At 45.7% G+C, this 72,089-nt stretch overlaps 1 non-coding gene across 1 annotated transcript; it reads right to left on the bottom strand.

The window, feature by feature from the left end:
• Positions 1 to 63,801: 63,801 nt before the first annotated feature.
• Positions 63,802 to 63,909, bottom strand: LOC122903784. Its single transcript, XR_006384010.1, has one exon. It is a non-coding gene; the product is annotated as a U6 spliceosomal RNA (small nuclear RNA).
• Positions 63,910 to 72,089: the final 8,180 nt, after the last annotated feature.

The raw sequence follows: 72,089 nt of genomic DNA, 5'->3' as shown, positions 1-72,089 counted from the left end.
ACTGCAGAAAACATATACTATTCTCCAAGATAGACAAAATATTGTTTATAAAATAACTCTCAATTAATTTTAAAGGATTGAATTCATAGTGTTGCTGTGTGCTTTATTTTTTTATCAAAATTGAAGTAAATGATAAATCAGTAACAGATATGTACATGGAACATCTCCAGATTATCAACAATGAAACAAAACACTTCTAAAGAACACATAGGTTAAAGAGAAACTTCTATTTCGAACTAAATTAAAATGAAAACGAGACATAGCAAAATTTTTAGTCTACAGCCAATGTAGTTACAGAGGAAATTTCTTAACTTTTAAATCCTTATGGAAAGAATTAAAATCCATGACCTAATCTTCCAATGTAGAAGCTGGAAAAAGAACAATCTGAACCTAAAGTAAATGGAAGGGAAGAAACTTAAGAGTGGGTATCCACGAAATAGAAAGCAGACACGTAACAGGGAAAACTAATAACACTAAGAACTGGTTTATTGAAAAGATTCAATAATCCTGGTATGACTGATCAAGTAAAAAAAAAAAGAAAAATATATAAATTCTCAATATCAGGAATCAAAGAGGGGATATCACTTTAGATCCAACAGATATTAGAAGATCAATAAGAGAATATTTGATAACTTTATTTTTTTAATTTTTTTTTAAATTTGACAGACAGAGATCACAAGGAGGTGGAGATGCAAGGAGAGATAGAGAGAGGAGGAAGCAGGCTCCCCGCTGAGAAGAGATCCCAGGACCCTGGGATGACCTCAGCGGAAGGCAGAGGCTTAACCCACTGAGCCACCCAGGCGCCCCTTTGATAACTTTATGACAAGAAACACAATAACTTGGATGAAAAAGAAATTCTTTGAAAGCTGCAAATTAATGAAATCCACAAAAGAGATGCAAGAAGAAACAGAAAAATCTCAGTAATCCTAGATCCAATAAAGGAACTGAATTCATAACTTCAGAGTTTCTCCCAAAGGAAATACCAGGCCCATGTGATCCCACTGAAGCATTCTATGAAATATTTAAGGAAGAAATAATACTGATCCTACACAAATTCTTTCAGAAAGTAGAGAGGGGAGTGATAACTTCCAGACTCATTTTGTCAGGCCAGCATCAACCTTATGCCAAAACCCAATAAAAGTATTATAAGAAAAGACAACTACAGACACACCCCTTGTGAATATATATGCAAATGCCTAGCATATTAGCATATTAGGAAATAATATCCAGCAATACATACAAAAAATATCATTTCCAAGTGAGGTTTATTAGAGGAATACAAGAAAATCAATCAAACATACTTATTATAGTTATAGAACAAAAGAGAAGGACCACATGATAATCTCAATAAATGTAGAAAAAGCATTTGGCATTACTTAAACCCCATTTGTCTTTTAAAACTGTCAGCACACTAGGGATAAAATGAAATGCCCTCACCTTGATGAAGAGCATCCATAATCAATCTCTAGCTCACTTCGTATAGAATGGAGAATTTGAATACATTTTTTTTCTCAGGGGGGAAATGATGCAAAATAACCCCTCATCACTTCCAGGGAACGTTGTACTGGAAGTCCCAGCCAGTGCAGTACAGTGAGATAAAAAAGAATTTGGAAGAAAATGGAAGACAAAAATATGTGTAGAAAATCCTTCTCAGGGATCTACCAGGAAACAAAACAAAAAAACAAAACCTAATGGAACCAAGGACTGACTTCCACCAGATGGAACAGCCACAGAACAGTCAACTGTATTCCTGCATACCAGCAACAAACAACTAAAAATTGGAAACTTAAAAATCAATGATTATAATAGCATCAAAAATACAAACATGTGGGAATAAAATTAACAAGGTGTGTATAGGGGTTGTACCACGAAAATTACAAAATGCCGCTGAGAAATGAAAGAAGACTTACATAAATGGGGAAGGTAATGTGTCGTTGGATCCTAAGACTCTCTTGGGTTAAGATGTCTATTCCCTTGGACTGCTCTATGGCTTTAAGACAATTCAAATCAAATTATCAGTGGGCTTGGTTTTGTACAAATTTGTGACTTATTTTGAAGTTTATTAAGAATTTCAAGTGTCGGGGCGCTTGGGTGGCTCAGTGGGTTAAGCCGCTGCCTTCGGCTCAGGTCATGATCTCAGGGTCCTGGGATCGAGTCCCACATCGGGCTCTCTGCTCAGAAGGGAGCCTGCTTCCCTCTCTCTCTCTCTGCCTGCCTCTCCATCTACTTGTGATTGCTCTCTGTCAAATAAATAAATAAAATCTTAAAAAAAAAAAAAAAAGAATTTCAAGTGTCTCCTAATAGGCAAAAAAAAGTTTAGAAAATGAGGAAGTTAGAGGATATAAATACTTCTAGAAGAAGGGTAGATCAGTCAGGGTTTCTACACCTGCTGCTCTAGACATAAATGACTATCTTACTTTCTTAGTGTATTTTTGTCACCGAAACAAATTCACAACTCTTCTGGAGCATAGAAAGAAAATAATATTGCCTGAATCATTTTATGAAGACTGTACAATCTAGATTCCCAATCTGTGCACAAAAATGGGATACAGTCAATGTACACACATAGACTGATCTCACTTTAGGTGAAACATTACTTGAAAAATAGTATCACTGAGAATAAGCAGTGCATTTGAAGAATGACACTACATAATTTAAGGGAGATTATTTTAATAATTCAGGAAGATTAAATATCAAAGAATCCATTTCTTCTACCTAAGAAAGTTAACACCTGTTAATGGGTATTTAAAAAAATCTGTACGTGAATCGCCATGTCATTTTTAATATCAATCAACTAACACTCCAGCCCCAATGCAGCCAGTTAATAGCTTGTGTCTATACTAGCTTTTCTGTTCTTACCTGAAGGGTCTGTTTATTTAAGCGGCCTTTGTGGTTCTTAACCCATCAAAAGTGTTAGTTTAACAAAGAATACCAAACAATTAACCTCTGGTGGAAAAAAGGAAAGGATTAAAACAAGCAAAATTTATCACTTTGTCAGGTTCTGCAAACATCACCTTGAGGAGCTAAAAGCCCCTAATAGAAGAACAGATGCCTATAAAACGTGTATTTCAATTACTGTGCTGTGTGAATTTCTACAGAAATAGATCAGCGAACAGAGTGATGGGTCTGCAAGAAGCAGCATGACAGATTTGATGGATGTCTTCCCTGAATTAACTGAGCCTCTGACTTTGCCATCTTGAGAAAGTGACAGAGAACCCTTTCCACGCTTGTCAACCTGCAGGGCTGGAGGTCGGAAAAGAGGGGTGCAGGCTGGTCTGTGTGGTCCCCCAGTGAGCCAGCTGGCCCTGAGATCCGCCCAACTCTGCACTGGCTTAAGGTTCCTGGGTGGGAGAAGGAAAGTCAGGGGCTGTGTCCAAGGCCCCCAGGGCCAACCCCAACAACCCAGCAACCTCACGAGTTCTCACAGACACATCGATGAAGCCAGACAGGGAGCTGCCTTCTTCCAGGCGGAGACAGCAAACCTGTGGACAGCAGGTCCAGGCCCCACTCAAGATACATCATTACTCTGTACACTGTCGACATCTTCCCCACCAGGTGACTGGAAGACAAGATGAGATAGGGCTGGCAGGATCGGTTTCCTCTCGGACAACCCTGGCCTCCTTGATGGAGTCCAGGTGTCTGCCTGCTCCCCACAGGCTGTCCTGCAGCCCTTCGGGGCCTCTTGGGGCCTGGGCAAGACAGGCGATTACTCACTTGTTCTGTATCTGGAAGCATTTTAGTGGGGTAGGGAGAACCCTGATTTGTGCTCTGAAACAACCACAGAATGTTCCTTCTACCCCATGAGATTTCAGGGACAAATGGGAATGTTATGCCTTTTATAGATCCTGCTGATATTCCTTTCTCAAAATAATCCCTAAAATAAAATGGTAGGAAGAAGCTTTATGTAACCCTTAGCTGGGCCTGGAGCCTGAGACGGTGCATAGGGAATCTCCACCACCAGATGGAAAGTCTCACTCATAATGGATCACGTAAACACCTTTTGATTTTTCTTGTGGGGTCTTCTGCCAAGTGAGTCCTGGGGCTCTCTCTCTGGCCTTGTTCCTCTTCTCCTTCCCCAGGATTCTGAGGATCTTTCTTCTCCCTCTCCATCGGACTCTGTCTCAGAGGGTAATGGCAGACTCCTGAAGCTTAAACAATCCCAGCTTCTTCATGGAGCAGCAACTCTAAGACAAACTACCTCTTGCCCTTACTAGACCTTTTTCAGAGTTTATTGAAGTCAGTCAATATCTTACTCTTCTAATGAAGTCTCTTGTTAATACAGTATTGCCAAAAAGCCTCTCCTTCCAAATGATGTGGAAAAGAAACAGCAGAGGTGGGGTCAGCCCATCCTGCCTGGTCTCTCCCCTTAAAAGCATATACACATGGACTCCACGACGATCTCTGCAGCCGCCAAAACCAGCAGGCATCGATGTGGCTTCCGGATCCATCTGGCAGAACGCCCTCAACTCAAGGACTGTAGGCTCTACGCTTCTCCGGCTTTTTTGCAAAGAGTCCTGATGTTTGAATTTTTTATCATAAAAGAAAAAGCCCTTGCATACCAGGGAAATGTGAAACCGGGCCCCACATCCTCAGGGGCAAGAGTGCATGGTAACAGGTTCAAAGGACAGAATGGGAGGTGAGGGCTGGTCACAGGGGAGGACTTGTTTGTTTGAAGAGGCAGGCGACTTGCAGGAAGGGTCACTTTTTATGAGCTGTAAATACATTCCTGAGGCAACTCCTCCAGGTATCCAGAAAGTTCTCAGAAAATGGAAGGGGGATTGAACTTCACTAATTAAAGGGTCTATTGCCAGTGGCAGTCACCAATCTCTGCTCTGAGCTTGTTTATGTAACCAGCCCTTTCAACTGCCAATCGACCACATGTGGCCCGGGTGGCTTCGCGCAGAGACACGGAGGTTAGCTCTCTTAGCTGAGGCTCTGTGGAGTGGCAAAGCCAGTCCCAGCTCTGTTTGACAGAGTTTGGAGGCAAGTGGAGTTGTCATGAAAACAGAGGGACTGTGACCTCAGGTTAGGAGAGAGGAGGAAAAATGCCTGAAAATATTCCTTCTTTGCAGCAAATTGGTCCTTGATGTAGAACAGTGCATTAGACTCCCTAGATTTGCAAACAAAGCCTCAATGGTCATGGTCAAGACTTGCCAGAGGTTTCAGGGGAAATACTGAAGTGCCTAAAGTTACTCTTCGGGTCAGCGATCAACACTTCTGTCACGCTTAGGAAAAGACGGGCTCAAATTATTTGAAAATTTTACATACACATCTACCAATGAACAGATATTAGGCAGAAAAATTCCCTACTTGATAGGAAAACCTATGACACAAAACTAAATAGCCAAGAATAAAAATCAGTGCTCTGTCTACATACTTGAGAAAAAGGATAATATTTCACTTTACAAAGAATGCAGAAATCAGCCCGTAGTTAAAGAGTTTTGCTTTTTGTGTCGATTTTAATATCGCATTTTCTGCCTCAAGCTGTGAGACCTTTTATCCTTGCTCTGAACCAAACTAAAAATGTCTTTTCCTTTCCGATATCTTATTCCAACTGAGCAATTTCTTATTTCCTGTTCTTTGTGTATGTGTGCACATGTGTGCACACATACAGCTTTTCTAGAAGCTAGTAATATTCTCCCCTGTTCTAGCCAGACAGAATACATAAAACTCCCTTGCACATCCCAACAAGTATAGTAGGTGCTTAAGGATTAGGGACCACATGCATTAGTGAATTGATTTCCGAGGGGCCCAGAGCAATTCCATCCTTCGGACCACCTAGTCGCTGGGATTACTCGTCCCTCACACAATGTAGTTTCCATGTGTGATGTGGGCACCTGTTTACCTTAGAACTGCCATAGACCTTGGATCTGATTTCACCATGGTCCACCACAGCTGCCAAGTGCCAAATGCTCATGGCCACCTCTGGCCACGACCAGCCACCCAACATTAGCCGGAGGTGAAAGGTCCCATATGTCTCGACTAATATCAGGATGCGTGACTAGTCCAATGCTTTCTTTTTGTGCCCAGATCTCTATTTTGGAAAAAAAAAAAAAACAAAACACAACTGTGTCTACATACTCCTTTCTCATGATTTTGCTTCCTGTGTGTGGCTTTCAGCAGGGCTTCATGAGCACTGAGCAAAGCCTACTAACTTGGAAATGCCAATTCCGGAAGAAATTGTCTATGTTCTGGTGATCCTGGATGACCCTGATTCATTCACCCCAGGTCTTTTACTTTTAAAAGCCAAAATAATATCAGCAGCAACAACAACAAGACCACGAACCCTCTACCTGATTAATCTGGATTCAACAAGCCCCAGAAAATGCTGGAATCCTTGTGTTTGCTGAGAGGCCCCTGGCATTCCCTCAGCAGCCTGAATCAGTGGGCTAACACTAGCCCACCTGAACATGTAATCTGTGTCCTAGCTTCCTAGCTACCCAGTTCTATTTATTTATTTATTTATTTATTTATTTATTTTCAGCATAACAGTGCTCATTGTTTTTGTACCACACCCAGTGCTCCATGCAATCCGTGACCTCTCTAATACCCACCACCTGGTTCCCCCAACCTCCCACCGCCCCCACCACTTCAAACCCTGCAGATTGTTTTTCAGAGTCCATAGTCTCTCATGGTTCACCTCCCCTTCCAATTTCCCCGAACTCCCTTCTCCTAACTCCCATATCCTCCATGCTATTTGTTACCCAGTTCTTATTCTGAGTTTCATCCAACAATCACAGCAACGAATTGCAAAGTGTCACATTGAATGTTGAATTCTGGTTAAATAGATTTATTTTGTTTGGTTTGGTTTTCAATAATAAGGGATTGAGGTAAGTGATGTAGGGTGAAGAGGAAGGGTTATAAAACCTCAAAAAATTCTCCCTGCATGTGAGTGTGCTAAGCATTTCATATAGAAGAGTGATCTGTTCTAACAACCATATGGGAGGGGGTTCTCTCCAGCTCTGGTTTAGAGATTAGAAGATTAAGAAAGTTGCCCAAATTTACCTAGACAGTAAGTAACATAGTAGGCACATTATGGCTCCTATGTTCATGCATCATTCTCATATAACTTGCTGCCTTCCTAGAAGTAACCTAAATTCCTCAATAGGCAGCATGGCACCCAATATTGAATTCTAAGCGACAATCTGTTCAAGGTATATTTTCTTCCTCTGCATGGAAGGCCCTGACAAAGAGATTTCTGGGGAACCAGCTGAACATGAGCTCCTTGAGGTGGAACTACTTGCATTCCTAGAGCCTAGCATAGTTCTTGACACATAGTAGGAGTTCCAAAAACGTGTTGGAGGAGTGCATGCATGCATGTACATGTGCATGAAGGAACAAATATAGGAAAGCACAACACAGATGAGTGTGGGTTCTGTTCTGGCCAAAGAGGCTTATTCATTCCCACCATCCAAGATACAGGATACTCAATTTGCCAGCTCACCATTACAATAAATTGAAAGCAATGAGAGGGAAGAAATGTTTGTTGACCTCACCATGTACATGTCTAGGAGAGCTCTATTTATGCAGAGCTGATTGGAAGAGAAGTAACCTGGGAAAGAAGACAAATGGGAGACACTATGAGTAAGGGACATGGTCAGCCCTGCTCCGCTCCCCTTCACATCCTCTGCCACTGAGACCAGCACCAGGTATTTCCCTAAGCCCTCCTGACAACTGCTCTCAGTTTCTCTGAAACACCAGGCTCACCATACTGACCACAATAACTCATTGCACATAATACCTGGAGCAGCATGTAAATAAATACCAAGAGAAAAGTGAAATGGTTTTGTCCTGGCCATTCTGTAGTTCTTCTACAGAAACAGGAAGCAATGCAGTGGGGTTATAGACAAAGTGTGAATCACTAAGCAATAATTAAGGATCAAGGGGGTGAATACATCCAATGTCCATAACCCCTAAAAGGTTTTAAAGTTAGTTGCTGGGCAGTCATGAAGAGGAAGCCAATAATGAAAGTTATGGAAAGAGGTAGTAAAGCATCCATAGGTATTAACATGAAGACAATTTAAAAAGATAGGTGGCTAAACTTAAAAAAAGGAAGGAAGGAAGGAAAGAAGGAAAGAAGGAAGCAAGGAAATGATATGTGGTATATACTGGACCATCATGAAAAAACTGCCCAGTTCTAGTCTTTAAAATTAAAGCTCACTATTATAAAAATAAATTAAGGAGGAGCTCACAAAATGGTCAAATGTTTGGAAAACTAAAAAAAAAAAAAGGAAGAATTGCATTTGTCCTAATTGAAAGAGTTCAAGACTTAGAGATTTTAGGATTGGAAAAAAGAATGCAGTTTGACTATGATAATTCTGTTTCCTCATCCTTTAGAGAGTGAAGATTTAAAACAATGTTCTTTGAATGTTGAGTTTTAGGAGTTCTTTATAGATCTTGGATATCAGTCCTTTGTCTGTAGTATCATTTGTGAATATCTTTTCCCATTCAGTGGGTTGCCTCTTTGTTTTAAGAAACAGATAATCATGTAAAAAAAATGGGCAGAAGACATGAACAGACACTTCTCCAATGAAGACATACAAATGGCTAAAAGACACATGAAAAAATGTTCATCATTAGCCATCAGGGAAATCCAAATCAAAACCACATTGAGATACCCCATTACTCCAGTTAAAATGGCCAAAATTAACAAGACAGTAAACAACAAGTGTTGGAGAGAATGCAGAGAAAGAGGAACCTTCTTACACTGTTGTCGAGAATGCAAGTTGGTGCAGCCACTTTGGAAAACCGTGTGGAGATTCCTTAAAAAATTAAAAATAGAGCTACCCTATGACCCTGAAATTGCACTACTGTATATTTACCACAAAGATACAGTGAAAAGATGAGGCCATCTGTAGATTGGGAGCCCCAATAGATGGAGCCATCTGTACCCCATTGTTCATAGCAGCAATGATCACAGTTACCAAACTGTTGAAAGAGCCAAAGAGCCAAGCCCTTCAACAGATGAATGGAAGAAGATATGGTCCATATATACGATGGAGTATCATGCCTCCATCAGAAAAGATAAATATCCAACTTTTGTATCAACATGGACAGGACTGGAGGAGATTATGCTGAGTGAAATATATCAAGCAGAAAGAATCAATTATCATATGGTTTCACTTACTTGTGGAGCATAAGGAATAATATAAGAAGCGTAATATAAGAAGAGAAGAATAATATAATATAGTATAATGTATAATATAATAAGAGAAGAATATAAGAAGGAGAGAAGTGAGTTGGGGGAAATTGGAGGGGGAGATGAGTCATGAGAGACTGTGGACTCTGAGAAACAAACTGAGGGTTTTGGAGGGGAGAAGGGTGGGAGGCTGGGTGAGCCTGGTGGTAGGTATTAAGTAGGGCACATATTGCATGGAGCACTGGGTGTGGTGCATAAACAATGAATCTTGGAACACTGAAAATTTTAAATTAAATTTAAAAATAAAAATAAAACAATGTTCTTAGATATCTAGTACCTCTGTTCTGTGGTCATTAATTATAATAGGCAGGCTTTGGGGTTCTTGCATATTCACCCAAGGTAGGTCTCAGGATCCATGGACATCTGTCTGACAATCTCTTGTCATGGGAAAAATGGGACGTTTTGGAGGCTCAGTGTTGTCTCTCTCTCTCTCTCTCTCTCTCTTTTTTTAAAATTTATTTTCATCATAACAGTATTCATTGTTTTTGCACCACACTCAGTGCTCTATGCAATCTATGTCCTTTCCAATACCCAACACCTGGTTCCCCCAACCTCCCACCCTCCGCCCCTTCAAAACCCTCAGATTGTTTTTCAGAGTCCATAGTCTCTCCTGGTTCACCTCCCCTTCCAATTTCCCTCAACTCCCTTCTCCTCTCCATGTTTTCTCTGTTGATTTCTCTAATACTGGGAGTCTTTGGAGCTTGTCTTACTTCAGAAGACCCCGGTTTTTGTATATAGAGAATCATTGTCTTCTCACACTTCTTCACAATCCCTAATGACACTCAACTAATCATCTTCAGTGCACAGTCAGGCTCTGGGAGGGCTTCAAGGTATGATGGCACTCTAATCAAAAAGTCACTGCTCAACCCAAAGACTGTCCAGACTCCTTAGAATTCATGCCATTTTAGATACAACTATTTAAGTCTGAAACACAACATTGAAGATTACCAAGGGAGTGGAAGGAGGGAAAATCTGTGTTACCATGAATGCTGTAATGAGAAGTTACTTGGATTGTTGTGGGCGGGAGGGTTAAGAAATGTGATGTTCATGCTTAAATTATCAGTCAAAACCCTGACTGTTACAAAAATAGATCATATCACCTATCTTCCCATTTGAAGTCATTTCTAGAAGGAAAACATCTAACTGTCTACATTACTTTCACAAATAAAATCATCATTCAGTGGAAATGGAGTGAGTTGGAAAGCAGTACGTTCTGATTTGCCAGTGAGCCTTTTTCCATCATTTATCCTGGAGAAAGCATAATGCTTGTTTTCTTTTGCTGCAGCTGTTTTGATAACTCAGCTCTCATGCATCAATCCATGCCAGGGCTGATATGTAAGAACTCACTCTTTATCCCAAGGAGGTGGCAGAGAAGTTGAACAGGCAGCATAAAGTTAAACATCACAAAAGAGGGTACATGTCTCATAACATCTCAGAGGCAGAGACGATTAAAAATGACAGGGAATGGATGTCCCTTGATTTCAGAATGGCTGTTTCTGTACAAGAGGGAGGGTCCCTGCTGGTGGAGCTGGGAGCAGAGAACAGAGAGTGGCACCCAGGAGAAAGTCAACATGAGTATGCAGGCACCCTCACTTCATGGGGAGCACACCTCCAATGGCTGTTTACTGAGGAAGAATGGCCATTTCTGAAAGCATCTCACATCTCGAAGACAAAAAAAAAAAAAAAAAGAAGAAGAAGAAGGCAGCTCCCAGGGTGGAAACACTCCTGAGCCATTCTAAGGGAGGGCTCTCTCCAAAGCTTAATAGGAACAACTGTATGGCTCAGTTGGTTAAGTGCCTGACTTTAGCTCAGGTCATGGTCTTGGGGTCCCAATATCAAGCCCCATATTGGACTCCCTGCTCAGTGAGGAGTCTGCTTCTCCTTCTCCTTCTACCACTGTTTATGCTCCCTCTCTCAAATACATACATAAAATCTTTTTAAAAAATGCCTAATGAGACCTCAGTGGAGGTCCCTGATACACAGGTTGCCCACAGAAGAGAACACAGATATTCTTAGAGCCTCTGAGAATAAAAGTTGTCAAGCTTTAGCTCACGACTATAGGTTCTGACTCTTCATTACCAGGTGCCCAGCGCCCTTGGGTTCTGATATTGACATTCAACAGTGGGCTTCGAGCTACAGTTCACACTTTTTCAGAACTGCTTTTGCCCTCCTCCATCACAAAGTCTTTTCCTGTCTTCTGACCAAGATTCCTGGGAATTGGTCAAAACTGAGTCTACAGTTTGGAAGGAAAGAGAAGGCACAACAACTGGCCAGTTTTGCCTTGACTCTGATCATAGAATAAAGTTCAAGAGTAGTGTCATTCCATACCCATCAGAATAATGAGGTAAGAAAATGAAAAGGAAGTGTTCTCCTTCAAGAGCTCATGCGACTCACAAAGAAATGCTGAGGAAACTGGAAGTATGTGCAGCAGTCACATGACTACTGGGGGACTGGAGTCAATATGGCCATTGTTAAGCATTTCAGGGTCAACGTTTCATGGGTAGGGAGCTTTTGAAGGACACAAATTATTGTTCCTATTAGCAAGTGTTGAAATGAGGTTGGCTATCAAGTCTGGGTATGGTGCTTCCATAAGGTGCCTGGATCAGTGTTTTAATACTATTTACCGCAGTACTGAAAATTAAGACCAAATGCCAGCAAACAATGCACATTCTTCTCTATGCAAACTTTCTAATAATTCAGTCAGTGCGAGGTTGAATTTCAAGTCTACCTAGAGAGCTAGATGAAAAACGAACAACATGATCTTTGAAGGATTTAGTTTCACCCAAGATACTCTGATGTTTTCTTTGTCTCTAGGCAGTATCTCTGTCAATGTATTATGGGTAGTGGTCAGGAAATGTCAGAAGCCACAAGATGCTTGAAGGCACATTTTCACTTCATCTGCCTTTCTGACACGTTAGTTTAACTTCATCAGGGGGTTGAAGCTGATTTCCTGAAGCAATTTCCAGGGTCCTTGTGCAAAAAGTGAAAACCGTTCCCATTCTTCTAAGACATGTGGTTGTTATTATGTAAAAATTCTCTCGTGCCATTCTGGCACAGGCCCCGCCACCCCAGCATCACTGCCTCCATGGTTTGGCCTTAACCACTATGTTTCAAATGCACTCATTTTCCAAGACTTTCTAGGACAAACATCAGCTCAGCAACCCCCAAAACTTGGGGAGCTTATCTTCTCTGGAGTTTCACATCCCAGGCCTCACACAGCTTTCCACTATGTGAGGGGCTCAGAGGGGGTCACTGCACCGCCACCAGGTGTCTTAACAGTCCTGGACGTTGACCTCCTTCTCCCTGAAAGAGGAGACCAGGGTCATTTCAGAGAGTGCAGTAGAGGAGAACCATAAGGTGGGCCCAGGGACCTGGGGTACCTTAGCAGAGAGTAGCCCACCTGGGCATTGAGGTGCCTCTGGTGGAGGTTTGGAGCCAGGATGCCTGGAGTTGATTCCTCTGCCTCTAATTCTGATACAATCTTGTGGCCTCTAGCAAGTTATTTATCACCTTCCAAGCTCTCGGTGTTCCCATTATGAATCAAGCACCCAATCTCACCAAGCTGACGCGGGGGTCCAGTGAGCTAGAATATGTAAGGCCCTAGGCAAAGTAATTGGCATGGAGGAGGTGAGTCATAGATATGAACTCTTACCATCCCTTGCTTGTCAAATGCAAACAAACTTAATATTTACCTCAAAGGCATTTGTGAGGTTAAAGGATTTGATGGGTGTAAAGTCATGGAGCATCTTGGGATGATGAAAGCGTACAGTCAATGTTAATGATGGCAGTTCTTACAGTATTGGTATCTGCAGGACAGATACGACGGCCTGGGGGTCCTAGCTGTCCAGGTAGCGCGTCTCATGGGAATATCCAGGCATGATCCCATGGAGGCTTTGGATCCTCGGGAGATGGACAGGAGCTGTCCCAGCCTTCTTCTTCTTTTTTTTAATTGTTTTTAAATTTATTTATTTTCAGCATATCATTATTTTTTCACCATACCCAGTGCTCCATGCAATCCGTGCCCTCTATAATACCCACCACCTGGTACCCCGACCTCCCACCCCCTGCCACTTCAAACCCCTCAGATTGTTTTTCAGAGTCCATAGTCTCTCATGAGACTATGAGACTTCCAATTTACCCCAACCCCCTTCTCTCTAACTTCCCATGTCCTCCATGCTTTTCGTTATGCTCCACAAATAAGTGAAGCCTTCTGATGTGCACAGAGCCTCAGGGGAGATGTCAGTCTAGGTCCACAGAACAGGTGCTGTGCACAGGGCCATGTCTTGTCATGCTTTGTCATGGAAACTGCTGATGGGCCAAGGGAAGTCAAAGACACACATCCAATTACCCAGGTTGTTGCAAGTGTCCTCTTTCTAGTTAGTGAAATAAATGCCACCTTTAATGTTCCCTAACATTCTGTCAGAGTCTGGTCAGATTGAGCAAGCAGTGGGAGATACTCAGAAGAGGTCAGAGTCTGATTGGGAATGGTGGTAGTTGAAGAAAGTAGGACCAAGTGCCCATCTGCCATCTTCTACCACGAATGTGGCTGGCCCAGATGCAGGGCCCAGGGTGCATCTCGACCATAGTTTAATCATAGCCCCAGACCTCTTCCAAGTTCTAGTCCAAGGAGAGTACAGAGAGGAGCTCAGCAGGGCCTCAGGACTCATAGGAAAGGCATGGGCATAGAGTGTCCCATGTGTCACTCTTCCTATGACTGGGACCCATCTTATTCTGGAACCCCATTTCTGTACATGATGGTAGGGCCAGATCTATAGTCCTTCTTCTCCACTATGACAGCAGAGCCTTTCCTAAGACTTGGCTGGGGAAATGGGACCCACCTTCAAGGGACATCATTTCTTTATTTGCTAAGGAACAGTGGCTGATTTGTGTTGGAACTTAAACTTTGTGTTGGGGCTGGGTCTTCTTGGCCAATAGCAAGTTACTGCTAACAGCCAATTTGGAAACAAAGCAGCTCAACCTCTAATTTTGAACATATTTAGCATGACCCTCGTTTTACCTTTTTTCTTTTTATTTCCCCCCTAAGAACTCTTGACTTTAATAAATTGCTCTGCATGAAGGGGATCTTAGAAAAGAAAGGAATCTGAATTTCTGGTATCCAAGAGTCTATTTTCTTAGTAAGTACTAAAGTTACTAAAGGACAAAATAATTTCACAACTGTTCAAATAAGGCTAAAGAAATGTGGGGAAATGTATTTGTGTCCTTACAATAAGGCAATTAAGCCAACAAATAGGGCGTTTATGTAAATATATATGTTACCTATATATAAATGTGTATTAAACGTAAACTAAGATTTAATAATTTCCAGAACAGTAAGCTAGTTCATCCTTTTATTTAAAAAAAAGTGGGTACCTGGATCGCTCAGTGGGATAAAGCCTCTGCCTTCAGCTCGGATCATGATCTTAGGGTCCTGGGATTGAGCCCCGCATTGGGCTCTCTGCTCAGCAGGGAGCCTGCTCCCCACCTCCCCATGCCTACTTGTGATCTCTGTCTGTCAAATAAATAAATAAAATATTTTAAAAAAAATAAGAAAATAAAAAAAGATTAAAATCTTTTTAAAGTAGTTTTTTTTTTTTTTAATGGCTAAAGTGCAATGACCACACTACAAGAGTGAGACAGTTCCGTTGAACTGAAAAGGGCATCACAAACTTCCTCAGCTTTTCAGCGATGAGCCTTCTCCACTTACTGGTCCATGGCTACTTTCTTTTATTGGTGTTTTTAGTTCTTTTTGTTTTTGTTTTACCATCTTTCAAGGTGAGATAATCCCACCAGTTCCTCAAGGAGCTTTTCAAATGCAGGCAGATTCCTGCTAAGTGCAGGAACAGTTTGCTGGCTTTAGTAATGTTCCAAAGAATGTGTGACTACAGGAAGTTCTTTGTGGGTTTGAAATTTGGGGTTCTGAATATTTGGGCACAGTACTTGCCAACCCACAATGCCCCTGGGATAATTTTTGGTGAACCAATGCTTGAGTGAATCCAAGGTAAGGATGGATGGAGTGCCAGACCTGGGAGATCTCCCAGAAAGGGGCCCTGGACCACCAAGGGTATCATCCTCTAAAACGTCCTGCAGATGTTGGAATAACTTGACTGACTGACTGACTGAAGGCTGAGTGAAGAATAGTGGGTATGGAGGAAGGAAAATATCTGGGTATGCCTGAAAGCGGGATTTAAACCAGAGGAGAAGGTAGAACATCCCTCCCCTGCAAGGCCATTGCTGCTTCTGGGCATTGGCTATCATCTGCCCTTGCTCCTGAGATAGGAGGTGAGGAAGAATGTGCTGGACAGTGAGGGAGTTCAATCACCTGAGAGGTTCTTTAAAACCCTGAGAATCTATAACATGACAGTTGAAGAGTGTCATCTGGCCCACTTACATTGACCTTTCTCAGAGCTTAGCCACTCCGTTCTTTTGCAGACCCTTGGACTGATACTCCTGCCATGACCCTGCTGTGCTCCCTGTCTGTGTCCTACATTGGGACCCACAATCTGGCTTCAGTTCTGCTTATTGTGTGGTCTGAAATTTGGCTTATGTTCAAGACTCCTAGAAAGAGCTATTCCCCTGTTTTGTAGGAGCTTGCCTCTCAGTTTTAATATCTATCTGAGTACCATTTATCATCTCTGCCCCTATGCATACCATGCTGACATACTTTCTCGAAGTCAAAAACATGGTGTGACCAGATGCCCGCAGATGGAAGGTTTCTCCAGAGCCACTGTACAGAACATCAAGTACATTCTGAACACTTCAAGAGAATGTGTGGCCTCTATTTTTACCTTCTGGTGGTCAGGGGAGAGATACTGTAGCTCATAACTGTAGGATATACATTGGCTCCAGGATTCCAACCAGAATAGGGAAACAGAGCAAGCTGGTCACCACCACCTCCTCCTTTGCTCATGGAAGACATTTCCAGTTGATCCCAGAACTCTTTCTTGCTGAGTATAAATGTGGTCTCACATCACCATTAGATTGGAGCTGACAATTGAGTGACTTTTTTTGCTATCCTGGCTTTGTCCTTCCAGTTAATGATACACATTTTAAACAATGCAGAGTAAGGGGCAATGAGGCTTTGTGGGACTTGCAACAACACCCAGGAGGGACTGAGAATATCTAGCACATGGGATTGCCCCACTCCTGCCTTGCCTTGAAGCTTACCTGGGTGTGAAAGGGGCTTTACCTTTCTTTTGACCCTTTGCCAGGTTTTCAGAAGGTTGCTGCCAGTCTGCCTGGCTCCATCAAGGAATAGAGATGGACTAATCATCTGGTCACACTTCTACTTCTTGGGACTGCAAAAACTTGAGGCTTTGCCTCTATCTCAGGTCCCTAAAGGGATCTGTGCCACTGATTAAGGTCCTGGCTGGGGAGGGCGGTGCCCTAGGAAGGAGTACTGGCTCTTGAGGGTCAGTGCTTTAATGAAAAGGGAAAATTGTTCAATATTCTGGCAGCCAGGAAAACACCAGCCTTCCAGTCTCCCCGAAGCAGCCTCCACATCTCCATACACCCGTAAAAGGCCTCCACACATGGGCTCCAAATGACTCTCAGGCTCTGCCCTTTTGATGGGCCTCAGTATGAAGACTGTTCATCATGCAGGACTTTGGCTGTAATGGCAGTTGTGTAATGATGTGGATATTGGACTTCCCTTGGCTCTGTCCAATCCCTAGAGAAATGAGAGTAAATTGGGTAAGACACACGGCTGGGATCATATGCTCTACAGAGCCACATAAATCTCGTGGTTGATAGGTCCCACGTTCATAGTGTTCACAGCCAAGGGCTCACCACACGTTGCAAAGAGGGTGTCACTGGTGCTCAGATGACCTTCATCATCCTCCCCATGGGGAAAGAAGCAGCCTCCAGAGACAGAAGCCTGCTGTTCTCTATGCTTATCCGCAGGCCCTGTGCCAATGTGGAGCTCCTGCTTGTCTATATAGTGGAGCTGGAATTGAGGGACCTAGAGGAAAATTTCTGGGAGGAATGTTTTGTGTGGTACAAGTGCTGGTAGACTGTTACCACGAGAAGCCATGAGAAGGGAGGAATAAGTAAGAAAATGACCAGACAGGTATATACATACAAGTATGTTCACACATGAGTCTCTAGGCAAAAATATGTGTTCCTTACAATGAATCATGATATGAAACTATAATAGAAATCCTGTGTTATAACCAAGTTAAAAAAAAAAACTATCTAAATATAAAAGTGACCCTATAATGTTAGTCTGGATGAAAAAGGCTTAATTGGAATATTTAAGTCATGTTGAAATTATAAGGTTGTAAGACTGGATGAGTTCCAAGTGGGGGTTCTCATATTTGTTTCTCTGTTGGACACCATAAAATACATCTCAGTGCTACTGTGATTCATGATAAGAAATATCTATTTGTTCTTCATCTTGAATCTGGGCAAAGAGCTCCTAAAATCCCTGGAATTACCCAAGTGAGGGGGGTGATGGAGGTGTCTTTTGTCATGTTAATGGGGTGATTTTGGAAAGCACCTAGATCTCTTAAGGACAGGAGGGGAGAGGGTTTGGGATTGAGTTCAATAGCCAAGGACCAATTATTGAATCAGTCATGCTTATGTAATGAAACGTCCACAAAACCTGAAAGTCAGGGTTCCCAAAGCTTCTAGGTTGGTGACCTAGAAAATTTACCCCTTGCCCCACATGAAAACGTGGAGCAAGGGGTAAATTTGGAGAGCATGGACCTTCCACATCCCTTCCCCATGCTTTCTTCTATGCCTCTCCCCTATCTACCTATTCCAGACTTAGATCCAGACTTAATAAACCAGTGGGCCACTAAGTAAAATTTTCTCTGAGTTCTGTGAGTCACTCCAGCTAATTCATTGAACCTGAGGAGGGGTCTTGGGAATTTCTGATCTATAGCTGGTTGGTCTGAAGCACAGGGTCTCAGGTACTGAGTTCTGAAGTGACATAGAAGGGGCAGTATGGTGGGACTGAGCATTTACCTGAGTAAGGGCTATCTCCAGGTAGACAGCATCAGAGCTAAGTTAAATGCAGGACACCTAGCTAGTGTCCCAGAGCTGCTTGGTGGCATTGGAAAACCCCACTCCAGAGCAGGTGTCAGAATCCCTGCTTCCCAGCCCCCCTGTTCTTTGTGGATATCTATCCTGCAGATAACAAAAGGAATTCAGTACACTTGCATTCATAAGAATCAGTACCCTTCTCTCTTCCTTTCCCTTGTGGCTCAGGAGCCAACAGGTGTTACCTGGAGGATTTCCTTACACACCTTTGTACTTGGTTGGCCTTAGAGACAGAGAACAGGACACAGTGTCATTTTCAGATTTGCCACGAGTTCATAGATCTGATTTTCAAAACAGTCCCCGTCAGATGAGGACCTAAGAGAACGTCCGCGGCGACTTAGCATCTTAGAGCTGAGAAGCCCCTCTTCCCGAGGGGACACATGGGCCTGGTGCCAACATCTCTCCATTGAAAGCCTTCTCTGCAGGGCACTGGCAACAGGAAGTTTCCTCTCATTTGTTTTGGTTTTCTGTGCTCACACTATTGAAAACATAAGCTCTTTTGGTGTTTAAAGCCTTTTGCAGGAGTACACAGAATAGTGATTTTGAGTAATAACAGTAAAGATAATTACACAAGCATCAGGGCCTGCAGGAAGAAAAAGCACTGGGTGTGAAGAGTCCCGGTCTGAGGACCCACAGGGCAGCCAGACAATGAGCCATTCAGTGAGGCTGGAATCCAAGATGCCCAGGAAGCGGGAGGGAGGTGAGGCCAGCGGGTCCCTGTGTGCCCTACATGGTAACACTGAGGTGCATTTGAGGAAGAGTCTAGCCCACATGTCATTTCATTTAATCCCTCTAATGTTACTAGAAATTAGGTATCCTCATTCTCTTTTGGAAGATAAGAAGTGAGGCTCAAGAAGATTAGTCTTATTTAAGATCCTACAATGAGCACAAGGGGGAATCTTGGGATCTAAAGCAGATCTGGCTGGCTGGCGTCTCAGTCCACGAACTTTCCTATAGAGATATGCATGTTGAAAAATTAATGTACACCCATGTGGTGATTTTAAAAGTATATCCATGAATTCTGACACTCCTTCCTTTAAGAGGTAATACTTAAAACCTCTCTGGCCTTGAACATGGGCAGGGCTTCGTGACGTTCTTCTATGGAATAGACTATGGCAGAGGTGACAATGTTTGACCTCCAAGGCTTGGTCCTAAAACACATTGCTGCTTTCTCAGATAACCCACTCTGGGGGAAGCCAGCTGCCACGTCATGAAGATATGTCAGCAACCTGTGCAAAGACCCACACGCAGAGGACGTGAAGCACCAGCCATGTGAGTAAGCTTGGAAGTGGGTCATCTAGCCCCGGTTGAGCCTTCAGATGACTGTGTCCCCAGAAAATATCTGGAAGGCAAGCTCAAGCCACAACATCCCTGTTCAGTCACTCTGGGATTCCTGATGCATAGAAACTGTGGGATAATACATGTGTTAAGCAATTCAGTTTGAGGGTAATTGCTACAAAGCAATAGAAAAGTAATGCAGCATGATTCACAGACTCAGAAAATACAGATGCATAGGAAGTAAGAAATATAACCTATAACCTCCCCCCCATTTTGTCTTCACCCACTTCCTCTACAAAGCCGGCCAGCTAGTGGCCTGGTATACACCCTTCCAGGGCACTGTGCCTCCAGTACAGGGCTTATGAGCTAAATAAGGCTGTGCAAGTTTGCAGAAGCCACTGAGTACCTGAGAGAGAAGAGAGATCATGATCAGGCTTGCCTTGTAGAAAGACCACTCGGTGTTTGCAGAAGCAGAGAGTAACGTGGGTAAGATGGGAGGCAGCCTCAGTGGCAGAGAAGGGGAATGAGAGGTGGAGGAAGGATGAGAAGGTGCACCACAAAGGCAGAGTCAAGAAATGCTCAGAGGTAAAACTCGCAGGACCTACCCCCTTTTCACACATCAGAGTCATGCATAGTCACTCCAACCTTTTCACACATCAGAGGCATGCATAGGGAGTGTTCAGAAGACCTTTGCTCGTTTGAATGAGTCTGACTTCAGTGAAGATTGACACTACTCCATGCAACCACTGAATGTTAGAGAGTTTCAGCCCAGAGAAGTTGGAGGAGAGTCCCAAGGTCTACAGAAGAATCACCCAGACATCAGCCCTGAAGCCCACAGCACTGTGCCACAGACACAGAGCTAAAGATGGATGTTCATCAGCACCCATTGTCTGCCAGGTTCTTTTTGGGAACACAGCCATGCCCACTGTTTGGTATATTGTCTGTGGCTGCTTTCCCAGTAGTTGCTATCAAGACCCAATGGCCAAAAACCTTCCCTCTCCTGTCCCTAACAAGAAAAGTGTGTTGACTGCTGATGCAGACCCCATGTCGGGTGGCAGAGCAGCGCATGCTCAGAGCCAGTGAGCAGAGTGGTGCAGCCCATGGTCACTGGGGTTGGGTCTGAATTTAGAGCCCTTTAGAGTCCTACTCCAGTGCAGCTGAACAGACTCAGTCAGGGTGACCTCCTGGTCCAAGTCTCTGAGTCACACAGAACAGCTCAGAGAAGCTGCAATTTGAGGTTGGTAGAGGTGTCCAAAGTGTCTGGAGAAGGCTGGGGGTGGGGGGTTGGAAGGTTGGGGATGGACACTCACCTATAGCTCCTGGTAGCCTGGCAGGAGGACCTTGGGAGAGTCCGTGTGCTTGTGTTCTGCATACCTGCCTATGTCAGAGAGAGGAGCTCTGCGTCTCCAGCTGGGGGACATCACCAGAGAAGATCCCCTAGAGAGGGAATGCATCTGAGCTGCTGGCTGTGCCTCAGTGAAGCCGTCCTCATCCCCAACAGACCTGGCTGCCCAGACACCAGCACAGACTGTCTCCTGTCTTTTCGGTGCTCCCATTCACACTCTCTTTCCTTAGTCAAGTTCCATTGCTACATCTCAACTCTCACTCTTTTGGAGCATGGTTTTTTTGTTTTTTGTTTTTTGTTTTTTTTTAAAACCTGCCTTTGCTGAGGTTCAGGCTGGCTGGCCCTAGCCCTAGCTCAGAGACAGACATAAGGGAGCACAGCAGAGAGGAACAGAGGGCAAGGAGAGGACTTGCTCTCCCTGCACATAATACTGGAGCAGTAGAGTGAGGCAGGTGGGAGACAAGGTATATGCTGGAAATGTACCAAGAGGCCAGAGCCATGAAGGATCCAGCAGCAGATGCCAGTTTGGGGAAGGGACTGCCAGAGAGAACAGTTTTGTCTGGATAACCCTGGATCTGCCCTCTGAGCCCCATGCACTACTCTATCCTCAAACAGCTTGGTCTGTCTATTGCACAGACCACGAGGCAATGGGGTGTTCTCATAGATGCTGGAAAATAGCATCATCGGTCTTGGTCTCCCTTGCTCCGGCAAGGGGGCTTTCTTGGCCTCTGCCCCGCAGAGCAGAGCAGGAGGTGGCCACTGTGTGCTTGAGAATGTCAGTCTCACAGCCTCCCCTCCTGCCTTTAGATTCTTCTTCCCCTGATGTGAAAGCGCTGGGTCTCCAGGAGCTCCCGATTCAAGAGTGCATCATTCTGAGGCAGAAGAGCTGGTCCTCTAACAATTCAGGCAAAAGTTAGCACTTCAGCGGCCGTGGCAGAATGTGATTCAGGGGCATGGGAACTCAGTTCATCAAACACTTAGGAAGATCCCATGCTGTGCCCGATCTAGGGGACAGAAATGCAAGATGACATGGACTCTGCGCCAACCAGCTTACATTCTAGTAAGAGCTACACATAGGACAGGGAGATCCAGACCCATATATGATAGAATATATATATCCTCCTCCCGAAGATGTCCACGTCTTAATCCCCCCACCTGTGGCAGTGTCACCTCACATGGAGGAAGAAAAGTTAAAGACCTCCAGTTGAGGAGGTTACCCTGATGGTACAGCTGAAGCCAGTGTGCCCCCAGGAGTCCTACTGAGAGAGAGGAAGGAGGGTCAGAGTCTGAGAAAGCAGAGGTCCTAGTGACTGGATTTGAGAAGGACTCAGTCTGCCATGCTGGCTTTGCGGGTGGAGAAAAGGCACATGAGTCAAGGGACCCAGGCTGCTTGTAAAAGCTAGAAAGACAGGAGTGTGTATTCTCCCCTAGGACCTCCAGGAAGGAAGGCAGTCCTGTGGATACCTTGGTTTTACCCCCAGGAGACTTCTGGCTTCAAAAACTGCAAAATAAGAAAGAAATAAGATATAGTAATTTGTTATATAGCAGCCATAGGACATGAAAACAGATGTCACAGGTGACCACAGCAGTATGCCTGGGGGCTGTAGGAGCATGGCGGGGGGCAACGTCAGCACAGGTTTCAGGGAATATTCCTGGAAAAGATGCCCACATTGAGTTTTGAAGGGTTAACAGGAGTTGGAGAAGCCCAGACGAGGCCAGTCCAAGCAAACAGAGGAAAGGAGTAGAAGGACAGTGGTGTCCAATGGATGCCATGACATGGCGGGACATGACGTGATGGGACCCACTTCCCAAATTCCGTGCCAAAAAAGTACAAGGGTGAAGGACTGAGAAAGGATGAGGAAGTGTGTGGGGAGCCTGTCCACACAGGCCTTTTAGGAAACACCGTGAGGCAGTTGGTCACATTAACATAGATTACATTTTCCTTTCAAAGGCACACTTTAGAAATAAATGCTTTAATTGTATTGGTAAACAACTGACTTAACTATCATTGCTGGCTATTAACTAGTTATTAAACTGATCACTTCATTAAAATTAAAAAAAAATCTACTGGCTGTTCAGTCAACCCATGAACTATATCTATCAAATTATCATTCTGACATTTTAAAATACATTTGATAGTGAAATAGATAGGATCAAGCTGTCATGTTATCTTGTAAGCATGGTTGCCCCAGTTTTCTGACCATATCAGAAGCACTACTGGGTATTTACCCTGAAGATACAAATGTAGTGAAACTAAGAACCCTATTACACCAATGGTAATAGCAGCAAGGGCCATAATCACCAAACTGTGGAAAGAACAAAGATGCCCTTCAATGGATGAATGGATAAAGAAGATGTGATCCATATATACAGTGGAATATTATGCCTCCTTCAGAAAGAATGACTACCCAACTTTTGTATCAACATGGAAGGGACTGGAGGAGATTATGTTGGGTAAAATAAGTCAAGAAGAGCGTCAATTATCATATGGTTTCACTTACTCGTGGAGCATAAGGAATAACATGGAGGACATTAGGAGAAGGGAAAGAAAAGTGAATTGGGGGAAGTCAGAGGGGCAGATGAACTATGAGAGACCGTGGACTCTGAGAAACAAACTGAGGGTTTTGGAATGATGTACTGTATGGTGACTAACATGTACTGTATGGTGACTACATAACACAATAAAAAAAAAAAGAAAGAAAGAAAAGAAGTACATGAAGTCCTCGAAAAGCCTGGATAAAAGCCCCCTACCCATTCGAGGAGCCACCAGCTAATTTTGTAAGAATAGGATTATTCTTATAAAACGCAGAGCAGTAATACATGTCTTGGGTACAGCAAAGGCTCTGTCTTGACACCACCTTGCCATGTACTGCCTGGTGGGGGGCCAAGGGGCTTTGGGCAAGTCACTTACTGTCCAACCTCAGTTTCCCCATCTAATATGTCGGGTTGATAACACTAAGGTCATTGCACCCTGAATGGTAAATAAAATAACAAAGGGAATTCAAGAGTGTCCCCCATAGCCTGAACACTCTGTGCTCTCCTTCTCAAGGTGTGGGTGACGGGAAAGGCATCATGAGTTACAAACTCAGCCATCGGCTTGGCAAGAGCAGAGGCCACGAGGTCCCAGGATCACCACCAGCTGGAACTGCCCAGATCCTTCCAGAGAACGGTATGCATCTCAGGCAGGCTTGAGCTAAGACATGAGGAGGAAGCAAATTCCCAAACAAACCCAGATTCCCATGGAAAAGAAAGGAAAAAGGTCAAGGGGTTTGGGCTTCTTTGGCTGCTGCTCCTGCCCTGGGCTGTGCCCAGTTGGTTTTCCTGTGCACTTGGCTCTTTCTGACCCTCTCCTAGCGTCCTTGGCAGGCCTGCTCTGCGGGGCTTAAGTGCGATCTTCCCTGACGCCAGGGTCGTTTGTGATGTCACCGTGGAGATTGCCAGACCTCCCTGGAGCTGACCTTTTCTGTTCTCATTTCCAGGCCATTAGCATCCACCCGGACACACACGCATTCACAAGAACTCCCCGCGTTTAGGCTCCTTTAGAATATGTTTAGCAGATCTATTTTATTTCACAGCTGAGCATTTTTGAGCAGAGCTGGATCCATGATGCTGGAAGGGTTAAAAACAACTCAAACCAGTTACTTAGCATCCACTGCATCCGACTTCCGGTTAGAGTCTAAGGTCATGGAGGCCACCTGCAAATTACTGAAAGCAGAGGAACAGCAGGCCCGCTGCTTCTGGAACTGCCTCCATCCCCATTGCTGCTCCCTCTCTGCGGACTTTTTTCACTTTCCACTTGCCTCTGTGCAGGTTTACGCTTACTAAAACCCACGGCTGGTCTAGCTCTCTAATGGACATCCTGTTTCTCTTTCCCCACTCACTGCAAAGCTTCAGGTTCTTATTTTCATATGACCATCATTCTTTTAGAGAGTCTGGACTGTGCACCAGGCCAAGTGCTAGATGAGAGAGTGCACGGTGTCGGAAGCAAAGCTGTGGCCCTGGGGATCCTCACGGCCAGGTAAGGGAGACAGGACTCTGATAAGCAGGTGAGAAGGTACCGTGGTGGGTGCCACACAAAGACGAAGAACCCATAGCTCTATGGGGCAAGAGGCATCATGGAAGGCTTCCCAGAGGAGGTGGTAGTCATTTTATCTTGACCATGTGGACTTGGAAGCTCATGTGAAATGCCCAGGTAGAGATGTCCAAGAAGCAGGTCTGTGTATCTGGAAGTTCAAGAACAGGGTCTGAATGGAGCACTAGCCTGGCCTGTTGTCAACCCCCTGAAATCCGTAGAGGGAGCTCTCACTATGTCACCATGCCCCTCTCCATGGTTGTGCGTTATGTCCTCTCTCTTGAATCTCCTGGCCTTCTCTGTAAATGTCCCCTTGGCCATCTGAAGCTTCTGATATTTCCCCTGCCTGGCCCCTGTGTCCTGAGCCCCTCCCTGGTCAGGGGCTCTGGTACAGCCCTCCTGGTGGTTCCCCTCTTCTGTCTCCAACCACCTCATCTCTGCACCTTCCTCCATCCCCTTCCCTTCATCTGGTCCATTTATCAGTAAAATAGACAAAAGTCCATTAAGTTTTCACATGTGAGAGACTCAGGCAGGAGAGGGACAAATGTCCAGGTGATGGGGAGAATCAGGGAAGTGAAAACACAGCTAAGCCCTGGCCAAGAACTAAGGAGATTGACATGTATTGGCCAGGTGAGAGGAGCATGGGTGAAAAGGATACCGAATCCGAAAGTAATGTGGAAAACGTGAAAAGAAAAGGTCACGCATTGAGTCTGAGTGGCTTTCAGAGCAGGGAGAGGCCATTTCTGGTTGTGAGCGGTCAGAAAGACTTCTTTCAGGAGAAGACTTTCATCTCTGGGGATGGTGGGCATCACACTTCCTTTATGTCCCTGTGTCCTTTATGTCCCCCTATTATTACACTTGTCACTGGGGGCTGCCCTCTGTTTGTGTCTGCCTCCCCCCCTAGGCTGTAAGTACTAGGAGGTCAGAAACCACATTCTGTGTACCTGCTTCCTGGCACAGCTAAGCACCTCATGGATAAACAGTAAATGCAGGTGCAGGTGAACTATTCTCAGTAGTCTCTGCGCCATGATTTAGTGTCTAGCCTTTTGTTCTTTCCTCCCTTACACTCTCTGTTAGGAAATGCACCTGCTGCTGGCAACAGCTGTTGGTTCTGGGTGTGCGAGGTTTAGCCCACCTTTTTCATTGCACATCACAACCTGCCCAGCATATGCACTGACACCCATGTCTCATGCAAGCGGCATGATCTTTCACCCATAGGGACCTCTTTTGGTGTTATCCCTTCATCTGCCAAAAATGCAGCCTTAGAAGAGGGTTGTGTGCAAGCAGTTTTTGTTGGGAAGTCAACTAGGTAGGGAGGTGTGGCTCTGGGAAGGGTAGATAGGGAAAGAGGAAAGGCCAACACAAGATATATTCTGCCCCATGATATCAAGCTGGCCCACCCCAATGAGACATGGTGTGGAGAGAGTAGAGTGTCTCAGAACTGTCCACCCACAGGATGAAATGGAGAAGCATCACCACCAGGGCCCATCTCCCTGTGTTCAAGAGTTGGTCCATGAGATGTCAGCCCTCCTAAATGGCAGTGGTTCTCATGCAGGAATGCCGGCCAGGTTCCCATAGGCATCCCCCGAGAAGCAGCAGATGAGAGGTTGACTCTCAAGATGACCTGCTGGTAGCACGATGCCAACCAAAGTCTGCATGCAGCTCTTCACCAGAGCCAAGGCTGGGATTAGAGGTGGGGCCACCAGGACTACAGAGCAGGGCACAGATGGTGTCTAATGCAGACCTGTGTCCACCCGCAATCCTGTTGTCCTCTTGGGCAGTCAGGTTCATTCACTGAGACGTCTGTAGCTCTCTTCATTGCTACCCCCTCTATCACTCCTCCCAGTGAAGTTTCCTTCTTCTCAATTCTTCCCTTGGAGGTGTCTCCCCTTTCTCACCCTCCTTGTAGTAACTGTAAATCTAGATATTCAACTCTTCCCATTTGGATTAGCTTAGCCACCTCCCAAGGGACTTGATTACCTCATTTATTCCTCTTCCCATCTATCCTCATGTTGCTGCCTACTGGTGCCACAAGTTACTCTCACCATATCATTCCATGATCAAAGCCATGGCTGCTTCCATCCAAAAACTTGGAACAATATGTCAAGTGTCTTTGGAAGCGATTGGAGTTTCTGCAAACCCAGAAGAGGTCTCACCAGAAACCAACCCTGTCAGCACTGTGACCCCAGACTTCCAGCCTCCAGAACTGGGAGAACATTAACCTCTGTTGTTCAAGCTGCCCCGCCCTTGGCATCCTGCCATGGCAGCCTGAGCACACGAACTAATCAAACACCAGAGTGAGGTCCTGGAGAAGATCTGGGAGAGGAGAGGACTTGGCTTCAGGCAGGTGGGGAGGAGGGCACTCTCAGGGATGTGTGGCAGGCAGAGTCCCACGAGGAAACAGGAAACAGATGGTATACCCCAATTAAGATAATTGGGTGGCTATGGGGTTTTTTTGTTGTTTGTTTGGTACTTTGCTACTTTGTTTGTTTGAAGGTACTATTGATGTTGACAAGGGATGTTCAGGAAAAATATGGAGCTTCATTCCAGATCTGCCTAAATGTCCATGTCCCGTACCCATGACTCCCCTTCCCATCGTCCTTTCTTTAGCTCTACCTGGTTGATTGAGCTTCTAGTTTGTACTCCACCTTGCACCCCATCCATATAACCAGAGCCTAGACCAGGACCTCCCCACAGTCTGCCTGGAGACCACAGAAGAGGATTCTGGAAAGCTGGTTCTGCACACATGTTCTTAATTGCATATTCATGGCGCTAATTTCTTTTTCTCTCTGCATGCTCCCTGGGTGGTAAGAAGAAGCCAGATTACTCCATAATCTTTATAATCATTTTTGTTGCCATAGTGACTAAGTGCCATAGCCACTTGATCTCCTAGTGCTTGCCTTCCACCTGCACTCCATCCCATGCTACCACTGATGATAATATGATGATAATATGATCATCATGAGGCCTCCACGTGCCATTCATTAATCACGCTGCCAGCAGGGAGGTTACTCCTGAGGTCACTGAGTAGATAAGCAACCCAATCCCCGAATCTTTAATGAGTGTCAGAGGGTTGCTTCTGGGTGCAGTTCTGGTATTAGTAAGCATCCCAACAGGAAACAGAAGGCACACTCAAATTAGAAGAACTCAAATAAGGTTTTAAAAATATCTCCCCCCCCAAGTTTGGGAAGGGTTTGTGAGCCCCCCAAAGAATGGTGCAGTAGCCCAGGGGAAAGGAAGGTGGGATGGTGAACAGAACATGAGGAGGAAGTCCTGCAGGAGAGGCTTCCCTGGATGAAGACTTGTGACTTCAGTCAAAAGACAGCCTGCCGGGGAGGGGACAGGTGGGTGAGTACCCTGATTGTGCTCCTCCCTCTGCCTCCTGCAGTGTTCCTCCTACCCACGCTCCTCAGCAAAAGCCAGAGAACATAGGAGTCCATGTTTGCATACCATATTAATCACACTTTTTCTCTTCTATATTTTATGGGGTTTTTACATCTTGAGGCTTTGCAGACCCACCCAGGAGCTGACTGCCTCTCTCAGGGTTAGCAAATTCCTAGAGGCAGTGCAGGACTCACCTGGGAGCACACCTTTCCTACACAAGTCAACCAAACCTTAGTCCAGACCCACAATCACCCCTTTTGTCCAACTATCACAACAAGCCAGCCTCTCTGCTGCCCTAAATCAGTCCTACAGCCCAGAGCCTGCCAAAATTATTCAAATGATCCTATCCTAAACCACTCAGCTGGTCTGCCATCCCTCACCCATTCCTCCTCACAAAACCACATCCAAGTTCTGTCCCCTGCTTGCCACCCACTCCCCGGACCTCCTGGACAACTCCAACACTTCCCCTGTGGCCCTGCATCACTATTGTGCCCCTTGTCTAGGGAACTGTGAATAATACACCCCTCTCTCATGGCAGTGGTCTCCATGTCTGTCATTTTCCCAGACCTGATCAGTTAAACCCTGGATATAGTTTTAGACACAGCCATGCAGGGACAGGGAACAGGGGGCACAGTAGAGAGTTGACTGAAGGTACCCATGGGAATCCCAGAACAGGTGACTTTGAGTTGTTCTCTGAAAAACAGAGATTGCCAACCTTTCAGAGATCTGAGTCAAGAGCATTCCAGGTGTGGGGAACAGCCATCGCAAAGGCACAGGCTTTGGAAGGAGACCAGCCCTCAGGGGATGCTCCCACGTCCTGAAGCTGCTTCTCCCTCACCTGCCCTCTCTTACTTTCACAACTACAATCATCCAGTCTAGCAGGCATGAGGCCTACTGAATCCCCAGGCTTTCTGCCCACCTCACCCATCTATGGGGAGTGAACTTGGTCTCTTTGGGTTCTGTTGCATATTTGCCGAATGCACCCAGGGCTGGGCATTTGATGTAGATTACCTTGTTCAAGCAAACCCAAGAGGAAGACATTATATCCCCATTTTTAGATGGTAGAGATGGGGAACCCTCTGAACACAATGCTGGATCCTTAACCACAGGCCATTGGTGTTGTCTCACCAATGGCTCCAGGGCTATGGGCCTCTGAATGTGTGAAACAAAAACAGTATGGCTGTCGTAGACTGAGAATTGAGTCTGAATCCAGTTTCTGAAAACAGGGAAGGACTGTTCCTGATTCTCGATTAAAGAGCAAATGCTCTCCAGACAGCAACCCCCTCAGCTCCCTGTGGGATTCCCCCTTGACCTACCCAGGCACAGAGCTGGGTGGGATGGAGGGGATGTCTCTTGGACACCTGCCTCCTTGGTTTCTGTAGTAGATCACAAGGTGTCTTGGCATTTTGATGGGCTCTGGACACACTTACACATGCCTTAGAACACTCAAAAGTCCCAGGTACCATACTGCAGGGTGTCCCAGCTCCGCAGGTTGGGATTTTCCCTGCAACATTCTGTAGGACAATCACTTCCGTGTGAATGCAGCACAATGTGCCCTGCTGCTCTGGGTCCACCACCCCTGCGTAAACAGGCAGATCTACCTCAAAGCACGAAAGAGCTTTCTACCTTTGGTTTTTCCTACAAAAACGGGGATACTCACCTGCTGGATGAAGACTCCATTTATCTCAATTGGTAAAACCTTGCCTCCTCCTTTCCTTCATTTTTTAAACGATCCTTGGGAACCATGGCGCTAAGACAGGATCATTCTGAATCTATCACGTCTGAATGAACACAAGCCTCCCCAGATCTACTTTTCTTATCTCCAGCAGGAATAAATCCATTGTTATGAGTCCCACAGCAGTGGGGTGTGTGAGCACATCCTCCGTGGGTATCAAGAAAATTGATGTGACTCTAATATACCCAATCCCCCCCATCTTGCCTGCTTCCCTGTGTCTGGCCTCAGATCAGCATTTCATTCACCAGTGCAAGCATAAATTATGCTAGCGGAACGTGCGTACATAAAGGCCTCTGGCTGGGCTGATTTCTGAGCCCGTCCTAACAGGTGTTGCTGGGTTGATGCATGTTAATCACAACATCTGCTTGGCCCCCTCTCACTGCCCTCATTGCGGCCCCAGGGGTAAATGGCTGACCATAGCCCCTGCTCAGCTCTCAGTGCCTTGATTGCTCTATAACTAATCCATGGTCCAGAAAAGAAGGCCTCAGAGCCAGTGTTTTTTCTCATCTTTTCTCTCTACTTCTGTAGGACCTTGCAGACTCCAAGGGTCAAGCGTCCCCCCAGGCTGGTTTTCCTCTTCTGTGGGCCCTACAGCTCTGCAGGTATATCTTATATCTGGTGGAGAATGCCTGTCTTTGGGATGAAAACCTGGCCTAATAGTTGAAAAAGAAAAATCCGGAAAGCCTCAGCACTGAAAGAGGACACTGGGAATTGTGGGCCTTGCAGACCCCTCAGAACAGTCTGTTGGCCTGAACCCTCACACGTTCATAATAAGAAAATGTGTCAGTTACCTGGACGAGAGCCACGGCTGATTTTATGCTGAGCTGGAAGTTGAGCACCCCGAGGAACAGAGCCAGCATTTACTAGAAATGAAACTGTTCTCCCTTCCACCTTGGTAGAAGGGAGGCTGACCTATATAGGGCCAGGCCTTTCTCTGGACAGGAGGACGGAACAAGGGGGCTCTGGGGCTGTGGTGGGGTGAGCCCCACCCCTCGGATCTCAGTCGCTAGGGGCTGTGTAAGCTTTGGAGCTTGGCAAGGGCTAATATATTCTCCAAATTAACCCAGCATGAGAAAGAAGCTACCGAATTCAGCAACTAAAAATATAGGATGCCCATTAAAATGGAATTTTGGATAAACACAGTAGTTTTGTAGTGTAAGCATGTCCCAAGGGTCTGAAATTCACATTTTATTGGGTTTATGTGGTCATGAGAGGGCAAGGACCTGACCCAAATGCCCAAGTTCAGAGGCAGCCAAATGTGGTAAGGAGGCAGAAATGGAATAGGAATTGGATCCAAGTGGGAACATGTCTGCAGCAACAGAGCTGAGGCCAGGACAGACTGTCTGAATGACAGGCTGACAGGACACCCGGCTACAGGCCCCTGAGGCAGGCTCTTGTGTGTTTGACATGGACCTTGCTCTCTCTCTCTTTCTCCCTTCCCTCCTCTCCCTCCCCTTCTCTCTTCCTTCCTCTCCCTCCCTTCCTTCTTTTCTTCCTTCTTTCTTGCCTTCCTCCCTCCCTTCCTCCCTCCCTCCTCTTTTTCTTTCTGGCCACGAAACAAATTGAAACCTGATTTCTGGAGTCCCTGGGAATCTATCTCAGAAAGTCTGAAAGGGGATAAAGAAAGGCTAGTCTGCTTTCCTACCCTAGGCAGATAACATTTCTTAGCCCTTCTAGATGGTAGTGTTCTGGTTAAGGACTAAACACACACCTGGTCCCCGAGAGCAGGACCATGGCCTTCTCCATTTGTCCAGCACCTGGTACATAATTGGGAACAAACACTAACAGAGGCACTCACACTCACACTCACACACACACACACGCACGCACGCACACACCCGTGCACGGGAATGTGTCTTAGAGAGAAATGAGTCACTTACTCCCCTTAAGCCCTGACACCCGTGCTCGTATCCCATTTCACAGAGGAGGGAATTGGAGGTGGAGGCCCAGAGAGGCTACTCTGCCTGCCAAAGTCACACAGCTGGAGGAGTGGGCGCTGGAGCCATAATCTGACTCACCCTTGATAATAGGTAACAGATAATAGATAATAGATAACCATAATCAGACTCCCAGGCCCTGTTCTTAACCACCGTGTTCTTGAGCTGCCCTCAGGAGCTGGTCATGGGGAACACTTGTCCTGATGGATGACAATACAACAAACAACACAACATTAGGATCTGTCCTAATCCCTGTCTCCTTCACCCCCTTCCTGCCCCTACACATTACCACAGACCCCCCCAATCTGTGTAAACTGCAGGAATTAAGCTGTGCTAGGTAGTGCAGCTCACTAAGGTGTCCCAGACTCTCGTTCTCTGGCTTTCTCTCCTAGGACACAGACAGATGGCTCAGTAGACACATAGACCATGTGGAAGGCTTGGAGCACCCCATGATCTCACTCTCTGGGCAGAGGCCCAAGAGCCATCCTCTTGCAAGGGTCAAGAGGATGGCCCTGGGCTGGGGCTGCTTTCCTTTCTCAGAGAAATATTGGCCAGACCCACTTAGTTTTTGCTGAGAACACCAACTAAGGGCCTTCTGCCTCCTCTTTTGAACTTTTGGGATCAAGTGTCATGCCCTTTAAATAGATGGGATAATTTGACCAGATTGGATGAATGTAGCAAATTCCAGGATCTGTCCCAGAAATAATCCCAAAGAGGAAATGATGTGCCATTCTCTTGTCTGTGGGATCCTGGGGGCATGACTTCCTATACTCTCTTCCAGGTGGGAAAATAACAGTCATAGTTTTCATTGGAACAATGATATATTTAGCGTTTTTTAAATTTAGACTTTCTATTCTTTCCCTGTCACTAAACAACTACACACAAATAAGATGCACTGTTTCTAGCCCAAAATAAACAGAGCAAATAGTTTCCCAGATACCACAGTCCCTTACCACGACAGAGAGCACATGCTTGCCACTGGTCTGTGCCATGTTCTCACACTGGGCCACGGTGGGTCAGCCACGCCTATGGCAAACCGGATAAAGCTCTGCCCCTGTCACCAAGGTCTGTTTGTTCTGATTCAGTGAAGTCCCATTGTCAGCCTTGCCCTTCTCTGTAGCCAGTGCCAGGTTATGGAAAGAGGATGTTCTAAGTCCCAGTTTGCCTCCAATCCATACAGTCAGGGGTCTAGATGGGAATTGGAGCCTCTTGATACCACCATCCCCCCTACATGACCAGGGGATTCTCCTAGGTCAGTTCTGAAATGGCAGTGATTCTTGCCAAGGCGACCACTTCAAGTCCAAGCAATTCCTTGCTGCATTCTGGCAAGTGTGCTTCTTCCATCCACCACTCTCGCTTCTGCTCTCTAGGCCACACGGAATAGCTAGCCCTCCCCCCACGTGACACACAGCACAGTATCTGAAGACAGGTGTCATGTCACCACATAAAAGAGTGCTAATTTCTCTTCTTATCTGGATGGTGTTTCAAAGGATTGTTGAAAGGGTGGATTATTCAACACAGTGATAAGGTCACTATGGAAAGAGCCGAGATGCCCTCCAAAAGAATGGATAAAGAAGATGTGGTCCATACATACAATGGAATATTACTCAGCCATCAGAAAAGATGAATAGCCAACTTTTGCATCAACATGGATGGGACTGGAGGAGATTATGCTGAGTGAAATAAGACAAGCAGAGTCAATTATCATATGCTTTCACTTACTTGTGGAACATAAGGAATAACATGGAGGACATTAGAGGGAAAGGAAAAGTGAATTGGTGTAATCAAGGGGGAGACAAAAGATGAGAGACTGTGGATTCTGGGAAACAAACTGAGGGTTTTGGAAGGGGGGCTTGAGAGGATGGGTGAGCCTGGTGGGTATTAAGGAGGGCACGTATTGCATGGACCACTGGGTGTGGTGCATAAACAATGAATCTTGGAACACTGGAAAAAAAATAAAATTAAGATGTTAAAAAATAAATAAATAGGAAAAAAAAAGTTACTGGCTAACTATTTCGATCCTTATCTCCACTGATGAGAAAAATACATTTCAGCCGGACAAGAGAGAGAAAGCCTCTCTTTCAATGAAACTATAAAATAATGAAAAAAATTTTAAACAGTTAGAAGAAAATGTTAGCAAAACAAACAAACAAACAAAACCCTGTGCTTGGTTTAGCCTTTCTAAGCATAATTCCAAAATCAGAATACGCAAAGTTGTTCATTGATTCTTCTGAGACCTAAAATTACAACTATTCATGTATTAAAGGAGCCCATAAAGTATTAAAAGTAAACCAACATATTGGGAATATCTGCAGCACATAAGACAAGTCATTGGAATCCTTAATATAATAGGAATTTTCTCAGAAGATCTTTTTTATTATTATTTTTATTATGTTAGTAAAAAATAGCTTTAAAAAGGGCACAATGTTTTCATAAAATGATAGATTTATATTAAAATATTTAATGAAAATATTTAATATTAATTAAATATGTAATGATTTGCATGAAAATATTGAAAATATTTGATTTTTCCAGTAAACAGAGAAATTCAAACTTAAATATTGATGTATTCTACCTGTTAGATTAGAAAAGGTTAAAGACACATAGAATGCCTTGTCTTGATGCAGGTCTCGGTGATGGGAGTCAGGGAAACGGTGTGATAGTTCTGCAGCAAACCGTGTCCATGTTCACATAAAGTACATTCACACAAGCATCTGGAGGCAGCAGCTTACACATGGGAAAGTAGGAAGAGAGTTGGCAAAAAGGTTTGGGCATGAAGCTGAATAATTAGTTTCAAATCAAGAGCTGAGACTCTTAAGTTGAATGTCTTAAACATGGAATTAAAAGAAATAAACTTTCTGATAGCTTAGGAACAAATGCTTACTTATTAAGGGAAGGTCTGGTATCCACGACAAAGCCTCACACAGTCACTGAGAAAAGTGTGATCTGTTATGGCCTCACATAGGTGCTCAGCGGTAATTCTTGAAAGACGGTATCATGGGCTATCTCCAGAAGATAAAACTACAGGTAGCTTTCATTTTGTTCTCCTTGCATATCTGTACTTCACAATTATTCCAAAATAAGGTTGTGTTCAATAGGCTCAAAAAAAAAAAAAAAAGAAGTAGCACTTGATATATGTTTTATCGATAAAATAATTGAAAACCCACACATGCACTGCTGGCATGGCTGTACAGAAACGGGCACACTCCTACATTGTGAAAATGTAAAACGTGCTGGAAGTATTTGGGGAAGTCAACGTGGCATGACTGACTGAGAGCCACACAATGGTTCATTTCTTTCAGCTGAGTAACGTCCCACTAGAGGAAATTATAATGAGAAAAACTGCTCTAGGGGCACGTAGGTGGCTCAGTTGGTTAAGCATCTGACTCTTAGTTTCAGCTAAGGTCATGATCTCAAGGTCCTGGGACTGAACCTCATGTTGGTCTCCCTGCTTAGTGGGGAGTCTGCTTCTTCCTCTGCCCCCCCACCTGTGTGTTCTCTCTCTCTCTCTCTCAAATAAATAAATAAAATCTTAAAAAAATAAAAAAGAAGAAGAACAAAACTGCTGTAGGTACATAATCACTACAGCTCAATGCATTCATGTGGGAAAATGAGTCCTCTTATAATAAGGAACTCTGTCGATGATATAAAACCAAAGAACACTATCCTGTCATCATTATCATTATTGATGCTAAAGATAGTTTTATATTTGATATTTTTATCTGATATTTTTAATTTAATAACACAGTTTTGTATTTGTTTTGAAAAATTATTGTGAAATCACAAAAAAAACCTACATTATTTCAAGACTGTGTGTTGGTATGCATGCAATAAAGGAAAAGAAATGACCCCAAACTTGGAAAAATGAGAGCAATTTTATTGGATTGGTGAGGAGCTGTAGATGAGGGTTTTGGGTGTCCAGTACCGATCTAAGAAGTTTCCTATGGCTCCAGTAAAAGGACAGCAGAGGGGACACACTGAAGCTCTTAGGACTTGCTCTTTGTGGAAACAGGTGGAAGATGGCAGAGCAGGAGTTGGCCTGGGTCCCTGAGTGGTTAGACCTCACCCACGGAGCAGGGTCAGCTGCCCAGCAGAGACACTAAATCCCACTGCTACTTACGTTAGGGCTCATGCACTGTGTTAAGTTTGAGGTCCCTTAGGCAGCTGGTGTCATGGCAGCTAGCATGCTGGCCATTCCAGTTGTTGCTTTACTACCTGGTACTACTCATCTTCCCATTCTCTGGGTCAAAACGTATGAGATTTGCCCATTGTGGAGAACACTCTGCCAGTCCCATGGTCACCCTGTTCATAATCTCAGGTCCCCTTGCTCTCTGTCCCTCAATGCAATCTCCTCTCAAGGCCTCCAGTTTTTTCCTCTCAGCGCGCTCTTCCCATGTCCCCACCACAAGGGACCCCTGCTGCAGACTCTCAGCATCTCAACCTATCTTCACCCGGAGCCTCCAAAGAGCATTCCTTCTCTCCTCTCCGCACTCCAGCCCTCCCTGCAGGCTGACAGGGCTCAAGTGTAGCTCTGCCCAAGCGGTCCTTCCTTGTCGATTACTTGTGCTGCTTACTGTCTTCAGAGGCACAGATCTCTCTTCTGGATATTGCAGAACCTTGGCAACATGCCTGATACTCTTCTAACCTTACGTCTGTTTTGACCCTTCTGGAACTTTCTTCCAGCAAATTAGGTGGCTGCTCACGTCCCCACCTCCAGGAAATTGCTCATGCTTTTTCCTCAACTTATAATTCTGTCCACTGTGCCCCAACTCAGGCATTCCTACTCCCCCCAGAGTGAAACCCTACAGACCCTATAATTCTTCAGCATGACAATCCTACAACCCCCAAAAGCTCTCTAGCATCTCCCCAAATCTGGGAATCTGACAAGCCTTTCATTCTTTTGAAACCCTCAACACCGGAATCCATTTTACCAGTGTGCCCAGGGTCCTCAAGTGTGCCTTTTCTGTCTGTCTGTGGTCCATGTGGCTTTTGCTTCCCTGAACCCAGCATTACGTGTAGAACATGTACACCACACAGGTTCTCAGGAAAGGTCTAAAGAACGGCATGCCATTGGTCGGTAACGTTCCTAGGGTGAAGCCCCTGTGCTCTCCCTCTCAATTCCTGATTTCTCTCATGAGCCAATTGTCTTGGGTCTTTTGAAATTAGGATATACTAAAAAGGTAAAATACCATTATTGTAAGTGTTAGAAAACATCAAAAAAAAAAAAAAATTCAAACATTGTTTCTTCCTGGTCCAAGAGACAGCTGCCCATCGGCTCACCCGGCTTGGATTACCTGCTGGCACATGCCGGTCTCAGTTCTGAATAGGGCAGCTTGGGCAAGTTGGAGAGACCAGCGCAACATGATTGAGAGAGACCATGCCCCCCGCCCAGTGCCTCTCACACCCTCCAATCCCCTGGCCCACTCTACACGCTGCATTTGGCACAAGAGGCGGGCAGAGAGCCCCCGCAGAGAGCGCTGGGCTGCAGAAGGGACCTCCCACCACAATAGCCCGGAGCCTGGCGGGGTCTGTGAAGTTGTCTCAAAGAGCTGGAACTGCGCGCATACTTCCAGCCCCAGACATTTCAGGGGCCTAGAGAAATCTCGAATCCTTTTGGCATTTCCTGAGCATCAGCTTTGTGAAATGCCACTAGCGTGCACTCAGCCAGCAACATGTGCAAACCGGGAGCGGCTGAAACTCTAACACAATGCTGGTGGGAACAGACAAGGCTCAACCCCCTTGGAAAACACTGTTGTTACTTGAGTTGGTTCTTGGGCCCAACAATCACAGAATCAAGGCCGGACCCAAAAGTCAAGAGCACAGGCAAGGCCTTACAAGGGCCCCAGCTCCAGCGAAAAGAGGGGAGACCCTCCTGATGCACAGGAAGTTCCCTCCCTCTGCTTCCCGCTCAGGTCCAATATGCTAACGAAGAAAGAGGTAGTGAAATGCTTGTCTTGATTGGCTGGAAGGGCCTTGTTCTGATTGGCTAGAATCGGATTGTCCTGATTGGTCGATATTGGCAGGCTACTCCGGGGCCCCTCTTCTGTGCTTTTCCAAGCCAGGGTTCTCTGTTTTAAGACCCGCTAGACTGCAGGTCACGGCCCCGGGCGCATCCTGGCTCTGCTCCCTAAGAGCAGTTTGACCGTAACAACCAACAGAAAGCATCCTAGGTACACAGCGCTTTCCCCCTGGGCTTGTTCCCATGATCCCTGTCTCAGTTTGAGAGTTTCTTTAAAAGTTAAACACACGTCTGTCATATGCCTCAACCATTCCACTCCTGGCATTTACTCAAGAAAGAGAAAAAGCAATATCCACGCAAAGACGTGAACACAAATGCCCGCAGCAGGTTATTTGCGCTGCCAAGAGGTGGAAACAACCCAGCATTCATCAACAGGTGAATGGACGCAAAACAATAGGGATGTGCCTGGGCAACGGGACACAGGGGAAACAGCCGTGGATACACACGATAACATAGACAAGTCCCAAAATAACGAGGTGCAGCAAAGGAGGCAGGATAAACGTGAGTGCATGCTCTGGGTTGCATTGACCTACAGCTCTAGGAACTGCAAAGTCATCCTTCTGACAGAAACGGGATTCATGGCTGCCTGCGGCCAGGAGTGGGGCAGGCACAGGTGCAAAGGAGGGAAGACTAGGGACTGGGAAGAAGACTTGATGGTGATGGACATGTTCTCCACGTGGATTGTGGTGATGGTTGCATTGTAAAAATGTCAGCGTGGATCACATTGTACACGTCCAACTGGTGCAGTCGCTGCCTGGCAATTATACTTCAAGAAAGCTGCTTAAAATCTCTAAACTAATTACAAGTATATGAAAAAGGATCCTTATTGTCTAACGTCCTCTCTCTAACTTGTAATAAATTCACACTGACAGCAGAAAGTTAGTTCACACGGAGAATTCAAGGCAGCAGACTTGTTCTGTGTCTTCCCATGCACAGAATACTTACTGATGCAAGAGGGGATGGGAAAAGGCCCTAGTCCATCCTCAGTCATCAAGAGACATGCAGAGTGGGGGAAATTGAAGCTGAGCTCCTCAATAGAGAAACTGTGAGTCGGGTCTTCGGGAGTGCCCAGAGACAGAGACCAGAACCTGGGCAGGAAGGGGGTCAGCCAGAAGAGAAAAGCCCTAGAGACTCAGGGAAATGGTCCAGACCCTGGAGCACAGCCGGGAGCTTCAGCATCTCCGGGAGCAAGAGACTGGTGCTCAGAGGGGTCAGGTCAGACAGCAAGCAAGGAAGGAATGGGTTATAAAATGGGATCTTTATGGGAACTCTGGCCAAGGGGGCCAAAACAAGAGTGGGGCTCAGTCTCCCAGAACTGTGGGCTGCCTAGGGCAGAGCCAGAAGTCTGCAACTGAGCCTTCTGGAGAGGACTTTGGAGAGGTCTGTAGATGGGGTGCTCAGAGGGTGCTACCAACCTGAAGGTCCCCTCCCCACCCTCCCTGGGACACACTGCAAAAGGGCCTGTTTCAGAATTTGAGCTTTCAGAAGGTGTCCTGGCCAGTTGTCCTGCCTCAGGGTGGGACATGTGATGAAGCTGCAGCAGGACCCCAGGTGGGTGTCGTGAGGACAGAGCATTCATTCAACAAGCATTTGCTCATCCTGGTTCTGTGGTCCAGTGCTCAGCATCAGTGCATGCAGGTGAACTTGGCTCCGATGCTCACAAGAGAGCAAATCCTGGCCAGAGACAGTGAGAGGACGAGACACACATGGCAAATACAGTATCTGGCACATGGCAGCTACCCTGTAAATGCATGCTGCTGGAAGGAGGGAAGGAGGGAGGGATGGAAGGGAGGAGCGAAGAAAGGAGCAATGGAAGGGAGGAAGGAAAAAAGGAAGGAGGAAGGGAAGAAGGGAAGGGAGGAGGGAGGGAGGGAAGGAAGGAAGGGAGGAAGGAAGAAAGTAAGAAAGGAGGGAAGGGAGGGAGGAAGGAAGGTACTAACGAACCAGGGCCCTACTTTTCAGACCACCCAAGCCCTATCACAAGCCAGACGAGGGGTAGGCTGCTCCCATCCCTCTTAGATTCAAAAGGAAGGAGGAATAGTTCTCAAAAAAATGCCCAATAAATTTTTTTTTTTAGTGCTTTTTTTTTTAAATTTTTTTTCCAATTTATTTATTTTCAGAAAAACAGTATTCATCATTTTTTCACCACACCCAGTGCTCCATGCAAGCTGTGCCCTCCACAATACCCACCACCTGGTACCCCAACCTCCCACCCCCCCACCACTTCAAACCCCTCAGATTGTTTTTCAGAGTCCATAGTCTCTCATGGTTCATCTCCCCTTCCAATTTACCCAAAAGCACATACCCTCCCCAATGTCCATAACCCTACCCCCCTTCTCCCAACCCCCCTCCCCCCAGCAACCCACAGTTTGTTTCGTGAGATTAAGAGTCACTTATGGTTTGTCTCCCTCCCTATCCCATCTTGTTTCATGGATTCTTCTCCTACCCACTTAAGCCCCATAAATTTTTAATAAAATTAAACGGTGTACCACACTCAAACCAGTTGTATATTTGCTCCCTACAAACACAGTGAAAGTCAGAGGTTTCATGTTTGGCCAGAAATGCTGGTCTGCTAGCCCTAAGAGGAAAAGTTGCTCTGCAATCACAACTACAAAAAATAAAATAAAATAAAGAAGCATCTGGCCTGCCTTAACTTTTAAAATAATCATCATGGAACTTTGGAGCTCCTGCTCTGGGCCAAGCTTTCTTTCTCCCCAAAGAAAATTGGGTGGCATAGAGTGAGCTCCAGATCCTGGCATCTCCTAATGTTTGAATTCTACTGAGTTCTGAAATCTCTTCATTGATTCCAGGGCCTTTCTATGCAGAGATGTGTTCTTTTGAGTTAGACAGGGCTGGTGTTCTCCCCTTCAGGTACGGCTCTGAGAAGGCAATGGGATTTCTGTGCAATGGAATCCCCACAGCACTTCACAGCCAGAGGATCAGAAAGGGCGACATAATTTCCTGAAAGAGATTCGGGGCTAGAAACTCATTCCGAAGCACAGCGATTCCCCACAGTGCTGAGCAGGACGTACGTTGCAGCTGAATTTCTGAACTTTTTACCTCGTGGACCTCTATGGGAAGCTTAGTTCACACCACTCTGTCCTTGGCCAAATTCCTTTTATATGAGAATGGGGCATCAAGCTTGGTTCTGACTATGAGCTTGATGTCGGTGGGGAAAGGCCTGTGCCTTTTGGTGTGCTGGGTCTGAAGAAGCTGCTGGGCCTCGCTCTAGAAGCACAGGGCCCTGGGGTCTGGGGTTCTGTGTCTAGAGGGATGCACAGGAAGTGCTGGGCAGGAGGGGACAGGTGCCAAGCCCCTGGCTTGTGGACCCACTACCCTGGCCAATGGAGAGAGTGATGGGAAGGCGTTTTCCTCCCAGAGGTTCCTGCTGTCTATATGGCAACAGCTGGGGTTTGGCAGGGTTCATGCTGATCATCTGGCCCAGAGCAGGGAACATACTGCCCGCTGATGCACAGCCCATTCATAGCAATAAAATTATGAATGAAAGTCTCAGTGCAATTACAGGCCACACATGCACAGGGTAAGGGGTCCTGGCATGTGTTCTCCAATAGCCTCAGTCCCCTGTGCATGCTTGACTGGCTACCTTCAGCTCTGAAATTCCTGGACCTTTTTCAGAGAATAGGACTCCTGACTTCATCTCAAGTTCCCAACAGAAGAGGTAAAGTTCAAGACTACAATCAGAAGACTAGAAGTTTCTTTCCGAGACTTCGGCCCCGGGGTCCAGCTCTCCTCTGTATCTCAGGAGCCTGTTTCGTGGCAGACATGTCAAAAACAAAAGTAGAAACAATACCAGTAACAGCCACAGCCATTAATCATAATAAGGACAATGAAACAATAGAAATAAGAGTTAGTAATAATAATGGCACTAGGAACCCTCACTTCTTTAGTGCCTTTGACAAGCCAGGACAGGGACCCCACTCCGACACTGGTGATTTTTTCCCTCTTTTCACAAATGCAGATGCTGATGCTCAGAGAAAAGGGTAGGCATCCTTCAGTCACGCTGCTGTGATCGAGGAGATTCTAGGTCACGCGGGACTGAAGGGGAAGGGCATTCCCTTGAGTGCTTGGACATGGTGCATCAGGCCAGAGCACAACTAGAGAGTTCAGGACCCGAGACCCTTTGGAAGAGCTGGTGGGAGGTGATCTCTCCAAAGCCGCCACCTTCTCCCTGAATACCTGCTCTTTCTCTCCTGCTGTTGCCCTTCCTCTCTCTCACTGAAGGGTCTCCAGGATGCTGTGAGATATGCTACTTGCCCTTTAAACCACTGACACCTCCATCAGCAGGGCTGGCGTGGGTGGCCCTTCACCAGGAAGCTTCTGGACTTGCCTGCCTGGGCTAGTCACCCAACCAGCATCTCTAGATCCAACATGCATGCCCTCGTGTGTATCTGCAGCAGACCACAGCCTATCCAGCCCAGTGGTGTCTGCATGACTTACCCCATGTCCCCAGCCCTAGCAGTGTCTGGAGTAACAGAGGCACTGTTGAATACAGGAACAGATGCATGAAGACAGGAGACTGGCTTGGGTGATTCTTCTCAGCCTTTCATGACCTGTGTTCTTCCAATAAGCGTAAACATCACGTGCCGCCTCTGCAGCAGGGCTCAAAACCCCTGCTGGGACACCCATCAGCTCTCCTGCCCAGACCTGTTCAAGTCACTGTAGCTCTCCATTGGCCAGGGAGCTGTCACCAGATTGGCTCCTATGGTCTGTGTTAGCCAAATGATTGGCAATTATTTCATCATCCAAACATTCAGCACAGAACATGTTTTTCCAACATGAATACTTGCTTCACACCTTCCGAAGTCTGATTCTGTGCCTAGGGGTAAGGAGAGGGGAGGACTCCTTACTGTCCAGCCTTTGAAAACTCACTGGGTGATGAAGTCAAGGTAAGCCGACCGGAAGCCATGATTTGATTACAGTCACAGGAGGTCTAACTCGAGATGAGGAAGCAGATTTCATGAGCATATCAGAGGAAGAACCATCACAGCCTGACAGGTATCTCTGGGGCGGGGTACTTCTGGAAGACCCTGAGAGCGAGGGTAGAGGCCATGTCCTGGTGGATGGTGGGGTTGTCAGCCACCAGTGACGACGGAACAGAGCAGAGCGGGGGAGACCGTGCGGGGCAACAGCTCCTGTAGTGGGTGGAGAACAGGCCCGAATCCTGCAGTCCACTGGGGACTTGAACCTTAGAGCATCCATGAAACAGCTGGCCAAACTTTGGGGCAGCTGTGGGTATCTCATTGAAGTTCTAGTCTTAGAGGAGATGGACAATGAGAGACCTGCACCTGTCACCTGTCTTGGAAACCTTGGGAATCTCAGAATCAGAGGGAAAATGGGAGTTGGTGCAAGAGACCGGGGCAGGGCTGGGGGGCAGGATGGAGAGAGTGTGAGATGTTGAAAAGAAGCGCTGTGTTCCCTGGGTTCTAGAGACCCATCCGTAAGCCCACTGTGGGGCCTCAGTGCTTTTGCAAGTGTGTTTTTCTCACCAACATAATATACAATGCAATGAAATCATAAGAATCCTCCAGGACCTCACCATTTTCTTCCATTTGTGGCAAGAGAGAACTAAAAATATTTACCCCTTTACATAAGCAATATAAAAATAACAGCTTAAAAACAAGTCATGCCAATACACTGAGAGGTTCCTGGGAAAAAAGTCTGCTGTGCCAAAACATAAATAAATGAATAAATATGATTAATTATATGAAGGCATGAAGTCCAAAGATCAGGATGGCTCTTTAAGATCCAGGAAGCTCTGCCATTTGGGATAGTTCCCTCACAGCCCGGCCTCCCTTCTACATTTATACAATTTCTAATGTTCACTCAAAAACTTTCCTGGAGAGCCTGAGGGGAGGGGCGGTTCTGGGGTTGCAGAGCTGAATATGACCAAGTCCTATCCTGGGGTTATGATGTAAATAGTTGTCCTGCAAAGTGACCAGGACCATTATAGCAACTCTCCCAGAACATCAGAGAAGAAGGGAAAGATCCTTCAGTACATGATTTTAGAACAATAACATTTAGACAATTTAGGGGCACCGGGGTGGCTCAGTCAGTTGAACATCTGACTCTTGATTTTGACTCAGGTCATGATCTCAAGGGTCACTGGTTCTGTGCTCAGCGGGGAGTCTGTTGAACATTCTTTTCTTCTCCCTCTGCATCCCCTCCACATACTCCTGCTCACTCTCTCTCTCAAATAAATACATATTTAAAAAAAGAAAAATAATTTATTGAGATTATTTCATAGGGTAACCAAAATACATCCTAGGGAGATTCTAGAAGGACATATTTAGTCACTATTTTTGTTAAAAGTAGCAAAACTACAAGACAACAACCATCAATCATCATATCTTGGGAGAAGGTTGAGCTTTTTAAAGCAACAGAAGAAATTACCAAGAAAAGATGTCACATTACTACAGAAAAATTTTAAATGTCGATATTGTAAAGATATAACCAAGATTTCAGAGTGAAGGGATAAAGAAAGGATAAAGAACACATACTTGTAGCAAATATGAAGGCAGAGGGTTAACTTCACAGCAAAGAAACTGGAAGAATAGGCTTGGGGTCATGAACCAGGATTCACCAAAGGAAATACGATTAGTAAACAAACACTTGGGAAAATTTCCGGCAGTATTAAGGATGGAATAAATATAATTAAAATAATTACATACCGTTTGACCTATCAGGTTAACCAAGCTTATATAAATACACACCACTGCCAGAGAACGTACGGAGACACAGTCCCTTTGGCTGCCAATGGACAATACTTATCCAGCCCTCCAAAGCCCTCTGTGGGAGATGGACCAAATAATCTAACTTCTGGGAATCCTGAGGTAATGCAAACAAGTCCTGTAAAAGCTTCAGAGAGAAAAAAAAATCTCATCACAACATCATTCATAATAATGACAAACTGATAATATCATAAATGTCCCCCAAAGAGACACAATGGTTAAGGGAACACTCTTTGGCAAAAGCGATTACTGCACTTCTATTTTCAAAGAGTCCGTCATAACAAGAGAAATATGTCTGGTTGAATGTTAAATGGAAAAAGCAGAACATAAACTTGAATCTACTGCATGATCAAACCATAATAAAAAGGATTTACATGGAAAGTCAGAAGAAATATGCCACGATGTTTTCAGGCTGGGATTAGACATGATTTGTGTTTCCATCTCGTTCTGCTTGTTTACATTCTATAAATGTGCTTTAATGCATACGTGAGTGGCTCTCAAATTTTAACACACATTAAGGATCACTAACATACTCCTTAAAAATGGGGACTCCCTGGCCCAGATGACCTGATCTATAGAATCTGGAACCTATATTTTTATTAGCCTTCCAGAAGAGTATACAATCTGCAGTTCTGAAATCCAGCCTCTGACACCAGCTGGATGTCCTACAATTCCATTTAATTCTGATACTCACTACCCAGAGTTAGCATCAGACCTCCCAAGTCAAAAGCAAGTTCCCCACGAGACTGCCTTTCTTCAGATGCCAGCTGTGGATGGGATCCCAAAGCTCCCTGGAACTCTGTCCAACATAGTTACAAATTTGGGGATTCCCACCACCTACCACCTCACAATTGCTGATCTGCTAGAAGAACATACAAAACTCATAAAAGTGCTAAACCTGCAATGACAATTTTATGTTAAAGGATACAGACTAAAAAAAAAAATAAATAAATAAATAAATAAATAAATAAAATAAAAATAAAAGGATACAGATGAACACCACGATGAAGAGATGCCCAGGGAAAGTCTTGGGGAGGCCAGGATGGAGCTGCGGCGTCCTTTCCTGGAATCCAGGCACACCACCCTCCCAGAACCAACCAGGAAACTCCCTCACACCTCAATGTTCTTAATTTTTATCTGCTGTTTTATTATCTAGGCACGATTGATTAAACCATTGGCCATATGATTGAACTTAATCTCCAGCCTACCCCTCCCCTCCCCTCCCCCAAAGTCTGGGTGTAAGGCACAAAAGTTCCAACCAACCCTCAATTCCATACTTGGTCTTTCCAGAGTGGTCAGCTCCCCGCTGGGGCCCGCTACCTAAGGTTCCACCTCATTAGCATAAATGTGGGTGTGGACAAAAGTGTTCTTTATAAATAGATACTTCAATTATGAAATTCCAGGGGCTTTGGATCTCTTGTGCCAGCGATGGGGACAAAGACCAGATGTAATCTTTATTATATCACAATGGCCCATAGCTAAGGCATTCCCTTCAGAATGCACACAGAATCTCACTCACAAAGCTGCAAATTTAAATAAGCTTGGGAACTGAAATTTAGGAGTTTTCTAGGCTCTGGAAAATGTCCCCCCAAACCTACCTGGATCGAGCCTGCTGGAGCCAAAGTGATTAAAATCCTATGGTCCTGATTTGAATAGATGGAGCTCACGGTGGCAGAGAAGATACAAAGCATATCCTTCACCAAAAAGTAGCAGGAAAGCTGGCTTGTGGATGAAGTAAATATATACCCTCTCAAAGAGGGAATAAACAAAACAAAATATATGAATATCCATGCATCTTGCCTAAAGAAGGGCCTCTAAGCAAGAGTCACTCACATAAAGTATTTTAAAGGTCAACAAAGGCAGGAACAAAAGCAAAAGAATGCACAGCAGAGAATTAATGGGGGCGTTTCAGAAAGGAGTGGCCCATAGTGTCAGCCACTGTGTAAACCACATTTGATTGTCGAGGTTAAATCGGAACCGGGTCTTGAAGACCACTTGAGATTTAGACAGGTGCGGACTGAGGGAGAGGTCCAGGTGGCCCAGGACAGCCTGCGGCGGGGCCAGGGGACGGCCGAGCCTTGGGGTGGCTGGGCTCAGTTATCACGTTACAAAAGTCCTGCATAAACAAAGACCACCTGGCAAGTGACACCACCTGCCTCACTTCATTTCCTCATGACTGTCAACATTGACATTTGCAGACTCTTTGAAAACACACTTAATTACTCCAGCAAATGATAGCCTCTCTGCAGGCAAGTGGGTCTAATCCGAACACCTGATCCAGGATATTGACTTTGCTGGGGAGAATGGCCACCTCCACCTCAGGGACAATGAGCCCAGATATTTCTTATGTGCCTGCAGGCAGAGTTGGTTTTCTAGTTGTTTTCTCTTTCATCAAGCACATTGAAAGAGCAGCTTTTTACATATTGTAACCAGGAGAGGCAAAAGATCTTCAAAAATAGATCCCTCCCATCAGGGGAAGGAAAAAAAACAAAACAAAACAAAAACAAAAAACCTTACGGATAATACCAACAGAGGCAGCATATTCACACCAGACTCGCTGCCACCTTCCCGGGATGGTATTTCAAAGAAATGATTCGATTTATCATTAAATGCAAACTGGTATGTTTCAATTTTATCGACTTTCACGGGAAACGAACACGTCCAAAATCTCCAGCATCCAGAACAGAGGGTATAATTTACAGAGCCTGTGAGAGGTCCACGTTTTTAAAAGCATTTCTCTCCTGATTTGCAAGAAAGGACCGAGATGCTTACACAAAGGGATAAAAAAATATATCCTTTTATAATTACAACCTGGCTTTTTTTCTTGAGTCCTCTTGGCTAGGGGAAGGTTGGGGAGGGCGAGTGTAGACATGCTTGGCACCCTCCCATCCAAAAAAAAAAAAAAAAAAAAAGAGCAGAAGCGGTTTTTCTCAGGGACAAATCCTGGATTCAAAATGACGCCATTAACATTCACCAATTAGGAAATTCAAGACCACATTTAGGATGCCTGTGCTGTACTCCTGGGGTGCACACAATATCCCCTAGGATTTTCTGAGGCTTCTTTGGCTCTCCCAGCAGGCAGCGGGATCCCTGCACGACCTCCATTTCCTAAAGCCCTGATTTGAAAGATCCCAGGCCTGAACTTGATCTCATTTACTGACTTTAGTAACAGGGTCTCACCTTTAATGAGGTGGTTCTCTTCCTTTTAAATCAGGACAGTTTTTGTTTGCAGAGCTGATGGAAGGTGTTCCTTGCCAAGCTGATCTGTTGTTGGCTGAGGGCAAATACCATTGGAAGGGAGTGTATGGTGAGAAGGGCCTCCTTTAGGAAGAGGAAGATTTTGCTCTAAGATACAGACCCCTTGTGAAAAAGCCGAGAGCTCGCCAGATTTTGAAAGAAGCCCGTGAGTGCTCTTAGCACACACAGATTGTGTTTGATGCTTTTGTCCTATGGAAGTTTAATAAAAGGTATTTTCTGTATACTCTGGGAGGAGAAAATGGAGAGACACAAGTCTCCTTTTAGGATATCCAGGAAGTAGCTGGAGCCTGTGGTTATTGACAGTAAAAATCTGAGTCTTGAGGGGCTCAGGGCCTGCCCTGAGCCTGCCCTACAGTCCCATCCCTGTGCTGATCTTGCCTCTGTACCCAGCTCAACTCGGCAGCTTTCCTCACAGATTGCAAGGACCTGTTTGTACAGAACTTTGGCCATTGCCCACCTAGACCCAGGATTAGGGCTGAGAAGCTATGTGTATTCACTTCGGCAACCCAGGCTCTTGCACGGGAGGGGGAGGGGCCCCAGGAGACACTCAGCCATTACTCAATGACCCCTTCTTGAAGACAAAGAGGCTTTAATTACATCTGCCCTTTGTTCAGAAGGATACACAATTTTTTTTTTGTTTTATATGAGTTTTTTCCTGTATGCTGGCTTCTCTCCTTACACTAATAAATACGTTTAAACATCTCTTATCTTTAAGAGAAGGAAGGCAGGCAGACACAAGACTCAGAAACAAGCAAGAAGAGAGGACACAAGGGGCGCCTGGGTGGCCCAGTCAGTTGAGTGTCCAACTCTTGGCTTTTGCTCAGGCCATGATCTAAGAGGCATGAGATGGAGCCCCGCATCGGGCTCTGCACTCAGTGGTAAATCCGGGATTCTCTCTCCCTCTGCCTCTCCCTTCACTCATTCTCTCTCTCCCTCTCTCTCACATAAATAAATAGATCTTTTTAAAAGAGAGAGGCTGCAAAGAAAGAAAGAACAGAACAGAGACTTTGCCAATTCTGTCTCTCCATCATCAGAGAGTTTGGTTATGCCATCATCAGACCTCTTGAACAATGAGGTAGTTGTCCCTTCAACTTGACCTCACCCCCTTATCCTTTGGCCTCAGCTGCTCACTTTCCCCACGTCTTCCATTCTGACACTTTGCCTCCTGCACCCAGAACTAATCAGGTAATAGGTGTCTACCCTCGGGAACCAGGAGCCTGCTCCCCAAAGGTCATTATCCTCTTCATCAACACCAGCCCAGTTTATTACCAGTAAACCAGTAATACCAGTACCCATACCAGTTTAGTGTGGTTGGGCACAGAGAAGGTCTGATCTTCCAGATTCCTTCTTCCTTCTTCCTAAACTTGTGTTCACTTGCAACTCCCCACACCCACCCCACCTCCATCATCCAAAATCCAGCACACGGGCTTGCCTTCTCCTTCACAGAAGTAGTGGAGATCATGGAACAGAAGGAGGCTCGGTTTTCCTGGCATCCCCACTGCTAGAATTATACCTAACTTGACCTTCTTTGCATGGGGTCTGTTACTGAAGAACAAACTGTGCTGAAATCTAGTGGCATAAGACTGTAATGAATGTGTATTATCTCACATACCTGAGGAGCTCAGGAGGTGCTTAGCTGTTAGGGGTTCTGGAACAGGGTCTCTTAGGAGTCAGGGGTTGAAGCCTTCTCAAGGCTTAACAGGAGCTGCTGGATCCACTTACAAGATGTCTTACTCCCAGGCCTACTACTATAAAATCCTAGTTTCTCATTACCTTTTGGCAAGAGTCTGAGTTCCTCACCACATGGACCTTTCCACTGGTCCTTCCATCATGGCAGCTGGCTCCACCCAAAGTGTTATCCAAAAGAGTGTGGGGTCAAAGCCACAAGGACTTGTACAATTTAACCTCAAGTGTAACACTCCATCAGTTTCCTAATATCCTCTGGGTTACACAGGTCAGTGTTGGAGAGACATACACCAGGGTGTGAATAGCAGGAGGCAAGGCTCCCTGGGACTATCTTGAAGCCTGACTATCACATGGGCCTTTCTTGTCCTGGCTTTGTCAGTGATCCACTTTTCAATTTTATCTCTAGTCTCTCCCTGTCTACTGATTATTTGCCTAAACAAGTGCATCCAAATATCTTGTAATTGAAAAAAGTTTCTGGTCCCTGTTATCCCTCTAAACTGTCACCAGAGAAGTCCTAGTCATCACACACCCAGTGAGCTCTATGACTCAGGTGACATCTCCAGAAACACAGGCATAGGGACCCTCCCTTCTTCCCAAAGTACCTTCTCCTTCAGCTCATCAGGCATCACCTGCTATCATCCATTGAAATATGGCCTTCCAACTCACTTTGGGCAATAACTGTCCTTCAGAACTGGCATCGCCTACAGCATAACTTGCAATCATGTGCCAATCCAGCTCTTAGGTAGATGCCCTCATCCTTCATCCCAGATAACAAGGCTTACCATCTGGCTCTTTATCAGGTAGTTTCCATGCCCTTTCAGACCACAGGAGGACCCATCCACATCTCCATGGAGATGGTGTTTATGGGCTTCTGGGAGGTCCCACAAGCTCAGCGGCCTTTCTGGGGCCACGTTGCACACCTGACTCCTCTCCAAGGCTTGGTGTCCACCTGGCATCTTCAGGAAGGGAGGCACAGGATTCCTCCAGTCCAGGACCTGATGTGACTGAAACTAGATCATTCCTAGAGGAACTTAGTTAGAAGAGATCTGGTGGAACTAGGACTCCTAAAATGAGTCATGACTCTCTTGCTTCTCCTCTAGCTCATTTCCACATCACCATTAGGGGCTGTTACCAGGATTCCAAGAGTAGGGGAAAATGCAACTGCAATTATTGACAAATAATTGGGCCTCCCAGCCAATCCGTTCCCTCTATTTTTCTAACTTGAGGTCAAAAAGTTCATCAATTCACCCTCTGGATTCTCTGTTCATAATCCTTTTCCTCCTTGGGGCAATACCAGATGAAGGCTTCCAGTCTGAATAGGGGGAAATCCCAGGCCTAAGTTAGTCACACACAAGGCCTATATGTCTGACAAACCCAGGTTAATAATTGCATGCCATCCCACCATGCATTGTGGGGTGGTAACTCGTAAACTCCTTCCCTGCCCATAGCTGCCTGGGCAGCCCCGTGAGGCCACTACACTGAAGACTCACATTTGCTCATTACTCTGTCTCTGCTTCATTCTCACTCTTCAGCCAATTCTGACACCACAACTTCCTGCCCCTAAACCACAGACATCTTCCTACAGAGAACTAGGGCAGGGCTCCAAGTCCCCGCTCCCTCGGCACCTAAACGTCCTGGCCCTGTAGGGTAGATAGAGCTGTTTGAATAAGAAAAGCTAGATTCTGGTCCAGAGGCAGTTGTTTCATTACTTTAAAAAGATTTTTCCAAGATGGCATTATTTCCTAGACCTAAAATTCTTCAGTTTCTCTCTCATTATCTACTGGCAATGATTTCTAAGCTTAATGTTATTTAAATTAGGTCACGCCTTTCCCAAAAGTCTTCTGGGCATTGACCTCCCTGATAGATTCTGCACATGCAGGGCCCAGGAGAAGCATGATGTCACCCGAGCAGCGGCAGGTGCTGGGATATGGTTCAGATGTTCAGATGCCCACCGTGCATGAGTCCTGGTTGCTGCTGCCCAAACCTTCATCCTCCCAGAGTGAGTGGATGCTGCCCTCCAGAGCGGAAAGGGCAGGAAGGGCTTAGGTTCTGGGTTGACAGATGCACTAGTTTTGGGTTCTGCCTCGGCTTACTTCTGGAATCTGGCATTCTTGGGGGAGCCAACTTTCACTGAAAGTCATTTCTTGCCCTATTGATGTCAAGGATGTCAACTTATTTGACCTGTGGTGTCCCTCTTCCTCCCACTGCCACTTCCTCCTTGTAAATGTTCTGATCACTCTCTTAACAGCTGATCAAATGAAAAGATCCAGGAAGAGAGAGACGTGTTGGAGGAGGAGCTGGTACCAGAAGACCCAGCCATCGCTTACAGATGCCACCAGAGCTGCTTTCCACCCACAGTCAAAGCAATGTCACTAAATACTGCACCCATGTGTGCACACTCCTGGGGAGGCACTGAGACACCATCTGTCAACTCTATGCTCCTTCCCGAGTCAGCGCTACCTTGGGACCAGTGGCTCTCCTGGCTTAGAGTTTTTGCCCTCCTTAACACATCTCCTGTGACACAAGTGGCCACTAAAGCTGAGAGCCCTGCCTTGAGCCTCTCAAGATGCACGGTTTCCTTTCAGGGGCACCTGGGAAGAAAACTTCTCTGTCTTGCTAGCACCTCCCAGGCATGATCTGGAGATGTCATCAGGAGATGAGGTCAGCTGTTCAGGGCACTTTCTTGTCCCATCTACTAGCACCTGACCTTCCAAAGTTGGTTCATGCCCTGGACAAAATGTTTGGGTCTTGTTCAGGGCTCCTCAAGAGTTCCCATTATCAAATTTTGTGATCACAGAATGAACAAGCAGGAGCGACTGTGTGACCTGTGGCCCCACCAGTCTTCCACCCTTCCTGTGATTAAGTCCCTACTCACATGTCATCCCTGGCAGCTTAGTCGAGGCAACTGGGGCCTTCAGGGACCTGGGAGGCCTCTCTGCCCATTGAGGAAGTGAAGCTGGGTAAGCTGTACTGAAGAGGCTACTTGGTTGTTTCCACAGTGGAAAATGCTGGGAAGTCACTCATGGGGGACTCCCGAAGGAAGCAGAGGCCATTATTGATTAGGCTTTGTCAGACATGGCAGATGAAAAATGAAAACAATGAGGGTGGAGCCCTAATCACCAAGGATCAGGGCCTTAAGAAAAGGAAGAGACACCAGAACACTCTCCTCCATTCAAGAACTCAGGGAGGAGGCAGGGATCTATCTGTAACTCAGGAAGGGGATCTCACCAGGAACAGAATAGATGGCATCGTGATCTCAGACTGCCAGCCTCCAGGACTATGAGAAATAGAAGCCTGTTGTTTAAGCACTCCCACTCTTGCCCCCCCCCCATCTACAATGTTTTGGCATAATGGCCTGAGCACACCACTACAGTGTCACTGCAGCCTATGGCCTGAGCCCCAGGGACTCATGTTAGAGACCCATAAAAAGGCAAGGACAGGGACAAAACCTGAAAGGGCCACCCAGCACTTTCCCTGCTTCACACAACACACTGGAATGGGGGGTGTGTGTCTCCTCCATTTTGTTGAAAATGCCACTGCCCCATGCCTTGGGAGAGGTGGGCTGCTCCAGGAAGAGAGGGTGGGAACAGCAGCAGTGTCCACATGATACTCTAGAGCCCAGAGTCCCAGACCCAGGAGACCTTGAAGTGCTTGACTGCAAAGAATAGCCCTACTGGGCACTTTAGCTACCAGGAAAAACTAGCGAGATCTGGTGAGCTCAGGCATACCCCAAGGGACAGCAGAATGATCCAGAGAAGGTTCATGTCAGGCAGGCGGCCAGACCTGGGGGAGGTCTGTGAGCCATTCTGAGAAGATCCCGAATCATTACAGAGACGGGGGACTCTCCCTACAGTGGCATGGGTCCAAAGATCAGGAAAGACAAAGAATGTGTTCCATGAAGTGCCCGCATTTGTAACCACAATCCTGATGGGACCCAAGACAACTCCAGAACTATTATTCCTGTGTCCATTTATTTATTCAGCAAATACCCACTGATTACCTGTTGTGTGCCAGGTATTGTTCTATATTGTCTTAGTCTGTCCAGGCTTCTGGGACAAAAGTAAGATCAGCCAGTGACTTGTAACAATAGAAATTTATTTCTTACCATTCTGAAGGCTGGAAGTCCCAGACCAAGGCACCAGGTGCTCGGGTGTCTGGTGATATATTGTCACCTGGCTCACAGACAGCCACCTTCTCCCTGTGTCCTCACATGGCAGGAAGGGCAAGGGGGCTCTTCAGGGTCTCTTTTAAGTGGCACTGGTCCCATTCTTGAGGGCTATGACCTCCTGACTGAATCACCTCCTCAAGGTCCCACTTCAAATACCAGATTTCCAGGAGTGTATTTTGAAAGGACACAAACATTCAGCTTATAGCATATGCCCTGGAGCTTCAGTAGTGAACACAGTACACAAGGTCTCTTCTAGAAATAACAGTTATATCCTGAAAAGGGAGGCAGACAACAGACAAGTGAACCACCATGTAAAGCCTCAACTGAGAGAACAAGAGGTAGGTGTATGTACATGCATATGTGTATAGAGTCTAGAGAACCACATACATACATATGTGTGCATATATTTGGTCCCTTCCTTAGGGAGTCAGTTACTATGAAATTGTTTTGGTATCTTTGTAAAGTTTTGAGTGAAAAGGAGAAGGACATGGGGGTAAACATGTGAGCCCTATTCTGGAATTGGATGGAATCTCCTTCTAGGATAGGTGGGACCCCTTACACTAACCAACTCTCAGCCATTATGCATCAGGTAGTGGCTCTGGGGTGCCTGGTCCTTCTGACAATGTCCCACCATATGGGCAAACTCCTAAGTGTGGCTTAGGAAGACTTGGCTGTTCTTGGTTCTGAGGGAAAGTGAAGGGTGTTAATCTGCCCACCTCCTCGCACATGAGAACTTGCCAAATTCCATTTCCAACATGCATCGATGTGTCACCTCCATTTGCCTTGTCATTCCTGGAACCCCTTTTCCTACTGGCAATCCCAAATGTAGCCTTCGGAACACTCCAGTGTCTAAAAGAGCTGAAGCATATTAAGGCTGTTTTAATAGGCACAGAAATGCAGTGCTAAATCTCTTTAGTAGTTTTTCTTGTAATGTTTTTTTCTTATATATTACAATCATTCATGTGTGCCAATGTCAACTGTTAAAGGAATAACCCTGTGATTACTATTAAAAAGCAATAATGAGGCTGGAAGACTAGCTCCCAGCTTCCCCCCACGGAATCCTGTTGGCCAACAATAAGCCCCACACAAACGCGATGCCCTTTTGTCCTCAGAGCGTCTTCTTACCTTTTCTTGCTTGATGGCAGCATCTCTATCTCTACCTTTTCTTAAGGAATAGTGTTTGCATGCTTCCCTCAGCTGGTCCCAGGCAAACTCCCTGCTGAGTCCCTGCTATCCCTGCTGGAGCAGATAACCGGTGAAACCTCTCCTTTCTGTCTTCTCCAGCAACCCCCAACTACAGTGACCATTAATCTTGTTACAGTGCAGCAGGATCTGCAAGAACCCTTCTGCTCACAAATGTTGATACCTTCCTTTCTATACTTGGGGTATTGCTGAAGACTCCCCATTTTGTCAGCCCCTCCTAAATGCGGACAGTGCAAGCACCCCAGGGGGAGGAAGCCTGAAGAGAGGAAGGCTGTGCTGGCCGACGGGTCCCCCTGCCCTGCACCTGGGCCCAGTGCCACGGGGAGTCGTTCTCTGCCTTGCAAGGAGGTGGTGACTCCAGCATGTGACAGAACAGAGGGCAGGCTAGAGGAACCCATGGTGTCTGGCTCTCAAGGGATAGTGGAGGCTTCCAGAGGGCCACGCAAGAGAGGCACCACGTTGGGGAGCTCTGCCAAGACAGAGGGTGTGTTCTGCAATAGTTTGAGCCTGCGGCCTTGGAGTCACCATGAGAGCCTCGCTGAGCTAATGTTTATTGATGCTGTTTTCTGTTAATTAAATTAAATCTCTTTCTGAAGCTGTGCTGGCAGGCAGGGCTGCCTGGTGGGGTGGAGGGGGTCTATTTTCCCAGGTGCTGGGTGGAGCTCAAGCCAAGGGAAGTGAAATACGATCCCCCCCAAGTGTGGAACTCCCCACAGCAACCCTGCCCTTCTTGCCAGAGGCCCCCTCTGTCACCAGGGCTGCTCATGGATTTCAGCACATCTTGCTTCGATTCATTGCTTTATGCATAAAATTCCGTGCAGAAAAATAAAACCTAGACATAATGATTTTGATTGGAAATTACTGCTCTCTAACATAAAATATATTAAATGTCATTAAATTTTATGGATTATGATTCCCTCGTGGATGGCATGTTAGCCCTGCATTCAGAAAGCGGTAATTTAGTGAATTTGCATCCATGTGATTTATCTAGAAGACCCAAAATGTCATCAAAACGACTTCACTTGATACTGATGCACTGAAAACACGAGCTGTTAATTTTTAATTACTGCTGAACCTCTTTATTTGCTGATTTCATCTTTGCAAATTCACTTTCTTTTTTAAAAAAAATTAATTTTTTATCTTTGCAAATACACTTTCTTGCTGAAATTTCTCTGTAACTCCAAAATCAGATACTCGTGGTGTTTTGCGGTCTTTCTGGACATGCCCAGAGCAGCAACAACTTAGAACCACACAGAGCCTTGTCCCCAGCTGAGGAGAAACAGGGGTCCTCCACCCCCCAGGTTCCAGCTCTCGGTGCTATGGGCATGTATCCCTCTTGTGGTCTATTTAGTGTCATGTCTTTTGCTTTTTCATGCTCTCATTGGCGATTTCACTGTTGAAAATGGCCCCCAAGTATAGCCTTGAAGTTCTCTCCATGTTCCTAGGAGCCAGGAAGCTGGAATGTGTTCAGGACAAAATGCATGTATTCAGTGAGCGGCGTGTGTCATGGAGCTGGTGGCCCTGAGTCCAGGGCTCAGAGTGAACAGCCCAGTGCATGGAGAAGATGTGCAGGCCACTGAGGCTGCCCCCCAAAAGTGCTGAGGTCACATCCACAGCCAGGGCCTGAGGAAGACATAGAAATCTAGACTTGCGGATCCGTGCGACACACACTGAGTTGAGAGAATGTAGTAGCCGGAGCATTGTGTGAGGTGGCAAGCTGGAGAAATGTATGGTCGCATTACCCATGATCCTCAAGACAGTAAACCCTCTTGGCTGGTGTTTTATTATAAAGAAATACTCCATGTAATCAATTATGGATAAGAAATATAAATTAAAGTGTCTTTATCCAGAAATGCATGTAAAACAAGGTTACATATGGACAAGTTGTTACAGGGGTGTGACAGAGGCTATAGGGAGCCCAGCCCTGTGTCTCCCCTGGGAGCTGGCTCATATCCACCAAACATTGTCTGTGGCCCTCTGTCGAACATAGCTACCATGAACAATGGGAACGGGCCTGAGTTTGTTTTAATTACAAAAGTTATACACATAGAAACTTTAAAATATGAGATTGCTAAGGAAAAATTTGTCTCCTAAGGATAAGGATGGTTAAAATTTTGGTTTATGCCTTTTCTGTCCTTCTTCAGCATGTCAGTGTCTGTAATTACATTTTACACTGTGGTCTGCTGCTTTATTTTGCAGCATTACCTTAAAAGCCTTGCTTTCTCAATAAACATCTGCCTACAACCTGATTCTTCATAGCTGTGTAATATTCCACCCCATGAACTCACCCTGATACTTGTGTCTCTGTGGCTGAACAGCATTTCCAGGTGTGGCTGTATGGGTTGTTCACTGCACAAGAGCCCCAGTAGAGGGGCTAATGAAAGAGGAATTCAGCTTACTTGGAACTTGCCAAACCAGGTGTCCTGGTTGGGGCTGTGCCTTCTTGGTGGAAAGGGTGCTTGTCAGGCCATGAGACCATAAGACTGGGTGCTGGCTGCCCAGCAGACACACCTTTTCCCCCATTTCTTCCTGGGGAAGAAAGCCAGGGGAGTCCCAGTTGGACTCAGAGAAACAGTGAGGCTGTGAACCACTTCACTCACTACACCTCCCAACCCAAATCACTGACTGCTAATTAGTGATCAACTCTGAGAAGTGGGGTGAGTAGGTTAAACAAAATCTTTATTACTTTAGTGATAACCATTTCAGGAAAGAGAGAATTCAGATGAGCGTAGGCTAATATAAACTCCACTTTTAGGAAAAGCTCTCATGGAGCACATCGACTGGATGCTGATGCTGGCAGAGGCTCCAGGAGAGTGAATCCAACTTTCTGGCAAAGAAAGCAGCACTTACACACACATAAGCTCCGTGCAGATCATTCTCACCTCTTCCTGAAGGCTTACAAGTAGCCAGGTTCCCCTGGCTCAACCTTGACCTGGAAGAGGATTTGAAATAGGGCAAGAGGGGCTGGCACTCATGTAAAGCCCTTTCCATGCCAGAAATTCTGCCGATTACTCTCATTCTCTCAGGAACTTCCCTGCCCAGCTGTGTCTTCTGAAAAATTAGATGACGGGGCACCTGGGTGGCTCAGTGGGTTAAAGCCTCTGCCTTCGGCTCAGGTCAGGATCCCGGGTCCTGGGATCGAGCCCCACATCAGGCTTTCTGCTCAGCAGGGAGCTTGCTTCCCTTCCTCTCTCTCTCTCTCTCTCTCTCTCTCTCTCTCTGCCTACCTCTCTGCGTACCTGTGATCCCTGTCAAATAAATAAATAAAATCTTAAAAAAAAAAAGGAAAAGAAAAATTAGATGAGGAAAGTGACCACCCTCCAAGGTCCTCTTCTGCTTGAAAAAAATCGTCCCTACATTGTGTGTTGCTAGACATGGACTTTTATTCGGAGCTATATTTAGTGTCAGCACTTGAATCAGAACATTCCTGTAATGAGATGCTATAATGGGTCTTTCCCAGGCCCCAGGCTCTCTGCCCCAGTCGGCCCCATGAGCTGTTCCTACAGGAGTTTTATCTGCTGAGCCCCCCTTGCACAGGACTGGGGAGACCCCGGCCCGAGGTCTACATTGCCCTGCTCCTCATCTGCTTCCCCTCTGAAGAATGAGCTGCAGCCATTTCGAACAAATAAACCAAACAGATGGGAGAATTCTACAAGTGCCTTATTTTGTTTTTTAAAACACTTTCTTCCTAAATGGCTAAAGTGTATTTTCCCTGTTTCTCCTTCCAGGCAGCAGCTTGGGGTACTAGCGTCATCATCCCGGTACCCTCCCCGACACTCCCCAGCCCCGCAGGCACAGAGCCTGCGCCAATCCCCAGCCTGGCCTGTCCACCTGCAGCCAGCTCCTAAGTGTGACCTCCACCAGAGATGCCTCCACCCAGGGGTTAACTCTCTTCTCCTCCCTGAAACCCTGAGTGAGTATCCAAGAGGACACAGTCTTTCTAGGGAAAGTGTTACAAAAGGTAGAATGGCCCACTAAGCAGTTAACTTCGGGACCTCAGGTTCAAGGCAAAAGCATGAGGGGCATTTCCCCTTTCTCCAAGAGGTTGACCTCTGCTATGCCTCTCAACCCAGGGCTCGGGTCTCCCCTGATCTGCTGCAGTGAACTCCAGTCCCCAGATCTCCAGGTGAAGGGGGTAGGATGGGTATTCCTGGTGCTGCAGGTGTGGGATGGATTTTCAAAACAAAGAGAAGGGACAAGGCTTCAGGGGAGAGGGAAGTGCCATCCCCAGACAGCTGCCCCCCACCTGGGAGCAGAAGGGAGGAGGATCCTAGCCCTGCTGGCACTCACTGGCCCAGGGTAGGCAGTCCCTTCCTGGGGGTGGGGAGCATAACCACTGGGGGGTTGAGTGCCATTGCCAAAGCAGTGTGGAGTGGGGAGACCCCAGGGTCATCTCTCTCAGGGCTCCTGGAGCAGCCCACACACAGTTGAGGACCACACTCCCGTCTCCTCGGCATCAGGGAGCCCTAACGCTGAGGTCTTACTGCAGAGAGGAAAAGAGAGGACCCACAAAGCTTCCTGGGCCTGTGCTGTCCTGCTCCTCAGCTGTTCCCTTGAACTCCAGTTTCTGCACAGGCTCCTGGCACTTCCCGAGACCCGACCCATCAGTTACTGATGCCCAGGACTGCAACCCACACCTGCAAGTCTCCCCACGTCCTGGGTGCCGTTCCCCCGTCCTAACCCCAGACTACAGAACCCGACCTCCTCACCTCTTCAGCGATTATGCACCAGAGTTTGTACTTTGGATCCTTTGCCTCTCCCCTTGCACTCTGAAGGTTCCTCCTTTGGGGCCCTCGAAGTTAGGGGTCTGGAACTTTCACCCCTGCTTTGCTCTTCCTTAGCGGGTTCATCTCGGGGAATGCATTCGTGTTTCCTTCGCCTCGGCTTTCTGAGTCAGAGTGTGTTCCAGACACCAGCGCGTGGATTGGTATCAGTCCGCAGAAAGCGTGCTGGGAGCTTATGGCTGAAGGAAGACACTGGGGACGACAGTGTCTGTGTGTGCTGTTTGGGAACTGTCTCTCCGTTACGCTAATATCAGCTTCCCAGTCGAATTTATGGAGGAGGAGTGATCAAATGTTTTCAGGATTGAAATTATTATTATGGTAAGTGGTAACTACTTAATTTTTTATCTTATTGACCGTCTTTACATGAGAAGATTAGAAGTTTGGGATTTTATTGGGGCCAATGCCCTTTATTTTGTTTGTTTGTTGTATTTAAAAGGTCTCCAGAGCCCAGATTCCGGAAAGCAATGAGCTCAATGCTTTTTGTAACTCTTTTCCTAGGTACAACTATGGAATTACTTGACTACAACTACGGGGGTTCTAATACCCTTGTCTGAAGACATTTTCCGTAACAAACTTCAGAATCCCTTAAATACGTTCTTGTGATAAATCCCTTTAAATTTTAATAAGATAATTCATTTGCTCTGTTTTGAAGAAAATGTTCTTTTCCAGGTAAAATGTTGCTTGTCCCGATCTGCTTTCTCCCTCAAAAAGGTCAGGTTTAAACATTCCATTTTAGTTAATATACTGGGTATACTATCTACGTTTGCTTTTTTGTTTTTCTCTCCCTTTGTGTTATGTTTGGTCTTATTTTTGGTCTCTTTTTTTTTTCTGAAGTTTTTTTATATATTTATTTATTTGAGAGAGAGAGAGAGTGTGTGTGTGTGTGTGTGTGTGTGTGTGCACAAGTGGGAGAGGGGCAGAGGGAGAAAGAGAGATAGAGTCTTTCTCAAGCAGACTTGTTGCTGAGCATGGAGCCCGATGCGGGGCTGATTTCACAACCCTGAGATATGACTTGAGCTGAAATTAAGAGTCAGAGGCTTAACTGACTGAGCCACCCAGGCACCCAGGTTTTATTTTTATTTTTTAAATTTATTTTTATTTTTTCAGTCTTAAAAAATAAGCCATGTCAGAACCTCTTTTAAGATAGAGTATGACCAATTAATGCAGAATTTTGAAAAAGTTAAAAATAAGAACACACTAATTGAAAAGCCGTTTAACTTTTGAAGAGGAAGTTCTTACAGAACAAACACAAAAGGATAATGAAGACATGAAAAAAAATGTGAACTTCCCAGGAAGCAAGGAACTGTGTGAATTTACACATGGAAAGGTTCCCCGCCCCTTCCATACTCCAATACAAAAATATAAGTTGGTGCAACTTTTAGGGCAGAGGATTTAGCAATAAATACCCAGAGATTTAAAATGTGCAGGTCTTTTGCCCTAGACTTTTGTTCCTTGGCATTCCTTGTTAAAGAACATGATTAAGGATGGTGTTTGTTGGTTATTAATTATCAAGATCAATTTATTGCTTGCAAGGTCATTTTAATCAGGATGGCGATAACATGGAACAACTGTAGCCACAACCGAAGGTCAGCAGCTCTGCACTTGCTGGCTGATCGTGTTCCATCCTCATGATGGAATCTTCTGGAACCACGACGGATGGTCTTCTGCCAGCTGTTACTGCCCAGTGAAGACAGCCATTACCAAAGAGCCTGTTTATTGAAGCCTAACCATCATAAAGAAATACTAGCAAGACTCGAAGTTATCTGGAAGTGCCTTTGCACACATGAAAGCAATCGATACCATGAGGGACAGGTCTTTAAAGAGACATTTTTACCCTCTTCTCCTCACTTACCTCCATGTTCTGATCTTATCCACCTTGCAATGAACTTACATTATTTTTATGGTAAGTTGAATTGTTTTCAAGAATAAAAAGAGAGAGAATGAGTGCAACCTGATCATATGTAAAATAATCGATCATAAGAAAACCACTTTTCCCTTTGTTCTTCCATCAGCATATATTTAAAATATAACACGTAATTTGTATATGGTTGATAAGAAATGTCCCAGTAGTCTGCAATGGACTAGGGAGTCTTGGGTTAATTTCAAAGTTAATATTTTCTTCTGGGTTTTACCTTAACATGAAGCACCAGCCTTTGATGGGAGAAGTAAAACCGGGGGGATATCAGAGCCTGCGTGGCCCCACCTGAAGGCAGCGTACAATCCCAGTCCCCTTCTCCTGCTTGTTGCTGAGAGCTGTCCCCGCGGCCTGAGCTTCTGGGGAAGTCTCAGATATATTGTGCATTGTCTCTATTTTGAGAACTTACCAAGTCAACAACATACTCACATGGCGATACAAATGTAACCAAAACCTGATGCCTTGGGATCCAGGAATAATGGAAAACAATAAAGTCCTCCTCAAAACCTTACAGCTGAAATCAGCTATTCCTTTATAAAAACAGACACCCATTCCTACCTCAATGACTAGGTGACACAAACCGAGAAAACTGTTCACCCAAAGTATCTGGAGGCATAGATGGTCACATCTGTTGGGTAGAAAATAAAAAACAGAGGACGGAATTTAATGACTTCAACACACCAAAGTCCAGATGAACCGCTTACACTGGTCTTCTAGAATGTTGACTCCAAGCCCATGATGGCCTCCCCTCCAGGCATGCCTTTCTCTGCTCACTCATTCCCTTCCTCTTGCTCACATCCGCCCTCCTCTTCTGTCTCCAGCTCCTTTAGGTGTAGGGTTAGGTTGTGTACTTGAGACCTTTCTTGTTTCTTGAGAAAGGCTTGTATTGCTCTATACTTTCCTCTCAGGGCCACCTTTGCTGTGTCCCAAAGATTTTGAACAGATGTGTTTTCATTTTCATTTGGTTCCTTGAATTTTTTCAATTCTTCTTTAATTTTCTGGTTGACCCATTCATTCTTTAGTAGGATGCTCTTTAGCCTCCATGTATTTGAGTTCTTTCCAACTTTCCTTTTGTGGTTGAGTTCTAGATTCAGAGCATTGTGGTCTGACAATATGCAGGGAACCATCTCAATCTTTTGGTACTGGTTGAGACCTGATTTATGACCCAGGATGTGATCTATTCTGGAGAATGTACCATGTGCACTAGAGAAGAATGTGTATTCTGTTGCTTTGGGATGGAATATTCTGAATATATCTGTGATGTCCATCTGTTCCAGTGTGTCATTTAAGGCCTTTATTTCCTTGTTGATCTTTTGCTTAGATGAACTGTCCATTTCAGTGAGGGGGGGGCATTAAAGTCCTCTACTATTATTGTATTATTGTCAATGTGTTTCCTTGATTTTGTTATTAATTGGTTTATATAGTTGGCTGCTCCCATGTTAGGGGCATAGATCTTTAAAATTGTTAGATCTTCTTGTTGGACAAACCCTTTCAGTATGATATAGTGTCCTTCCTCATCTCTTACTATCGTCTTTGGCTTAAAAATATAATTTATCTGATGTAAGGATTGCCACCCCAGAGTTCTTTTTATGTTCATTAGCATGGTAAAGTGTTTTTCACCCCCTCACTTTAAATCTGGAGGTGTCTTTGGGTCTAAAATGAGTTTTTTGCTGATAGCATGTCGATGGGTCTTAGTTTTTTATCCATTCTGATATCCTGTGTCTTGTGATTAGGGTATTTATCCCATTTATATTCAGGGTAACTATTGAAAGATATGAATTTAGTGTCATTGTATTGCCTGTAAGGTGACTGTTACTGTATATTGTCTCTGTTCTTTTCTGATCTATGTTTTTGCTTAAAGGACCCCTTTCAATATTTCCTGTAGAGCTGGTTTGGTGTTTGCAAATTCTTTTAATTTTTGTTTTTCCTAGAAGCTTTTTATCTCTCCTATTTTCAATGACAGCCTACCTGGATATTGTATTCTTGGCTGCATGTTTTTCTCATTTAGGACTCTGAATATATCATGACAAAAAAATAGGGAACGCTTCACAAATTTGTGTGTCATCTTTGTGCAGGGGCCATGCTAATCTTCTCTGTATTGTTCCAATTTTAGTATATGTGCTGCCGAAGCGAGGCCCCACCCTCCTTTTCTGGCCATATGGGGCAACCTTCCCAAATAACAGCCCACCCTGAATACAGACTGGCCATACAGGCATTGTTCCATGTTCTCTATTGATTTAATCCTCATATAACTCTTCAAGGAAAGCAGTTCCTTAAGAATAATTCTGGGGCCAGTTGGGGTTTTATGTGTTTACGTGTTTTTACCTCGTAAAAATCAAGAATCATTTACTTAAATGATTACATTAGCTATTCTGAAACCTGGAATTCAGTGTTTAGAGCTAGAAGGAACAAATGAACACGAGTGGGTTTATTCTCTGTGTAGCTGTTAAGAGGTAGGACAGAGTCATATAACGATTCTATTTTCCGCAATGCTTTTCTAATTTAGGAAGATGAGTCCAAACAACTACTCCATCTGCCTCAACTCCGGAAGGGACCCAAAAAACAATTCCACAATTCTGTTTCAATTAACCTCAGTATGGTGTTTTCAAGCCAGTCGGAGGAAGAGAGAGGGAGCTGGAGGGTAGAGACAGGCGGACTAATCAAATAATCAGAATTCTAAGGAAATCACGGCTGGAATTCTGATCCCTCTGTCCCCACTCTCTGGTTTCTGCCCACCTCGCCTGCACCTTTGTAGATGGCCCGGGAGCCCAGGATGGCCACGCAGGTGTGATGGACATGCAGGGGCAGAGGGAGGGGTCCAGCTCCTTGGGGCTCCACACAGGGGAGCCCACACCAGTACCCACAGACACACTCACCATCTCTCCCACATGCACTGTCTTGGATTTATAATAAATACATATCTTGGTCTTCCTGCAGGTTCCTGGTTCACAGCTCCCCAAACCCTTGGAATTTCCTGAACAGTGAGTAATATAGGAACATATTTTGTAATAACATTTGGTCTCGTGTCCCCAGTTTTTGAAATCCATTCAGAGCTGTAAGGTGAATGGGTGTCTCATTATTCATAACAAGCCCCTTTCCACAAGGAATGAATTTATTTTAATGAGGTGACTTTTGGAAATCCCCTGACTATGGTGGAGAATGGTTGTCAAGAGAACTAACCAGGGATAGAGAGCTGGAACTTTCTGTCCCACCCCCTGATTTCCCAGGAGGGGTGAGGACCTGGAGGTTCAATTGACGACCAATGGCCAATGGTTTACTCAGTAAGGCCTGTGTGATAAGGCTTTCATGAAATCCCAGTGGGTCAAGATGGGGAGAGTTTCCAGGTTGGTGAACAAGTATGGTGCCACAGACCACGAGCTGGGCCCCCAAATCCAGGGCTCCTTGTTCATTGCCTCACCTTGGGTATCTCTCCATCTGGCTGTTGATCTGTATCCTTTAATATTCTTTATAATAAACTGACAATCTAGTGAATAAATGGGCTTCTTGACCCCTGTGAACTGCTTTAGCAAATTCATCAAACCCAAGAAAAGTGTTGTAGGAACTGCTGATCTAGAGCTGGTAGGTCAGCAACACAGATGACCAGTGACAGTCCAGGTGACCTGGACTTGAAATTGGTACGTGGCACAGACGGCAGTCTGTGGGACTGAGCCCTGTGCTATGGGGTCTGATGCCGTCTCTGAGTAGACAGTGTCAGATTGAGTTGAATTCTAAGATGCCCAGCTGGTGTCAGAGAACTTCTTGGAGGCATGGGAAGCCCCCATCCCCCACGGGAATCAGGTGACAGGTCAGTAGACCCACATACAACTCACACACACACCTGTTGTCTCTGCTGAGAGCACACTCCCTTGTCTGTTCACAAGTGTTCGGCATCCGTCCAGACATCTTCCCAGAAAAACTTCAGCAACTTCCCCCTACTTAGCGTAGATTCTACGTTTATCTCAATAGTTCTTCTCACACTATTAGCTTTTTCAACTCTAGACTAAAAGTTCCTTGAAGTCTGGAATTGTGTCTTGTCATTATATCCTGGGGGCCTCACAAGGGAGCCTTTCTTCCAATGTTGTTGGGAAAATGCATTACAGAACAATACTCACTAGGACAACACTTTGGGAGTTTTTAACACAAAAATATTTTGATTTATGTTCCATTAATTTTTGATCCCTCCACCACAGGCAGAATATAGAGAGCAAAATATGACATGGGTTTGTCATGACCTAGAGCAACAGTTTCGACTCGCCTGTTCTGTCAAGCAGTAGCTCAGGGATCTGTGCTCAGTGATGATGTCTCCCCACATTGCCCAGCCTCTGGGACCAGGTGGCCAGAAGGTCCATGCATCACTGCCAGGGTCATGTGAGAGTGACTCATCTACAAGCTGGCCTTGCCATGGCCACACAGGGACTCACGTTCCAGAAGCCACAGACACAGTCTTCGGAGACCCCATCAGACCCTCCCTTACCTGTGACACCATAAGCAAGAAACCTTGCTATTTTAAGCCCCTGAGACAGAAAATCTTAATCTGCTACCACAGACATGCTTGGCTCGACTAATCATAGAATGCATGTTCTTCTAGAAAAGAATGTCTGTAAGGTCCTTTGAAAGTGTTATGGGCTGAATTGTGTCCCCTTCAAATCCCCTTGTTGAAGCCGTAGCACTCGCTACCTCAGAGTGTGCCACTGTTTGGACACAGGGTCTTCAAAGTGATAATTGAGGTTAAATGAAGACAGAAGTCTAGGGCCCTGATGCCAGGGGACTGGTGTCCTTTCTGAGGAGGAGGATACACTGGGGAGACACACACATACAGAGCACAGGGCCCGTGAGTGCGCACCAAGACAACCGCCAACGGGAGAGGGCGTGGAAGAAATCCATCCTGACAGCTTGACTTTGCCCCTTCCAGCCCCCGGAAGTGCCACAAACATCCTTCCATTGTGTCACCCCTCGAGTCAGTGGCACTTTGTGACAACAGGCTGAGCAGACAAATACAGTGACCTTGATGCTGTATGCGTTCATCTTCCGTTTGCATGATAGGAGGTGAAATCTCTGAATAAGCCCCACAAAATTCGGGGATAAATGACATAATATGTTCTCTTCTGTTAAGGTTTCTCAATAATCATGGAACATAAGGTAATAATATAAAAGTAAAAGAAATACAATTCTGTTCTCCCTTCCAGGGAACTTTCAAATTTCTTAGCGTCCCAGCCATGGATTTATGATGTAATTTCAGGAAACCCACATCTTGTTTTGAAAATGTACTTTCCGTTCCTGTATCTGCATGGGGGTGACCAGAATGCAGCCTGCACATCCCAGGGACACTGGCTAAGTGAGTGTTCTCATTTGCATCACAGATCTTTGTTGGGAGCTGAGGTGAAATCAGATTTAAGTGAAGAGCTTGGTTTTGAATATGGGGATTGAGGTATTGGTTCACTTAAAGAATACAGGTGTATAACATTCAGGAGCAAGTATTTCAGCCTAGAAACAATGCACAAGGTTAGCGGGTCAGCTGGGTACACGCTGCGGTGCCCCCTCCCATGTCCACAGCACATTGGGATACCTTGCTGGTTGGTCACGATGCCTGTCCCCCACCAAGTCTGGGCATGGCTCATGACCCCACAGGAGAGCCAAGAAGCCCCATCAGCGAATGAGAAAGGGCCATAAGCTGAAACGAAATCTGTTATAGGGGCTCTCAAACTGCCCACCTTTTAACTGTATGCTTGTCTTTTTGCTGCAGGTTGAACTGGATTCCCCAAAAACTTCTGTTCTGCTCCTAACCCCCAGGTACCTATGAATGTGACCTTATTTGAAAATAGGGTCTCTGCAGATACAATCAAGTTGAGGTGAAGTTATTTTAGGGGCTCCTGGGTGGCTCAGTGGGTTAAGCAGTCTGCCATCAGCTCAGGTCATGATCCCAGGGTCCTAAGATTGAGCCCCTCATTGGTCTCCCTGGTCAGTGGGAAGCTTTCTTCTTCTCTCTCTGTCTGCTGCTCCTCCTGCTTGTGCTCTCTCTTGTTCTCTCTCTCTCACTATCTCTGTCCAAAAAAAAAAAAAAATCTAAAAAAAAAAAAAAAAAAGAAAGATAAAGTTATCTTGGATCAGGATGGGCCCTAGTGACTGGTGTCTTGATGAGAAGAGAAAATTTGGGACAGAGCCACAGAGGAGCCATGCTCACAGAGAAGGTGGCCAAGGGACGATGGAGGCAGGCATGGCAGTGGTGACCCATCTGTGGGCCGAGGATCACCAGGGATCTCCAGGGATCACCAGGGGTCGCCAGGAACGGCCCAAAGCCGGGAGAGACCGCAAGGGAGGCTTCCCTGAGCCTTCAGAAGGGACACGGCTTTTCAACACCTTGATTTCTGACTTCCAGCTTCCAGAACTGTAGGATAATAAATTTATTTTGTTTTCTATCACTCTCTTTGTGACCTGTTTGTGATCATTTGTTACCGCAACCACAGCAAACTAGACACTTCAGTTCCTGCCAATTCCTTCTTATAGTGTGGAAAAATTTAGAGCCAGTGATGGTGATGGGCGTAGGTAAAAAAGACACACACACACTCACACTCTCTTACACACTCACACTCTCTCACACTCTCTGACACACTCACACTCTCTCACACACACTTGCTCTCACGCTCATCCCCACATACGCTCATGCGCATACACTCACACACTCATACACACTCGATAATAAATGAAGAACGTAAGCCCCGGGTTGTGTCATACAACACGCTATAAATATTCACTTTTTTACTGACTAAAGGAGCATAGTACTGCACAGTTAATCTTCAGTGAAGCGATTCTGACACAAATAACTTTCATTTGATATACTGCCTTCTATGCTGGAAAGAGAAATATGTTTGTTTGCCCTTGGCCAACACCAGCTCTGAAAAAGTTCCTCTTAACTCCAGCTTCCCTGTCTGAGCCCCTGAAGACCTGCAGTGACACCTCAGGGGACCCTCTGGGGATGAACACTGTGTTTGCCCTCCGGACGCCCACCCTGCCTTGTTCCAACGACAACACAAGTTGAGGTGATGAGCTGTCTCCTCGTGTTTAGCCTCTCACTCTCTGAGGGGCATTGAGATTCAAAGACAAAACCAGGAGGGTCAAGTCATAGGATCCCTGCACTGAAAGGAGATAAAATGCGATAAAATGGGGTCATTTGTCAGAAAGGAAAACAAAGTTGTTTTTTTTTTTTCTTAACTTCACAACTCACATGTAGTGACTAAGAAACCAGGGAAACCAGACCTTGTGTTTTCCTTCCTGATTCATAGGCTTTAAGTTTCTTGTAAGCTGTAGGTTTCACAATGGGCTGTGGGTCACCAGCCCAAACAGTTGAGACCATTCTGGAAAGAGAGGGGATTTGACGTGTCAGGACATGTGTTTCTGAAATCACTGTGGAAAATCGATGCCCTTCCAGTCATGAAATCCTTTGATTGCCTTGATGAGATCATTGTAATCTTCCACAGTGCTTCATGGTGTAATTACCAAATTGTGCAAATTAATGCTATTTTTAGTTGTTGTTTTTTTTTTTCTGTAGAGACTTTAACACCAGCGCATTCTTTTACCAGATTCATAAATCTTAAGCAATTTCAGCCTGAGTAGGCAAAAGTTGAAACAGAGATGCAAGGCAGTGTTGAAATATTTAGAAGCTTGCTCTGAACCATTCCAAATCCATTATTTTTAGAGTGCAGTTTTGAAAATACCACTTCATAATAATTCATAATCAGAAAAGTTCTCCACAACTGTGGGAACTAAAGACCATCCACTGAGTTGAAAATTATGGAACAAACACCAATCCCAGGGAGCATAGTTCTGGATACTAATCATTCTGTTATCGTCTCCAGGGCCTAGGCCCATCTAAACTACATATGAGCACCTGGCAGACCTGGTTTCTTGTCATCAGCCTCTTGGAGGAACAGCCCCAACCCCCACGCCACACCCCTCCCCAGGGGTGCACTACCGTCTCCTACCTGCAGAGGCCACTGTTTTCTGGAAATGAGACCCTGTCTTGAAGAACCCCCTGGGGTGTATCGGGTCGCTGGTAGAAAGAGATCCACACAGCTTTCCACAAAAGTCAGCTTGGAAGAGTTCCTCACAAGGAAGCTCCAGCAAGAATAAAAGTGATAAGTAGGGTCAGGAGATCCCCTGGCCAGAGTTTGGATCCAGATGTGGACGTCTTAGCCTCCTGAATGTGATTCCTCCATTTGTGAATATCTGCTTTTCATCAACGAATATGATGGCCAACAAAGCAGGATTTCATCAAGATTCAGAGGACGGGCTTGTTGACATGGAGACGTGCCACTAGGATGAAACTTCGGGAAGGCACTCTCTCTGCCAGGCTGGGGTTGGCGGTGGGGAGGCATGTTGGTCTGACACCTCCAGCTGTGGGCTCCTTCAGGCCCACCTCTGGCTTAAGGCAAGATCATGGTCCTCTTAGGTGGCCCACAGCCAATGACCCAGCAAGGCCATGCAAGGGTCTGGTTTTCCCACTCAACGCAGAGCTCCTCTCTTGGGCAGGTTTGCTCCAGCATTCCCTCCTCAGTGGGGAACAGAGACAGTTGGGTCTGCCCCACAGCCTGATAATCCCCAACCCCTGCCTGATCAATCCTACGCTCTCCCCTTAGTTGTCACAGCCATTACCCCCAACAAACTCTTCATCCCAAACTCCATCTCCAACACAACCTCCCAGACAACTAGTCAGCTTAGGAATTGTTGTCAAGCCCTTAGACGCAGCCTTACTGAACCCTAAGGAATCTAAAGAAAACAAAGGGAGTCAAATTTGACTGAACCTATAAGAAAGACAATTCCAGGAGGGGAAATGGGACTTGAGACCGCCAAAGGGCATATATTTAGAGGACAGAAAGTCAGATTGTATAAAATTGAAAGGGTACAAATTTTATTAGTTTATTTAATTATTAATTTATTAATCTTGATTTTTTCAATTTTCCTTTCATGTCTCAGAGTCCACATATCTTTTATCCAAATTACCATAATGTTTTGATGAAAGGAGGTATGGAGGGCTGCTTAGAAAGTCATGGGCCCTTGGTGCTTTTTTTTTTTAAGATTTTATTTATTTATTTGAAACAGAGAGCATGAGAGCGAGAGCAAGAGCGAGAGAGAGAGCACACCAGTGGGGTGAGGGGCAGAGGGAGAAGCAGACTCCCCACTGAGCAGGAAGCCCAACATAGGGCTTGATTCCAGGACCCCGAGGTCACGACCTGAGCCAAAGTCAGACACTGAACCCAAGATGCTACCCAGGCATCCCTCAAACCCTTGGTGCTTTGTGCACAGTGAATGACCAGTAAGGAGCCCTGGTCTGGAACAGCCTCTAGGTGTGTCTGTCAGGAAATTCTCTAGCCTATTCTCAAGGTCAGCATTGCTACCAATGAATGCAGAGGCTGCCCACGCACAGCAAGGCCACAGCAAGCCTATGAGAGCAAACTCTCTCCTGTGAGCCCAATGCCCTTGGAGAAAGAGCTCTAGGAGCATCCTGTAGCAAGTAGAAACCCTTCAACTTCCAAATCGGATGCTTCAGCCCCCAGATCTGGCATGCATTAGGGCAGGATGTCTAGGAGTGCTTTGCACTGGCTAACGTGAACCCAAGCTGCCCAGGGATGGCGCCAAGAACATGAGGGTGGCACAAACACGCTGGCCCCTGGAACAGGAGCGGAGCCGGGGCGGGCCAGGGCAGAGCTCTGGTTTTCACAGAAGAGAACACCCACTGCTCTGAGGTGACCATCTGGAGATTTGTGACTGGGTCTGAGGTGTTCTCTTCCCTTGCAGTTCCTGCCTCCATGCTTTGTCACCTGCTCTGGGTCCCAGGATGTGTACCTGCTGGACTCCCACGCATGAGCTCTGGTTGGGTTTGGCCAATGAGAAGCAGCTGGAGATCGGACACAGGAAGGAGACGGAGAGGGATCAGGCATCATCCCCGTGGCTCCCTCCTTCTCCCCAGTAAGGTTGCCACCCACAAACCATCCCTGTCCCTCAACTGAGGGTCCCTGTCCCTCTCCAAACAGCTGAGTCTTCACCCTGACTGCCCAAAGCACCTTCCACTCTGAGAAGTCCGGACGAGATGTGTGGACTGTGGTGCCTGCCCTTCCAGTCACTTGGAGTGGGATCTAACCAGCTCTGAGGGGCCCCTTTCACAGGCTCCACACCTGCATGCCCTCCAGCCCCTGGTTATTCTCTGTCTCTCCTCCCCTCAGGCCAGTGAAGGGACCAAGTCAGCACCTTCTAGCTCTGGTCACTCTGGGCTCCTTCTTGCAAACAAGCCCCACTGGTACTCACCTCACGGCGAGAGAGCCTC

This window comes from Neovison vison, chromosome 3, assembly GCF_020171115.1.
Source record: "Neovison vison isolate M4711 chromosome 3, ASM_NN_V1, whole genome shotgun sequence".
NCBI lineage: Eukaryota > Metazoa > Chordata > Mammalia > Carnivora > Mustelidae > Neogale > Neogale vison.
This window is presented reverse-complemented; position numbering and strand designations above follow the sequence as displayed.